The sequence below is a fragment of the Lathyrus oleraceus genome, chromosome 7, assembly GCF_024323335.1.
Source record: "Lathyrus oleraceus cultivar Zhongwan6 chromosome 7, CAAS_Psat_ZW6_1.0, whole genome shotgun sequence".
Taxonomy (NCBI): Eukaryota; Viridiplantae; Streptophyta; class Magnoliopsida; order Fabales; family Fabaceae; genus Lathyrus; species Lathyrus oleraceus.
Window position 1 is genome coordinate 331834814 of NC_066585.1, and position 72089 is coordinate 331906902.

The window sequence follows — 72089 nt, forward strand, 5'->3', positions numbered from 1 at the left end:
GACTGCGGATACTTTAAGAATAATGTCCTTATGTTTAATGTGATCTTATGATTAAGTCACAATTGATACATTAAACGGACTATCTATTCTAGGGACTTTATTAAACAAACATAATAAAGAAAAAGCCTTTTATTATTAATAAATAATTCGATACAAGTACCAAAAGTATTGGCCTCTAGGGCTTACACCAACACTTCATTTCAAGCTCTTTCCGTTGATGATAATGATGTTAAGAAGAATGGGACATCCATGAATTCTTTGAAAGACGCCCATTAAGTTGTGGAGAATGGTCAATCCGCTAGAGGGGCCAAGTTGTCAAACTTGCTGAGAACAATAACATAGCTGGTTTAGGATTCTCGCCTAGTTCAACCCGAAGAGATTTGAAGCGTATTCAAGATTTTTTTTTACAGTGCTGGCTTCATTCACTCCAAAGATCAGTATGCTGCTGCAATCCTGGAAGATGATCAAGAACAGAAAGCACCAAACTATGTGACACACAAATTGATGTTCCAGAATTGGATTGTTGTTGATGTTCCCTCTGTTGTTCACTTGTAAACTTAACATTATTTTGTTATTTAAAAATAATATATCCTTTCACTATGCCCAAGGTGAAAGTGAAATTATGTGGGCTTTGTTTCAAATTTTATCATCATTAATAAAATGTTATTTCGTTTATCCATCTTATGTTTTCTCTTTTTCCTTTTTCTGAAAAAATGGTAACATAAAAAACAAGATAATAATCACTTTTTATATCTGCATCAGAATATGCATTTGTTTGTTCATATTCTAAAATCAAGCATAAAATCATTGTGCATATTGATTGTTAAAACCATTGAAAACTATGACCCTATGCTCTCTCCCAACTTTGAAGTCCCTGTGTTTGAAATGGAAGAAGAGGATGTTGAAGAGACTCCTGATGAGATTTCCCATTTGCTTGAGCATAAAGAAAAGACCATTCAGCCTCCTAAAGAGCCATTGGAAGTAATTTATTTGGGTTCTGAAGAGAACAAGAACGAAGTCAAGATTAGGGAACTGCTTTGTCCAGATGTCAAAAAGAGGATGGTAGAGCTTCTTAGAGAATATGTGGATGTGTTTGCTTGGTCTTATCAAGATATTCCAGGTCTTGATACTGATATTATGGAGCAATAGATTACCATTGAAGCAATAATGTCCGCCAGTTAAGTAGAAGTTGAGAAGAACTCATCCTGATATGGTTGTTAAGATCAAATAGGAGGTTCAAAATCATATTGATGTTGATTTCCTTGTTACTTCTGAGTACCCTCAATGGGTGGCCAACATTGTACTTGTTCTAAGGAAGGATGGAAAAGTTAGGATTTGTGTTGATTATAGATATTTGAACAAAGCTAGCCCGAAAGAAGATTTTCCTCTGCCACACATTGGCATGTTGATAGATAATACAACTAAGTTCAATGTCTTCTCCTTTATGGATGGTTTCTCTGATTATAATCAGATCAAGATGGCACCTGAGGACATGGAAAACACAAAATTTATTACACCCTGGGGAACATTATGCTATAAAGTGATGCCTTTCGGTTTAAAGAATGCTGGTGCAACATACCAGATACCCATGGCTACTCTTTTCCATGACATGATGTACAAAGAGATAGAGGTCTATATCGATGGTGTGATTTCTAAGTCAAAGACTGAAGAAGATCATGTTGAGTATGTGTTGAAGCTGTTTCAGCATTTGAGAAAGTTTAAACTCCACTTGAATCCTAATAAGTGTACTTTTGGTGTCCGTTCAGGAAAGTTGTTGGGTTTAATTGTCATCCAGAGAGGTATTGAAGTAGATCCTGATAAAGTTAGAGCTATTCAAGAAATGCTTACACCAAGGATATAAAAGCAAGTCAGAGGATTCCTCGGGCGTATGAATTACATCTCCAAGTTTATATCTTACATGACTGCCACATGTGGGCCAATCTTCAAGCTTCTCCGAAAAGATCAAGGTTGTGTTTATACAGAAGATTTCCAAAAAGCTTTTGACAACATCGAGGAGTATCTGCTTGAATCTCCTATCTTGTCTCCTCTAGCGGAAGGAAGACCATTGATCATGTACTTAATTGTGTTAGAAGAGTAGGTGGGTTGTGTACTTGGACAACAAGATGAAACTGGTAGAAAGGAGCATACCATCTAGTATATGAGTAAGAAATTTACAGACTATGAGTCTCGGTATTCCATGATTGAGAAGACTTGTTGTACTTTAGCCTAGGCTGCAAAATGTCTACGCCAATATATGATTAACCATACCACTTGGTTGATATCCAAAATGGATCCAATCAAGTATATTTTTGAAAAGTCTGCTTTGATTGGGAGGATTGCTCATTGGCAGATGCTATTGTCTGAATATGATGTTGAGTACCATACTCAGAAGGCGATTAAAGGAAATACTCTTGCAGATCATTTGGCTCACCAACCAATTGATTATTATCAATCTATCAGATTTGATTTCCCTGATGAAGATGTTATGTACTTAAAAGCTAAAGATTGTGATGAACCGTTGACTGAAGAAGGACCAAAGCCTAGATCCTGGTGGGGTTTAGTGTTTAATGGAGTTGTTAATGCTTATGTTAATGGAATTAGGGCAATCATCATTACTCCTCAGGGTTCTCATATCCACTTCACTGCAAGATTGATGTTTGATTGTACGAACAACATGGCAGAATATGAAGCTTGTATCATGGGTTTTAAAGAGTCCATTGATTTGAGAATTAAGATCCTTGACGTATATGGAGATTCAGCCTTGGTGGTTAATTATCTTAAAGGAGAATATGTGACTCGTCATCCTGGATTGATTCCTTACAAAGATTATGAAAGGAGGTTATTGACTTTATTCTACAAAGTCGAGTTTCATTATATGCCTCGTGAAGAGAATCAGATGGAGGATGCTTTGGCTACTTTATCTTCTATGTATAAAGTAAATCGTTGGAATGACGCATCCTAGATCAGAATTATGTGCCTTGATAGGCCTGCTCATGTGTTTGCAGTAGAAGAAGTCACATATGATAAACCTTGGTATCATGATATCAAGTATTTCCTCCAAAGTCAGGAGTACCCACTTGGGGCATCCAGAAAAGATAAGAAGACTTTGAGAAGACTGGATGAAAATTTCTTTTTGAATGAAGATGTGATGTACAAGAGAAAATTTGACATGGTTTTACTCAGATGCGTGGATAGACACGAAGCAGACATATTAATGCAAGAAGTTCACAAAGGATCCTTTAGTACTCATGCCAATGAACATGCAATGGCTAAAAAGATGTTAAAGCCAAGTTACTATTGGCTGACAATGGAATTTGATTGCTGTAAATATGTGAAGAAATGCCATAGATGTCAAATTTATGTTGATAAGATTCATGTGCCTCCGACGCTTCTCAATATTATTTCATCCCCGTGGCTTTTATCAATGTGGCGAATTGACATGATTGGTATGATTGAACCCAAAGCTTCAAATGGGCATCGTTTAATTCTGGTAGCTATTGATTACTTCACCAAATGGGTTGAAGTAACATCTTACGCTAATATGACTAAGCAGGTTGTGGTCAGATTTATCAAGAATCAAATTATTTGCCAATATGGTGTTTCAAGTAAGATCATCACTGATAATGGATCGAACTTGAACAATAAGATGATGAAAGAGCTTTGTGACGACTTCAAGATTGAACATGATAACTCTTCTCCGTCCAGGCCTAAGATGGATGGGGTTGTTGAAGCTGCAAATAAAAATATTAAGAAAATTATTCAGAAGATGGTTGTGACATATAAGGATTGGCATGAGATGCTCAATTTTACTTTTCATGGGTATCTTACATCCGTCCGAACTTCAACAAGGGAAACCCCTTTCTCTCTGGTGTATGGCATGGAAGAAGTGCTCCCCATAGAGGTTGAGATCCCATCAATGTGAGTCTTGATGGAAGCTAAATTATCTGAGGCTGAATGGTGTCAAAGCAGGTATGATGAAATGAATTTGATTTAAGAGAAGAGGATGATAACTCTGTCATGGCCAATTATATCAAAAGATAATGAAGAAAGCATTTGACAAGAAGGTTCGACCTCGCGTATTCTGAGAAGGTGAACTCGTGCTCAAAAAGATCTTGTCTTTCAACACTGATTCTAGGGGAAAGTGGACTCCTAATTATGAAGGCACATATCTTGTTAAGAGAGCATTCTATGGCGGTGCAATGACTCTTATGACTATGGATGGTGAGGAGATCTCTCATCCTGTGAATGTCGATGCAGTCAAGAAATACTTCTCCTAGAAAAATAAAAAGAACAAATTGCTAAGTTGAAAACCCGAAAGGGCGGCTTAGGTAAAAATGAGCTTCTCGGTGGATTGAAAACCTGAAAGGGCGGTCCAGGCAAATATTAGAGACATAAACAAAAAATAATCATCTCGGTAGATTGAACCGAAAAGGAAATCTAGGAAAAAGTTAGGGATTATGGCAGGTAACTGCATGAGGCCAGAGTTGATCATTCAAAGCAACAATACCTATTAAAGATTCTCATTCAGTCACCCTCGACCAAAATTTTAAGCATAGCGGAATTCAAAGTTGTTAGGGAGAATAGTGGTCATTGTATTTCAATGTAGCCTTTTCCATGTATTTACCATTTTTCAACTTGGTAATGATCCATGGAGTCACGCCATTTACGAGCTACCATTCTATCAATAAAATTTGAGCCTTTTGCCCATTTGTTTGTTGTTCTTATCTTGTTTCAGTTTACAAAATTTTATTTTATTTTTGATAATAATTTTTGAAACAAAAGATATATAAACAATCATGCTTTTGAACTTTACAAAAATATATTTTTCCTCGATTTGTGAATAAAAGAGGAATGTTAATAGCAATATCAAGGACGATAAAATCTTGAAGAGCAGAGCTCAATGTCCTCTTAAGACATGATTTTCCTTGTGAATGTATTCAAGATCATTAGTTTCCCCAACATGAGATTGTTGGAACGGTAGAATCTCCAGTGAAGTTGCCAACAGGTCTCCATAAGCAGAGTTTGTCCAGATGTTTCTTATTACCAGCATAACTTTCCTTCCCTCGAAACGGAGTTCACACTTTTAGACGATTAAACTTTGGGCCTCCAAGCAATTTCTTCTTTTCTATTTCTAGAAGGATTTTCGCCTTGTATTAGGATTTAGCTCCTTTGTTGGCTTATGATCATTCATTGCAGGATTCTATTCAGCTGAATCCCTAGCAAGATCTCTGGTAGCATCTCCACTTTGTTGAGATTAGTCGAGTATCCGACTATATTGTGTTATCAGTCCGCCTCTTTATGGCTGTTTTGTCAACATATTCATACACATATTCATATGCATATGCATAACATCATGGTGCTTGTGCATCTTGCATTTCTTAGTACTTTCCCCGCTCCCTAGTGCTTTTCACCATACTGAGTGTGTGCGTCCTCTCTCCAATAGAGTGTTGACCTTAAGTAGAAAGCACTTATCCTTTCTAATTCCCCATGGAGTTTGATTCTCTTAGAAGGTTTTGTTTTAGTTTTCCTTCCTAGTTCATCATCTGAATGGAATTAATCCCCAATTGAGTTTATTTCCTCATTAGGTTGAGTCTTCTTTGACCGTTTCTCTCCGGTTTATCTCTGGGTAGAACTTTGGTCCTTTGAGCTTATTACCTTTGTTAAGATATCACTCGGATGACAGTAGGTAATATTCCTCTTTACCTTTAGTTGGTTACCTTTATTTAGCTATCACTTGGCTAGTAGTTGGTAATCTATCCCTTGAGCTTATTACCTTTGTTAAGTTATCACTTGGTTGATGGTTAGGTAATATTTCCCCCATAGAGGAGTTCGGAAACCCCTTTGTTTGATTTTTTCCCTGGTGAAGTCTTGCTTTGACAAGTCTTCCCCGTTGGGCCTTTGGTTCGTTTGTTTTTCAACTGTGCATTGGCTTCTTTCCAATACAATTGTTATTTCCGAGCCGAGTCGTTCCCCTGTGGAACTTTGCTTGTCCCCATCCGGGTCCTTTTTTCTCCAACAATTCTTTGTCTTCTATGGCGCTATATTCCCCACAAAGATCCTCGTCTACATTCATATCATATCATAATCATTTTGCGATATCTTAGGGCCAAAAACTGGATCTTCTGTATTTAAGTCCCTTCAATCTCGTAGAGACGAAGATCTCAATCTTCATATCTCCTAATTGAAGAAACTTAAATAGGGGTATCTGTCATGCCCTAATTTTTAACCATAAGATCCCACATATCATTTGCATCCTTGCATGCAAACAAGGTCACATCTTGGTCCTCTCCCTCTCATCTTTGGGTTTGTCCTTTATAGGGATCATCAAGCACCTCTTTTTTGGTGTTTTACTTTTGTGTTTATATGTTCATTGCTCATCTAACCACTAATCAAAATAGCAAAAATATGTCTTGTTTTCTTTAAGTTTATTATGCAAGGTAAGGTTTCCCATCAAGAATATCAAGCATGTTTCCTCAGCTAGGATTTGTGTTGATTCCTCAAGTCAAAGTATGGTTAACCTTTAATTATCAAGGGTCTACCTCTCAAGGCATGATCTCCAAGGTCCTCAAGCATCTTGCAATCTCATTTTGATCAAGAGTATCTCAAAGTTTTGTTGTTAACTTCACAAGAAAAATCAAAGGTTCATATCTTTATTTCCATGCCTTCTCCAACAAGTTACCTCAAACTTTGAGCAATTCAATCAAGAGACATTCAAGGACACATTATTTTGAGTTCATATGATCATTAATTTACTTTTAAATTCAAGGAAAGTCTAAGTGCACAAGTTTATTCCAAGAGGTTTGACCAAAAAGTCAACATTTAAAGTCCAAATTCCAAGGATCACAACTCCTTCAATTCTCAACATTTTTGAATGCTTATTTTTTCATATGACTCTTCTCATTATCCTCTACAACTTATCTTTACATGACAAGGGCCAATTATGCTTGGAGGATCACCAATAGTTGGAAGATATTATAGGTCATTTATGGACTTAGTGAAATTTGATGATGTCATTTATGATGCCCTCTACAAGTTTGCTTCAAGGATAAAAAAGCCTCCTGAGCAAGATTCCCAATTGATCTGAACATCGTGACTTGGAACTAAAGAAATCACCATGGTCCAAATTTGAACTTCACTAATTCTCAATTACAAGCCAAATTACCATGCGTTTTGGACCTAAACATGTTTAACCAAGTCTCCAAAAGTTAATTGACCTTTGAAACACATCATTTGGCTGAGTTTTGATGGATTGTAAGTCACACTTTTCTCACTTCATGATCAAATTGGTTTTACACGAATTAAGCTTGATTCCACATGTATTGGATCCAAACACATTCCCTATATATAGAGGAAGTTACTACATTCATTTCTAAGCTTTTGAGAGCCAAGAAACCCCAGCTTCAATCTGAAATTTTCCAGAAAAATTTCAACTAACGAGTTTTGGATTCCATCTTGTTTCAATCTAATTTCTTGATTCCATTAGCATATTCGGCTTTCTCTGAAGCTTTTGCAACAATTCCCAGGCTCTGAGACCTCCTGAAGTGCTCTAATCAGATCGAGCTTCATCAACTTTTGATTACCATTCAGACAAGGTAGTTTTGAGCACTATTTAAACTCAAAAAAGTTACCATAATGTAGTCCTTCACTCTTTGATGCTTTCCCCTAACTTATCTGGTGTTGATTGATCGTGTTCATCATTTAATTTTATTTTTTGTGGCTTGCTTGTTTCTAAAACTTCTCTAAAATTCCAGTGCTCAGTTTAGATAAATGAATTTGGAGCACGAGGTTGAATTCGTGATGAGGAGGCCATCACATTGGTGGTTGTCTCGTGTTCTGAATTTACTAGATGAAACTCCAGTGAGGGACCATCGAAGAAGACGACCGAAGTTTATCTCAGATCGTCTGAGTTTGGAGACACGTTGGACAATTGAAATGTTTTGATTGGTCCAATTTGAATTAGATCCCGTGTTTTATTTTGGCTAAATTCCATAGTGCATCCTAGCCTTGTGATTATTGGATTTGCCACGTCAATTAATGAAGTCAGATCCAGAGCTCCATGTTTTTCCTGATTTTATTTCTTTTTCTATTTTCCTTTTTAATTGCATTTTCTTTTAAAATTCATAGAAAATTCATTTTACATCCAAAAAATCTCAAAATAATTTCTAAAATTCTCTTTTATTTTTATTCATTTTATTTTTATTTTTTTACATTTTATTTTATTGATTTTCTATTTTTCATGGAATTTCTTTTTCTCCTTCTTTTAATTGGTTTAAAAATACTTTTCTGCATTTTTAAATTCTAAAAAATTTATTATATGCCTCTTATTTCATTTCCAACCTTCCGTATTTTTCTTGGCCATTTATTTTGTGTTTTAAAGTAATTTATGGATTTTCCCTTTTATTTCCATTTTAAAATTCATTTTTAAAAAAATATTTTTGATGTATTTTATTTCACTTTTATTGCATTTTATATTTGTTTTACTTTTGTTGACTTTTGTTGACCTTGGATCATGCTTGTTTTGATTATAGGTCTCATCAAACCCAATGGATCTTGAGTGTTGATGGGGTGAAAACCCTAATCCATCAAAATGGATTATTGATTTTGATGATGGCTTGATCAAACATTTGATCCAGTTTGGGTGTGATCTATCTTATCCTCTTCTTCTTTATCTCTTTCTTTTCCTCTTGATCAATTGAATGGTTTGTCTCCATCTTATTCAGGATATATGGATTGGTACTTTATGAACTTTCATCATTTCAAATCCACCTCCTAATTGATCACGGATCATTTAAGGGACTTTGGATTGATGCATAAGTTTGTCCTAAGTACTATGAAGTATGGATTGAAGTAATGCACTACCCTCCTAGCCTTTGTGCTTGATCCATCCTCTTTTCTTTATGTGTGGCATAACTTTAAGAGAATGATTTATATATCATGTCTCTAGCATGTATTAACACAAACATTATTATTGACCAACCTCAAATAGTTGTGACTTCTACATAAGTCTAATTACGATTGCTTAACATAGCGCTAAATTTGTTCAGAAAATAAGTCATTTTCATAAGTGAGATTGTAAGTCTCCTATTCCTCGTGGTATTGTGTGAAAATATTGCCTCATTTTCACTTATGAGAGCTAGTGGCATACTTGTTGATTTTATCCAAGTTGGAGCCTTCTCATAAGTGATGTAGAGGTGCATATTTCCATACTTGTGAGTGAATAGTTGAGTGTTCTCCAAAAGATGACAAAACAATCTTTCATTTTTGATTACTAACATTTACTAACATTTTTTTGCCTTAACTTTACTTTAATGCCATTTACCTTATGCTCTTTATTCTTCTGTCATTTACATTATGCTTTATTTTTAGCATCTCATGTCATATTATTTGCGCTTATGTTATTCGTTCTATGTCCACTTGTACTTTCATTTCCTTGTAAAAGACATTAATAAAGGAACGACCTAAAAATAATAATTCATTCCTTTGATTAATGGACTTATGGTTACTATCCTCAACATTGTTATGGAGTTATGGACTTAGGACTAAGATCTTGACCCTTGCTTTGGGAGTTTATGACTTGAGACCTTAGGGTCCATCTGACACCTTTGATTTTGGACCTCTTTGTAAAGACTTGGTTTGGTTGCTTTTATTTCATCTGATACATGATATATTCTTTGCATATTTGGCTTGCTTGAGGCTTAATTCAAAGGAGGGAATTCTTGCTTGACTCATGTCATAAAGCTTGCTATCTCTTGGTTAGATATTTTCTCCATATATTTTACTTTATTCTCTAAGATAGTCTCTTCTTCTCCTTTAATTCTTTAATTTTCAAAATATTCTCTCTTTTTCCAAAACCTTCTTGTTTTAAACTTGAACCATTTTCTTAACAAACCTTGACTTTTGTCAAGTGATTTTCAAAATCTTTTTCTTAATAAATGCTAACACATTTTAAGCATATTTAAACCAATTTCAAAAAGATTTAAAAAATGCATAACTCATTCAAATCATTTTGTGCCCTTTGTGCACTTTTAATTTTAAAATTCTTTTTCCAAAGTTTAGACATGAGTCATTTCCATAGTTGAGATATAATTATTCCATCTCTATAGTATTGATGATAATTATTTTCCGTCTAAGAGAGCTAGTGGCATACTTGTTGATCTTTATCCAAGTTGGAGCCCTTCTCATGGTGATGCAAAGTTATCATACTTGTGGGTGATTAATTGAGTATTCTCCTTAAAAGGACGTAATGATTTTTCATTAAAAATGAATCAAAACTAACATCTTTGTTATTTTTACCATGAACTATGAGGTTTTGATCCTCCATTGCACTTTGTTGGTACGTAGGCATGAGACTCAGAAAGTATTGGCAAACACAAAAGTTATAAAAATATTTATTTTCTCATCTCTCTAATTATTTGCAAACAACACCATTTTTTAAGCAAACATGTACAGATTTTCAAAGAGGTTCCTATAGAGTACTATAGATGTTTAGGGTGTTAATACATTCCCTTTGCATAACCTACCCCCGGACCCTTATCTCTTTTTTTATTAGTTTTTATTTTAAAACTTCTTTGGGTTTTGTTCGTATTTTTTCTCTTTCCTTTGGAAATAATAAAAGCGCGGTGGCGACTCTTGCTTTTCGAGTTAAGTTAATCGATAACTTAATCTCAAAATTTTTACCACTGCAACATCTTAGTGGAACGTATCCTAAATCGAGTCCGTAGTCATGAAGTTGTTGCTTAAGCCAAATAATTTGTGAATAACAATTGCATGCTGCTATGTATTCTGCTTCTGCAGTGCTAAGAGTAACACATGCTTATTTCTTGCAAGCCCATGATACTAGTGTGTTTCCTAGGGTGTGACAATACCACTTGTGCTTTTTCTATCAGTTTTTATACCTGCATAATCCGCGTCAGAATAACCTATTAAATTGCAAACACTATGTTTTGGATACCATATACCAACATTAGCTATCCCTTTGAGATACTTCATGATCCTTTTAACGGCGGAGAAATGAGATTCTTTTGGATTAGCTCGAAAACAAGCACAAAAACAAACACAAAATATGATGTCAGGACGACTTGTCATCAAATATAATAATGAACAAATCACACCTCGATATTTAGTGATATTAATTGAAAAACCATATTCATCTTGATCTACATACATTCCGGATCCCATTGAAGTAGCCATCACTTTGTAATTGTCCATATCAAATCTTTCCAACAACTCTTTGCACTACGTGGATTGGTTGATGAATATGTCATTCTTTTGTTTCTTAATTTGAAGTCCAATAAAATAGTTCTTCTTACTCATCATAGACATTTAGAACTCTCTTTGCATCATCAATTAAATTCTTCACATAGTTCTTTGTTTGTTGAACTGAATATGACGCCGTCTCCATTCTTTAGGAAGATCACTATGATTTGTCTCTTGTTGGATTGGTTCCTCTTTATGTTCTGATTGATCATCATTATTGACTTTGGAAACATCTTCCATATGAACTTCTAAAATATCATCATCATCATCACAAACAATTATATCCTCCTTAGAGGGGTTAAATTCATCAAAGGAAACATGAATTGATTCTTACATAGTTAAAGTTATTTTATTATAAATTATATAAGCTTTACTAGCAAGAGAGTAACCAAGAAATATACCTTCGTCAGACTTCTCGTCAAATTTACCAAGATTGTCTTTGTCATTGTTGAGGACAAAGCACTTGCATCTAAAGATGTGAAGTGATCAATGTTTGGCTTTCTTCCCTTGAAGAGTTCATATGGAGTCTTTTTCAATATTGGCCTTATAATAACTCGATTACTTACATAACATGTCGTGCTTATTGCATCCGCCCAAAAATACTTTGGTAGATTTGAGTCACTAAGCATTATTCTTGCAAATTCCACTAAAGACCTATTCTTTTTTTCCACCACTCCATTTTGTTGTGGAGTCGTTGGTTCTGAAAAATTGTGGAAGATCCCATGTTCTTCACAAAACTCCTTAAAAATGCATTTTGGAACTCTCGACCTTGGTCACTTCTAATTGATTCAATTTTTAATGATTTTTCATTTTGTACTTGATTTGCATATCTCTTGAACTCCCTGAATGCATCACTTTTTTGTACTAAAAAGAGTGTCCAAGAAAATCTAGAAAAACATCAAAAATAAATAAAGAATATGCATTACCTCCAAAGCTTCTAGTTCTTGATAGACCAAACAAGTCAATATGCAAAAATTGCAGTGGTCTTAAAGTATACACCATACTCTTAGGTTTTGAAAGTTGATTTGGTTTGTTTTCCCTTTTGACAAGCATCACATAATTTATCATTGAAAAAATTTATCTTAGGTAAACCAATGACAAGATCACGCTTGACTAGTTTGTTTAAATGTTCCATATCAATACGTGCAACTCTTTTATGCCATAGCCATGAGTCATTGTTTCTTACCATGACACATTTTACTTTCAAAGATAAATCATCTAAAGAAATCATGAAAATATTAGTAAATCTTTTACCTTTTAGTTTTACCTCATAAGTGGCTTCATCTTCTATCAAGCATTCATCCTTGGTGAACTTGATCTTGAATTCTTTGTCACAAAGTTTGCTTATACTCAAAATATCATGCTTTAGTCCTTCAACATAAAGAACATTTTCAATGGATGTGAAAGGTGGTGCTCCAACTTTTCCTATGCCAAGAATTTTTCCTTTGTTGTTGTCTCTATAAGCGACATATCCCTTGGCTATTAGGACTAGAGATGCAAATTTGTTGATATCTCCCGTCATATTCTTAGAACAACCACTATCGAGATACCATAGATTTGTAGTGGTTTTCAAGCATACCTACAAAAAAAATTAGGTTTTGGTAGGTACCCAAATTACCTTAGGTCTTTCATAATTAGTTCCTTCTTTGACCCACACATAATGCACACTTGCCAAACTAAAGTTCCTTACGTAGCAAGCATCAGGTGTCTGGCCAATTATACCATAATAGAAACAAGTAGGATCAAAATTACATATATATCTAGGAACATAAGATTTCTTATTAACAAATATTTTCTTTTTAGGATAATGATGAATAACTTTTGCTTTGTTCACTTTCTGTTTAGTGGATTTGTCACTAGCCTTAACAAAGATAGTTTTACTAGAACTTGATTTATCATTAGAATATCTTTGCTGAATAAGGACTCCCTCCAATCCATTTTTCCCTTTTTCATATCTTTCAAGAACTCTTTTCAATTGGAAAATTTGTAAAGAAAGTGACTCACACTCTTTGCATGTACTATTCTGTTTTTGTTTTTCAACATAGTTTTATTTTTCAACTTCAAAATATTTTTCCATGGTATCAATTTTTTCTTCAAGGGATAAAATTTTCTTCTTTTGTTTTGACATTGTTCTGTATAGAATTTTGCATTCATTGAGTAGTTCATCTATAACACCTTGTGCACCATTCTCATAAAGAGAAAAATCATTACTAACCTTTTCATCTTCATCATCAGAATGGTGTGATGCCATCCAAGCAAGATTTGCACATTCTTCACTTTCCGGGTCGGATGATGAACTAACTTCATTGTCTTCCCTTGTAATGTAGGCTCTTTTAGATTTTTTTTTCTCTTTTCTACTTTTGAAGTCGCTCTTCTTGGTGAGTTTTGGATAATTCGTCTTTATGTGTCATTGTTTTCCACATTCATAACAAGTCATGCTTTGTGTTGGTGTGGATGCATCCTTTTTCCTGAAAAATTTATTTCTTTTTGCATAATTCATGGATTTTTCATTATCGTCAAATAACTTACCAAGTCTTTTCATAAGGAGCATGGAGTTTTCATCTTCTTCCGGAGCATCTTCTTTTTGTTCTTATTTTGTGTCAATTTTCAAAGCAATTCCTTTAGATTTATTCTCTTAATTCTCATGCTTTTCAAGTCTTCCAAGTTAAAGTTCATGCTCTTGAAGTTTTACAAATAAGGATGCAGACATCATGGTATAAAGACTTTTCTTTTCTGATATTTCTATCACCTTTGGTTTCCATTCCTTGGTTAAAGGCCTAAGCACTTTACGATTAAGACCATCATTATTAAAAGTCTTACCGAGAGCAACCAAGTGATTTGTCAAGTGAATAAATATCTTTTGTAATTCGAGGATTGATTCTTCGGGCTTCATTCTAAACAACACATACTCTTGACTCAAAGTATTCAATCTAGATATCTTCACTTTAGTGGTCCCTTCACGAGTTTTACCAATGTATCCCATATTTTCTTTGTTGTTGTACATTGAGAGACACTAAATAATTCTTCCATGCTAAGTTCACTTTGAAGTATGTTGATTGATTTCTTATTGTAAATGACTATTTTCTTATCATCTTCATCTCATGAAATTTTAAACTTTGGTGTCCCAACCCCGTTGACAACACTTGTAGGAACAAGCAAACCATTTTCCACATCACCCCGTATTTCTTCTCCTTGTGCTTCCAAATGAGCCTTCATGCGAATTTTCCAAAAACCAAAATATTCACTAGAAAATGGTGGAGGTTTATTGTTGCTGCCATCGTCTTTGAAAATTGGATTTGCGAAAGCCATAATGGATCATTAGGAATAGGTTGCCTATAACCTGCTCAGATGCCAATTGTAAGTGTAGAGTGCACTTAAGAGGGGGGGGGGGGGGGGGGGTGGGTGAATTAGGTTCTTTGGCTGATTTTTGGTTTAGAAGAAATATTACTTTAATTTTCTGGTTTGTTGATGTTTAGAAAGCGCTAAATGCAGAAAATGTAAAGAACACCGACGATATATCCCGGTTCCCCTCACAATTCGAGAGTACTCCAATCCCCTTATGCAGTAAGAGATTTTAATATTGTTAAATATTATGTACAAGACATTCCTAGTCTTCCTATACAAGACTCTAACACAATCACCAAGAACAATTCTCTTGTGATTTACCACACACTTATCTCCAACAATCATGGACAATAAGTAGAGGTATCTACAAAAAGATACAATCCACCTTCTTATAGATCCCTCATAGTACCAAACACTCCTTGATGCTTAGGGATATGTAACAAATACAATAGATAGAACTAAATGAAGTTTGTATAATGGTTAAGACTTATTCAAAAGAATAAAGTCTTATTCTCTTTCAAATATGAAAATCCAATAACAAATACTCTTTAAGTGCTCAATGATGCTTGGATAAGTATGATATGAAAATTCTGTTATGAAAGTTATGCAGAGAGATTTTAGAATAATTTTGAAAGAGGTGAATGTAAAATGAAAATTTTAATTGTATTTATATTGATGAAACAACCATTCATAAAACATGGCAATGGTTGCAAGAATTTCTGAAAATGATAATGCATTGATATGGAAAGGATGCCATGAAATGGTTTGATGAAAAGGTGTTGAGAAACAATGCATTTTTTAGAAAAGTTTTAGTTACAATTGATTGCGCATATATGATAATCTATTGTCATACCTGTAACATTTTTAAATTTTCAAAATAAGCCTTGTGATAATCGATTGCATCAGGATGACAATCGATTGTCATGCCTAGAAAATGGAGTTTTAAATCTGGATGTGAGGAAATCAATCGATTGTTGTTGTTGTGAAATTGATTCTCATGCTTAAAAAACTGAAAATTTTCTAAGTTAATTGAACCAAACTTATGCATTACCTATTGATATTTCCAAGTCAATAGATTATGTTTGAAAATGATTTAACAAGGTTCAAATATGAAATAACTTTCCATTGCTTGATTAAAAGACTCTGAGCACTAAGATTGTATATGTTAAGAATTTCATATACCTTATGATGAAAACAATCTTGTAAACAAGGTCAAATCTTCAAAATCTTTTTCTCCTTCTTTGATAATGAAATGACTGAGTTTGTCTTCATCAAAACAAATTGAAAGCTTGTTTTCACAGAAACCCCAATCTTGTGTAGCAAACTTGTCTTTTTCACAGGGTTACCTTTGTTGCATCAAATCTTAGCAAATGGCTACCTTACAGGTTCGTCTTCACAATAGTGTATGTTTCAAAATCTGTTTATGTATTATTGTTTATTTTTCAATAGATTGTTTCATAATGTTTGAACTTTTTGCTTGTTTTGACTTGTAGGTCGGGATGGTGAATGAAATTTTTTAATGAGGATGAAGCTAAATTGAGCGCTCCAAACTTGTGTGAAAGACCCAGAATGACATCCATTTAAAATTAATGCAAGTTTACAGCTCTCACTTCAGGTTCATCCTCTTTTCATTATGGATGTCATTACGACACATGTATGTTTCTGAAACATTTTATGAGTTAATATATTATTGTTATTATTAATAAAAGTTGTATGTTGTATGTAATTTATGCTATGTGTTGATGATTTTGTTTTTGTTTTTAATAAGACTTGTTTGTTGCATCTTGTATGTTGTTTAAGGTTTGTTGTTGATGAATGTTGTTGTTAATGTTTATTTAAAAAACGAGTTTATCATATCTTATGTGATTTGAGTAATTTTCCAACCCCTTACAGAATATATAACTTTTCAAATTACATTAGAAAATTCTAATATGATAGATAAAATTATATTATAAAATAATTTACACGTTCAATTCTAGACAAGAATCCTTCAACTCATTATCTGCATTTCATTGTTTAACCGTTATAACTTGGTTTAGAGGTATAAAGAGAGTAAGAGTTTATTTTAGTTGTTTATAAATTATTATAATTTTAATTAATTATTAGAATAAATAGTGTTTTATTGTAATTAATTAAATAAATAGTAAAATAATAAAATTGGACCATTTGTGAGAATTGGAGAAAAAAGGTGGTGAAAATATAGAAGCTAGTAATGAGTTAGGCAAAATTAATAATTAAACAAAGTGATGGGGGACTATATATTATAAAAATAGGGAGAAAAAGAGGTTTTAGAGAAACCATCTGACATACGTAGAAAAGTTGCAAAAAGGAGAGAAAGAGCAAAAGTTAGGAATTTGAAGAAGGAACTCATAGAAGATGTCCAATTCAACATCAATTTCTGGAAATCTAAGGCCAGAGGGAGGAATAACCTTCAATAATGGCTTATGCACGAGGGGTAGGGTAGAGGAGTCCTTAACCTCATTAAGGTTCTTAGGTTTTTCTTCTTATGAATGGTTTATGATGAATTTCTAAAAATTGTTGGTGGATATTTTATTTATGTGTTGCTATGATGAATCCATGACGAATTAAGTGAATTGCATGTTAGTCACAGACAAATGATGTATTGTTGAGTTGGATATTAAGAGATGATAAAAATTCATATATTTTCATGTAAAATGATGTATGGTATGTTTTGGGACTGTTAGAGGTCAAAACTTGGGATCTAGGGTCGAATGAACGACTAAAAAACAAGAGCGATCACACAAAATCGCGAAAAAATTGGGGGTTTCTAGGCTCTTCTACGGACTGTAACACGTGATACGGGCAGCCGTAGTAGCCCTCTGGTTTTTGTACCAGAGGTGTGCCCAGTGAGACTTTTTTAGTGTAACTTGAGTTTCGTGACTCGGATTTAGGCGTGGTTCGAACCGTTGTGAAGCTAACACGCAGGGTTAGCATACAATGATGCTTGGTGAATTATTTGAATTATAATATGTACCTATTATGGCAATGTTTGTGCTGACTTGTGCAATGGATTAGAGAATCGTTATGGTTATACAATGATATGTTGTTGTTTTGATAGAGTAACATGAATAAATGCTTATGAATTTACATTTGTTGAATTGCTACTATTTATGGTTGTTTAGTGATGTTGTGAAATGGATTGATTATTGAGATGAATGATGCTGTCATGTGAAATAAGAGTGTGATGATGTCATTATGCTTTGAGGTGATATTTATGACTATCGTTGTTGCATGTATGAGTAATAATCCAGCTGAGGAAAATGACTCCATACTTGTGTTACACTAAATTATATTATGTTGTGCATTTTTTGATTGTAATTGTGATGTAATCCAGAGAGGGGATTACTACTATTGTCAATGGATTATGTTAGGATCAGAGAGGGATCTTACCACATTGATTTAATGATATGCTCATGCATCATATGAGTTGTGCCAAAAGGCATGTCGCTAGTTCAGAGAGGGGACTAGTGACTTGTAGCAAGCTCAGAAAGGGGGCTTGGACCTCAGACAAGGGGATCATGGGTTCATAGAGATTGAGACTCGGTTTCTAGAGAGAACTAAATATTGAGTTGGTACCACATGCATATGCATAGAGTTGCATTGCATAATGAGTTAAATGCATAATTGTTGAGTTGTAATTGGTTGATGAGTTTGGGTGTGAGAATGTATTATGAAATAGTGTGAATGAGATTGGGTTGAACATGTTGTGTTTGATATCCTACCTTGTAGTATATGCTTGTTATTATTGTTTGTGATTTATCACCCCTTTGTTGTTGTTGTGGTATGTTCTCCTCTTTGAAGTACAATTAATCAGGTAACTGAGTAGCTGGTTAGAGTCGGAGGAAGTCATGAGGTTGTTTATTCATTTCTATTTCTGTGTTTTAGCTTACGTGCTCTGATATGTAACACTGGGGAACGTTTGCGAATTCTTTCCTTGTCTTTTCATTAGAGAGTTAATGTACATTCTCATGTTTGATATTTTTGTGTTTTGACGAAATTTCATTTATGAGAATTTCCGCTGCAATGATACCTTAAGTGAAGGTGAGCATGTGATGACACCCTAAGTGAATATGTTGATTGTTGTTTTATTTGATAAAGTGTTAAAGAAGAAGGAAAGTGCAGGCCCCGGTCCATATTCGATGCTTATACTCCCCCTAAAAATTTCATGAGAAAAAAAAATTAGAAACAAAGTGTGGGATCATGAGCCCGTATCCAATTAGAGAGTATTCCCAAATAGACAAGTCCAAGTACTATCATTTCCATAAATGCCACAACCATAACATGAACGATTGCATCCAGTTGAAGGATATAACTGAAGGGTTGTTTAATAAAGGACATTTAGTTAAGTACACTAGGGAGAACAAGAGAGGTCGGGAAGACTCCCCAAATAAAAAAACTTTCATCTCGGAAAAAACAATCTCTCAAGAAAATAATTGAAGTTGTTGCTAGAGCTAAGAGCAAAGATACCGTTAGTGGAGAAGAGGAAGGACACAAAGGTAAATGGCGATACACCACTTCCATCATTGGTGGTTCCCCAAGGGTGAGGAATCCCTCCAAAAAGGAAATCAATAGGAAGATCGTCAAGTTAATGGTCGTCACTAAGAAGGACAAAAGTAATGTTTGCCAAAGTTCCAGACAGGCCAATCCACAAATTCCGTGACAAGGATAAAATATGAGGGATCCCAGACGAGATCTTCCCTTTAATGATAACAATTATAATAACTAACTTTATTGTTTCTCGAGTACTTATTGATGGCGGAAGCTTCTAAAACATCATATACCCAGACCTTTTTGAAAAATTGGGTTGAAAAAGGAGAAGTTTTGGCCTTGTGAAAGGTCTTACCTATAGGATTTAAATGGAACATTAACTCTCCCTTGCGGGTACATTTAGGTAATGGTCACCTTGGGAGAAGGCGATATACTAGGACAATCAATTCTCAATTCTTGGCAGTCCCTTACAGAAGCGTCTACAACTGCATCCTATGCAGACCATTCATAACAACCTTGGACACAATAACATCTCCAGTCCAACTCTAGCTAAAGTACCATATTGTCCAAAATGAGACGGTTACCATTAGGACCAAAAGAAGGTGAAGGTAAGGATATGAATATCCTATCTAGGAAAAAAAAAGATCTATAATGCTTTGCAGTAGGACCAAAAGAAGGTGAAGGTAAGGCTATGGATATCAACGTAGCGTCCATGGTCAGGAAGTTAAGAGACATGGCTATTTGGCCTCATGTAGGTAAGATAGATTATCTTGGCCAAACAAGTACAAGTGACTGATCTAAGCAAAGTCGAAGCCAACCTTCGCACCCCCATTGGATAATAAGTAATGGCTATTCCTTCTGGTTATCTTTATTCAATTATTTTGAAAAAGCAATGATACTTCATAATAACAATTTTCTATTTAACTATCTACTTTCCTTATGATTATGAAAGGTAATGATGAGTCTGGGGTACGACCAAAAGATATCAAATCCCCATCACAAATACTCAAGGGTGTTATTACAAATTTCACAAGCGTACGACTAAAGAAATCAATATCCCACAATGCCAATGAACACTCACAAAGAAAGAAAGCCACAAAATCAAAAAAATATCAACTCATACCCTCTTGGTAGCTAGCCACTCCAAAGACAATGGTAATTTTTCCATAACCTCAAACTAAGTTTTCACCTGGGGCTTGTAAGGGGTATATAACTTTGGTCGTGCATGATCCTTAGAGACGTTCATTAAATTCAAAGAAAATCTACATCCTAGAGAAAAAAATCGGGACCAAAAGTAAGACAATAAAAATAGAAAAAAATATGAGTAAGTTGAAATTGCAATTGATATCATCATTTATTTTGATGTTCAATTAAATTTTATTGGTCTATAATTTGATTTATTGCTATTTATAATTTGCGTGTAATTCAGTAATTTTGCTTATTTAGTTAAATATGTACCTTGAAGCTGCTCAAGCAGACAATGTCATACATCAGCAACCGTTGAGTCTGAAATGAGTATCGGGAGGTCATGCAAGCATAACATCCCATAACATTTTGATAGGAAGCCTTGTTGCAAAAACGCTTATCAGTTTTAACCGTCAATTACTCTCCATAGGGGCACTTGTTGATATGTTAAAATCATTGTCATGCATTAATCATGTCACTTCGCTCTAGCATCATGCCATGCATATCATCACATTCATATGACATATTCCCACAACATAGAGCCTTATAAAACAAACATAAAAAATAAAGTCCAATTTTATTTGGCACCACACAAAGGCCTAACCTCATTTGACGCCTAGTCCAATCTACATTGGTATTCCAAAACCTAACTTCGCTTGACCCTTTCAACAAAAGGAAACAAATCCTTGCTCTAGACATACTTACCCTGAAAGTCCAATACCATTTGGCACACATACATGTATTGTTCAATCATTATATTTCATGCATCAACCAAAATGCAAAACACAAAACATTTTAGTCATAGTGTGAACCATGTTTCGCACGCGTCTAAAGACCAATAATTATTGCCATCAGCCGCCCACCCTAAGATTTTTCTCGATGAATCTCGACAGTAGATTCCTTGGTTAATATCGGTAGTAGATTTCCATATAAACCTCGACAAAAGGTATTTCCCCAAAGAGTCTCGACAGTAGATTCCCTAGTTGATATCGGAAGTAAATTTCCCAGTTAAACCTCAACATAAGGTATTTTCCTCATTGAATCTCGGTAGTGGATTCCTTGGTAAATATCGACGGAAGATTTCCTAGTTAAGCCTAAGCATAAGTTATTTTCCTCATTGAATCTCGGCAATAGATTCTCTGGTTAATCTCGGCAGTAGATTTCATAGTTAAATCTCGGCAGTAGGTATTTACTCAGCATAATCTTGATTTTTGATTCCCTGTTTAATCTCGACAGTAGATTTCCCAATAAACCTAGGCAATAGTTATTTTCTCAGCAAAATCTCGACAGTTGATTCCAGGGTAGATCTCGATAGTAAATATCCCACTAAACCTCGACAGAAGGTATTTTCCGCAATGAATCTTGATAGTAGACTTCCTAGTAAACCTCAGCAAAAGGTATTTTTCACAAACCTCTGCAGTAAGACCTCTTTAGTAAATATCGAAAAAAGATTTACTAGTATAAGATTTCTCAGTTAAACCTCAACAGAAGGAATTTTGCTCGATGAAACTCAACACTAGATTCCCTAGTTAATTCGGCATTAGATTTCCCAATAAGCTCTGGCATAAGGTATTTCCCCATAGAGTCTCAGTAGTAGAATCCATGGTTAATCTCGGTAGTAGTTTTCCCAGTTAAACCTCAACATAAGGTATTTTCCTCAATGAATCTCGATAGTAGATTCCTTGGTAAATATTAGCGGAAGATTTCTTATTTAAACCTCGATAGAAGGTATCTTCCTCATTGAATCTCGGAAATAGATTCCCTGGTTAATCACAACATTAGATTTCCTAGTTAAACCTCGCTAATAGGTATTTTCTCAGCAGAATCTTGATAGGTGATTCCCTGGTTAATCTCGGTAGTGGATTTCCTAGTAAACCTCAATATTAGGTATTTTCTCAGCAAAATCTTGACATTTGATTCCCTGGTTGATCTTGGCAGTAGATTTCCTAGTACACCTTGACAGAAGGTATTTTCCGTAATGAATCTTGATAGTAGATTTCCCAGTAAACCTCAGCAGAAGGTATTTTTATACAAACCTGGGCAGTATGACCTCTTTAGTAAATCTCAAGAGAAGGTTTCCTAGTAGAATATTTCCCAATTTAAACTCGACATAATTTATTTTCCTTAGTGTATATTAGAATTAGATTCCTTGATATATTTCGGCAGTAGATTTCCCAGTAAACCTCGACAAAAGGTATTTTTCAGCAAACATCGACACTTGGGCCTCTTTAGTAAATTCCGGTAGAAGATTTCTTAGTAACAAATATTCCTTGGTAAATATCGGCATAAGAGTTTCTAGTTAAACCTCGACAGAAGGTATTTTTATCATTGAATCTCGGCAGTAGATTCCCTGGTTAATCTCGGCAGTAGACTTTCCATTTAAACATCGGCAAAAGGTATTTTCCTCATTGAAATTTCATAGTAAATTACTTCGTAAATCTCGAAAGAAGGTTTCATGGTAACATATATTCCTTGGAAAATCTTGGAAAAATATTTCCCAGTTAAACCTTGACAGAAGGTATTTTCCTCATTGAATCTCGGCAGTAGATTCCCTGGTTAATCTCGGTAGTAGATTTCCCAATTAAACCTTGATAGAAGGTATTTTCCTCAGTGAATCAGTAGATTCCTTGGTAAATCTGGCAGAAGATTTCCCAGTTAAACCTCGGTAGATGATATTTTCCTCATTGAATCTCGATCGTAGATTTCCTGGTAAATATCGAAAGAAGATTTCCCAGTAAACCTCAACAATAGGTATTTTCCTAATCAACCCTCTGTAGTAAGACTCCTTCAATAAATATCGATAGAATATTTCCTGTAACTGATATTCTTTGGTAGATCTCGATAGTAGATTTCCCAATAAACCTCGACAAAAGGTATTTTTCAGAAAACCTCAGTAGTAGGACCTCTTCAGTAAATACCGGTATAAGATTTATGGGTAGTAGATTTCCTAGTAAACCTCGGCAGAGGCTACTCCTCAACAAAATCCCGAAATAAGATTCCCTAGTGAGTTTCTTTTGAATCATCCATAGGGAGACTCAGAAGTCTTCCCCATTGGAACTTATTTAGAAGAATTTTCCCTATTAATTCTCAAAGAATATGTCATTTGTAGATCAGTTTACCATCGTAAGTGATGAAGTATTGATAATTTCAATCCCCAAGGAGTCTCCTTGAATTTTTCATTCTCCAATGAGTTTCCCATCTATCTTGATCTAAGCATTAACTTACGACTTGGCGAAGATCTTGTCCTGTTTTAGTTAAGCATCAAATTACGAGTTACTGATGATCAGTGTTGTTTTAATCTAAGCATCGACTCTTGAGTTGACGAAGACCTGTTTTCATAAGGATCTAAGCATCAACTCTCGATGATCTTGCGTCCTATCCTAGTTTAAATGTTTTCCTAACCCCCTCCAAGTTCATTTTTGTATTTTAGAGTACAAAATTTGGGTCCTTTTGTATTTAATTATTTTCCTCCACGGATGTATGAAGAACATTGTCATTCATACTCTCGGGTTCAAGGTAATTAACTAAGGGCGGTTCTCATACCCTAAATTTTGTCCATATTTTAATTGACTTTTATTTTAAGCTTATTTTATGCTAAATTAGAAAGTATCTAATAATAGTTCAAGTTGCATTTGACTCCTTTATGTTACATGTCATTTCACTGAATTATCTTTGCATACCATTGCAAAGTCAAATAAAATCAAGTCATTGTTTTCATTTTGAATAAAAATAAAAGTCTAGTGTCATGCATTTTTATACCATCCATTTTCACCTCAAGAGTCAATAAAGTCAATTTTATGAGACAAAAGTGACATGTGAGCCATTTCTCATCCACTTAATCATTCATTGCCTTATCAGTCTATTCATTTGATACATAAACCATTAATCCATTTTACAAAGTCGAATAAATTCAACTTGAAGGAATATTTGGATTGTACTAAAGTCATCCATTTTATTCCACAAAATTAGGGCCAAGATCACACAAACCTTCCAATTACAACTTACAAATAACCATCTCACACCATCACACATTCCTTACTTTATTTCCACATGATTCTTAAAATATCTTTAAATTATCACACACTTTTTTCTAATTCACAGGCTTACACTCTACCCTAATTAAACATATATAAACCTATAATCCCTAACAAGTAAGGGAGTTAATTCAGCCGGAGAACAATCTTACCTCTGAGCAAAGAAAATCCACAGCTCTGTAAAACCTCAAACCTTTTACTCAAAGCTCTTTGCTAGAGAAATTAGAGATTCACCTTAAAGCTCTAATTGATTGAGCTTAGCCTAATTCAATCTCCATTAGCAACCTCATACGTACAACATAAAGGATAAAAAATTAGAAGAAGAGGAGAATGAAACAGTAGAAGAAGAAACAAGGAGAGAGAATAGAATAAGAAAGAGACGATACCTGGAAATCCTCGGTTAACCAAGGAGATTAATTCTTGTTTTGGTACTTCCCTGGCTTGTTTATGAGTTTTTTCTTCCTGGACCATTGATTTATGCCCCCTTTACTCATTCCTCCATGTTAATTTGTGTCAACTTGGCTTGATTTTGCTAATTGTATGATTTAGGGTGATTTAGGTTTATTCAGTTAGGGTCTCGATCTAGCTTGTTGTGTGGAGTTTTTGTTGTTTTGATGTTTGATTCAGGATGAAGAGATAAAAATATGCTAGGTTTGTTTTGGATGTTTATGGTTTTGTTGAGTTTTTGGTGAATCTGAAAATTGATGAAAAACATTTATCACGTTCTTCATCATGTTCTTTATAACTACCGAGTTTGATCCATTTCCATTGAGACTTAGTTGTTATTTTTATGTTAGTGAAATTAGAGAGAGAGTGTGTGTGTGTGAGAGAGAGAGAGAAGAGAGAGAGAGAAACGAAAGGAAAAATGAGAGAGAGGGGTTGAGTTTTGGATTTTATAAGAGTAAAGTTTTGATTGGGTTTGGGCCGATTGGATCCAACCCGGTTTACTATGTAACACCTTAAAACCCAACTCTTAATATAAAGGAGAAAATTGTACTTTTCAGGAATGCTACTTCACTCAAATCATGCATTTCATAAAATATTTTCAAAGTCGCAACGTAAAATAAAATAATCCTCATAATCATTAATTAATAGATTAAATCACCAAATAAGGAAATATAAACTTCAACAAAAAAACTCCAAAACAAATAACACACTCGTTCCTAGTGTTATTGTTCATAGCATATAATCACCAATTAAAAGAGATAAATAAAAATAAATGAAGACAACCTCCAAGGCCATGTTCCACCCTAAAAGCAACTACGCCTGTTGATTACCTGATTGTCTATACTGTAGAGGAGCACAAACGCCACAAGAACAAAAAAGGGTGAGAAAACATCTTACAAATGTTAACAGTGAAATTCAGCAACATGATAGTAATCACGAGTTCATAAATATATCATTCACACCCAAAAGCACAATTAGATAAATAATAATGCAAATGCAAATGTTAATGCCACCAACTCCTCATCAAAATGCATGTGGTACCAAGTCTCTAGGATTAGAGGTATTTTACATATTTACCCATGTCTCGGGTTCCTCTTGAACCGTGTCTCTCTTTGGATGTGAGACCAACATAGTCCCTCTCTGAACCAGGCCATCACTGGATCGAAGTCCTACCTAACTCCGAAATAAATGCATGCATGATCATGTACAATGTAAGCATGCAACATCATTAACATCAACAACATCGTAACATCATAAAATCCCAAACATCAAAAAATCCTAAAAAAAGATCATCATTGTAATCCCAATAACATGCCAATTAAGATCACCATTGTAATCCATCTGAATTACTATTTTTCAAAATCTCCAATTAAGGTATTCATTATAATCCATCTAGATTACTATTCATCGGAATCGCCCATTAAGGTCGTCACTGTAACCCTTCTGGATTACTATATTAAAAAATATGGTTTAAAATAATTTTAATTATTTTTCATCAGAAAGGGAAAAGTTATATTATTACCCATAAGCATCAACTCATTAAATTTTTTCAAGGAAACTCAAAATACCTAAAACCTTGTAATTCTCAAAAATAACTCTAGAGTACCCCAAAAGTACTCTAAGGTACCCAATTTCTCTGAGGGTGAAGTTTCACGGGTGACAACTCTACTAAGGATAAAGCCAGATAGTTTTTCTCAATTTTAACTCTTTTGACTTAACAACCTTCAACAATAGAAATATTACTCAAAAGGTAACCTTATGATTTCAAAAATGTTCTAAACTCAACTCAAGTGTATCCTTTATTCTGAACTCCAACTCTAAATAACTCAAGATAACTCTGAAAACTCTGTAACAACTCTAATCAAATAAAAATAGGACTCTTAAACTCATAAAAAAGGTAACGAAAGGTCACCACACTCAAAATTTCTCAAAACTCTTGACCTAACTCTAAAATTGTTTCACTTCAAAACAACATCAAATTTTATAGACATATGATAAAATTATGAAACTCTCCATTTTTAAATTTCTTTAAACCCTCTTTTAAACGCAATTAATAACACCTTAATAGGAGTTGTCAAACTCTAGTTCTATTCGTTTCAAATCAGCCCAATCGCGACAATTCATGCATAAACTCTAAAGCAGAATGCCCGACTTCAAGATAGAATTAAATATAATATAATCATGAAAAATTAAGAAACTCTCAATTTGAATGACCATTGAACCTTCTTTCTAACACAACTGACGACGCCCCAAAAGGATTTACAAAACTCAAGTTACACGTGAAACATGATGACCAACGCATGACTAAAATTGACTACGCCTCTGGTGTAAAAACCAGCGAAGTGGTACTAATGTAACGCACCTAGACACAATTTCTATATTTCAAAATAAATATTACCATATTACCTCTCCAACACAATAGGCGGTGCCCCAAATGGACTTACGAAACTCAAGTTATGCCTGGAATAAGGCAGTCACTCTCCTTATATGTCTACCTTCGATTTTTCTGAGTTTTTTTTTCTTTTTTTTTTCTTTTTCATAAAATTTTGGAAACATTTGATAAAATGATCGATTCAGGAAAAAATTAGGGAAAACAGAACAAGGTTATCAACATCACAAAATTGGGAAACTTAACGACCCAAGCAGAGTGATTCGAATTCTCGGCTAAAATCTCAACTCTACAGGGTTAATCAAACATCACAATACAAAAGTTCATATAGTTAAATCATCATCAATAACAAGGTTTATAAATCTACAAACAATAGCAATGAAGAGACAATAAGGGATTTCTTGTAGCAACTCCCCAACTGTCATACCCTAATTTTTAACCATAAGATCCCACATATTATTGGCATCCTTACACACAAACAAGGTCACTTCTTGCTCCCTCTCCCTCTCATCCTTGGGATTTTATTTTACAGGGGTCATTAAGCACCTCTTTGTTGATGTTTTTACCTCAGTGTTTATATATTCATTGCTTATCTAACCACTAAACAAAATAGCATACACATGTCTTGTTTTTCTTTAAGTTTATTGTGCAAGGTAGGGTTTTTTTCACCAAGAAGTATCAAGCATGATTCCTCAGCTAGGTTTTCTTTGATTCCTCAATAAAATATGGCCAACCATTGATTCTCAAGCAGGATATATTTCAAGGCATGATATCAAGGGCTTTCAAGCACCTTTCAATCTCATTTTGAGCAAGTACATCAAAGTCATGTTGCTTATCTCTCAAGAAAAGTCAAAGGTTCATGTGTTTATTTTCATGCCTTCTTCAACAAGTAACTTTAAGCTTTGAGTAAATTAATCAAGATACATTCCAGTACACCTTATTTTGAGTCCATATGATCATCCATGTGCTTTGAAATGCAAGGAAAGTCCAAGTACATAAGTCTGTTCCAAGTGGTTTGACCAAAAAGTCAACATTTAAAGTCAAGGTTCCAAGGATCATAACTCTTTCAATTCTCAACATTTTTGAATGATTCTTTTTGCATATTACTCTTCTCAAAATCCTATATAACTTCTCTTTACATGATAAGAGCCTATTATGCTTGGAGGATAATCAAAAGTTTGGAGACATTATAGGTCATTTGTTGACTTAGTGAAATTTTACCTATTTTCAAGTGACTTTTTCTCAACCTTCAAGATTCATAAATTCTTCAACTTTCAACATTTGAGTATGATTCTTTTTGCATAATGTCATTTGTGATGCCCTACAATTTTTCTTCAATTACCAAAGTCAAATTATTCTTGGAAGGCCATGGAATTTATTGAGACATTACAGGTCATTTTCATCCATTGGACACTTGAATTTTTCTAAGTTACATAACCAGTTTTTCATACCAACTTCAACATGCCATAACTTTGGGATCAAGCATCCAAATCTAACCTTTCTTGGAATATTGTAATCTTTGATATGATGTCAACACATTGCAAAAAGAATGAGACCAAAAAGCCTCATGAGTAGGATGCCCCATTGGGTTGAACATGGTGACTTGGAACTGAAGAAATTACCATTGCCCAAATTTTGAACTTCACTAATCTAAATTCCAAGCCAAATTAGCACGTGATTTGGACCTAAACATGTTTAACCAAGTTACTAGAGGTTAATTGAACTTTGAAACGCATCATTTCGCTGAGTTTTATGAGTTACAAGTCACAATTTTCTCACATTCTGATCAAATTCGTTTTGCATAAGTTCAACATCATTCCACACGTATTTGGATCCAAACACATTCCCTATAAATAAAGGAAGCTACTGCATTTATTTCCAAGCTTTGGAGAGCCATGAAATCCCTGCTGCAACTTGAAATTTTCTAGAAAAGCTCAACTATCGTGTTTTAAATTTCAACTTATTTCAACCCAATTTCTTGATTCCATTAGCATCTTTGGCATCCTCTAAATCTTTTGCAACAATTCTCAAGCTCTGAGACCTTCTGGAGTGCTTTAACCAGATCGAGCTTCATCAACTTCTGATCACCATTTGGACAAGGTAGTTCTGAGCATCATTTGAACTCAAACAAGTTACCACAATGTAGTCCTTCACTCTCAAATGCTTTCCCCTAACTTATCTGATGTTGATTGATCGTGTTCATCATTTGATTTTATTTTTTGTGGCATACTTGTTTATTTTATCGAAGTTTGAGCCCTTCTCATAATGATGTATGAGTTCATATTTTCATGCTTGTGGGTGAATAGTTGAGTGTTCTCCAAAAAAGGACCAAAACCATCTTTCATTTTTTATCACTAACATAATTTACTAAGCTCCTATTATATTAGCTTTATTTTAATGTAATTTATTTTATGCCTTTATTTCTTGTCATTTACTTTATGCTTTTATTTTAGCATCCCATATCATATTATTTGTGATTATGTCATTTGTTCTTTGTCCATTTGGACTTTTCTTTCATTTCCTTGTAAAGAAAATACTAGTAAAGAAAAAACCCTAAAAAAATTATTCTCTTTATCCATGGACTTGAGGTTACCATCCTTAGCATTGTTATGGAGTCATGGACTTAGAGTTAGGACCTTAACCTTTGCTCTAGGAGATTATGATTTGAGACCTTGGGATTCATCTGATGCCTTTGACTTTGGACTCCTCTATGAAGACTTGGTTTGGTTATTTTGGTTTCATCTGATACATGGATTATTATTTGCTTATTTGGCGTGCTTGAGGCTTAATCCAAAGGAGGGAATTCTTTCTTGACTTGTGTCATAAAGCTTTCTATCTCTTGATTATATCTTTCCTCCCTAGCTTTTACTTTATGCTCTAGGATAGTCTCTTCTTCTTTTCTCTTTCTTAAATTTTCAAAACCTTATCTCTTTTTTCAAAACATTCTTGTTTTCTAACTTGAACCATTTTCTTAATAAACCTTGACTTTTCGTCAAGTGGTTTTCAAAATCTTTTTCCTAATAAATGCTAATCCTTTTAAGCATATTCAGACCAAATTTCAAAAGAATAAAAATGCATAACTCATTTAAATTATTGTGTCCTTAGTGAACTTTTCCTTTTAAAACTTTTTTCAAAGTTTAGACATGAGTACATTTCCATAGTTGAGATATAATTCTGCTATCCCCATAGTGTTGATGACAATTGTTTTCCATTTGTGAGAGCTGATGGCATACTTGTTGATCCTTATCCAAGTTGGAGTCCTTCTCATGATGATGCAAATATGTCATACTTGTGGGTGACTAGTTGAGTATTCTCATTAAAATAACAAAATGTCTTTCCAGCAAAAATGAATCAAAACAAACAACTTTGTTATTTTTACCATAAACTACGAGGTTTTGATCCTCTATTGCACTTTGTTGGTACGTAGGAATGAGACTTTAAAAAGTCTTGGCAAACACAAAACTAAGAAAAAAAACATTTCTTTTTCCATCTCTCAAATCTTTTGCAAACAACACCCTTTTCAAACTAAAATGTACATCTTTTCAAAGAGGTTCCCATGGAGTACCATGGATGTTTAGGGTGATAACACCTTTCCTTTGTATAGCTAACCCTCGGACCCTTATCTCTTTTTATTAGTTTTGTTTTAAAATTTCTTCAGGTTTTGTTCGTACTTTTCTCCTTTTCCTTTGGAAACAATAAAATTGCGGTGGCTACTCTTGCTTTATGAGTTAAGTTAATCAATAACTTAATCTCAATTTTTTTACCGATACACCAACTCTTCTCAATTTCACGTAAACGTTATTTCCAAATCTCAATGTTTTATTGATATAACCTAATGGGTTTTACCAATTCATAGTTTTTACCCGCAATATCTCATTATTCCAACTCAACATTCCAACTTCTCTAAAACTCAACTTTTCTCCCCCATTCTCAATTTTTTTATAAATTATTATTCAAATTAAATAAATATTTAACTTAAATAAATATTTAATTTAAATGATTATTTAATTCAAGGTTGATATATTTCTACTCCATCAATCTATTACAAAATAATATATGTTTAATTATTTATAATAATCTCAATAATAATGTTTTATTTTTTTGTTCTCCAATCCTATAACCCCTGTAATTATTATATTACTAAAATATCCATATACACAAAAAAAAATACTGAAATTCAAATATAATGAATAAAATATCCAATAATTAAATAAAATACTCAATTTAAAAGTTGGGGTGTTACACACCACACACACCCCTTCCCCTTTTTTGTTCAGCTTTTTAGCCGATCTAATATTTGGGTTTTCTTTGGTTTTACTACCTTCCCATCTCATTTTAGTCTCAAACCCTCTGTTGGTGTGAGACCTTAGGGATTGAGCCCTTCTTTTGGGCTTGGGGCACTGCACCCCCACTTTCCAGTAAACACCTCCTTTCCTTTTGATTGTTTTTTCTTTTCCTTTTAGAAGTTGAGCCTTAAGCTCATTGCTCTCTTTCACATATTTGTATTGATAGTGCACCCCTCCCTTTTATTTTATTTTATTTTTATTGATGGTTATTAATTCAAAAACATAAAAGGCAAAATAAAATTAATCTTTTTTTCAAAATCAAAATCAAAAACACTTGATCAACATCAAGTTAATTTTCAAAACCATTTCACAATTAAATCAATTTCAAACAAATACTACTTTAAGATTTGATCAACATCAATTCCTTTTCCAAAATTAGTCAAAAGCCCTTCAAAATATTGTTATAATAAAATTGGACGAAAAAGGACAATTGGATGCACATCCTTTTGAACCCCCGAATAATAGGACCTGAGGCGCACGCCTTGGTCTAACCGATTATTCGTCTTCTGCTGAAAAACCCATAATAAAGTTAGGATTAAAAAGAACAATTGGGTTCACACCCTTTTGATTCCCGAATAATCAGACCCGGGGCGCATGCCTTGGTCCAATAGATTATTCGTCATCCGTAAATAAATTTTATAAACAATTGGATTAAAAAGGACAATTGGATGCACACGCTTTTGAATCCCCGAATAATCGGACCCGGGGTGCACGCCTTGGTCTAACTGAGCATTCATATTCCACCTAAAATAAACTCAACCAATCAAATTAATTTTTATCCAAGTGCAAATTAAAAATAAAACCTTTTTCACAAACGAATGATATGTTATCCATTCTACCGCGATACAACAAACACTCAAGCCTCCCACGCGTGAGCATACAAGTAACGTTTAACCGCTAGAATGTGCCCTAAACATAATTCAATAAAATCAACCAACAAACACTCATTTTCTACCTAGAACTACGTAGCTTTGAATTCCTCATCGCACCAGAGGATACGTAGGAGCGATATTCAATGTCTTGCCAAGCACTATTATAAAAAAATCCAAAAAAAAAATCTTTTTCTTACTAAGAGCTACGTTGCTTTGAATTCCTCATCATACCTGAGGATACGTAGGAGCAAGACTCACAATCTTGTGAAACACCCTAATAAAAAACTTATTTTTAGTCCTTTTCTTTTTCCTTTTAAACATGTTTAATGATTAGGAGAAAACAAATAACATTACTCTAACACTCTTATTCACAAAACTAACTAAATAGTTCTTATTGAGTACAACAGATGTGAGGGGTGCTAATACATTCCCATTGCATAACTGACTCCCGAACTTGAATTTGGTTGCGAAAACCATTTTATTTTATTTTTTGGGGTTTTATCGATGCTTTCCCTTTCATTTTGGAATAAATAAACTTCGGTGACGACTCTGTTGTATTTCGAGCGTTCGTACACTTGGGGTGTTATCGATGAAGAAATATATCCAAGGCTTTTTTATTATGAAATTTGTGGATAGTGGCTGCTCCGTGTAGTGAATTTGCTTAGAATTTATAGGTAGAATTAGGTTTAATTCGTGAGTGTGTGAATGATTGATTCAAGTGTGTGGATTGAGATGTTTTGGTGAGTGAAGTGTGAGGAATTGAGAGAAATCGTGTGAGTTTGTTGAGCATTTATGTGAGCTGATCATTAGTGATTTATATGGAGGGTGTGAGGGTATATTGGGTAATAAGTTAGCACATATGGTGGTATTTTTGGTGAATCAGTATGATTATGGTGAGAAATGAACTGCAATTGAGTGTGTAAAGGATAAGGATGAATGTAGTGAAGTGATGAATATTTTGTGGGATTGCTCATGTGCAATTCGTGTGTGATTTTTGGAGATATTTGTATGTAATGTATGTTCATGATTCATGTACATGATGGATGAAGATGTAATGACAGCTTGTATGTAATTTAAATATTATGAAACTAGAAATTTAACTTTCATTCCTTGCAATTCTTCTTTTTTTGTTCCTTTTAATTTGGTTATGATGAAAATAGATTGTATGAAAATTAGTGAGATAGTGTGATGGGATATGACAATTTCAATTTGAATGGATGACAAAGTATATGAAATGCATATGAATGGATTTTGGTTATTCTTTGAGTGTTAATTCCTCTTATTCATGTTAATGAACATAGGTATGGATGAGAATAGAAGCTTAAAGATTCACCATTGTAATTCTTTTGGTTCATTTAAATTTATAAAGATATGGCATAATACTATAATGATTGACAATGATATATGATGATGAATGAATTATTTTCTTTCTTGTGCACCAAGTTTTAACTTGGTTGACTTTTGTTATTGACTCTTTATCACAATGTGAAAATGCATATGATGAAATGAATGCATGATCGTGGAATGAAAATTGAATGAAAAAACACAAATGAGATGATGGATTTATAATGAACTTAGGAAAAATGGAATTTTACATGATCCCAAATGTTGACTTTTGTTTTAACTTCAAAAGATCCAAAAAAATGCAAATTCCTAAATGGATGAATGAGATGAACAAGCACTTGGGAAACAAACTTAGGGTACAACAACATGGATCTATTTCAGGCCATTGAAGACAATCATGTCTTTTTCTATGAGATTAAGGCCTTGTTGAAACAACTAAACAATCTAGATTCACCTGACTCTATTGTCGGTTTTATTCTTGAATTCGAGCCATTTCTTGAGTAGACCGCTCAAAACATCAAGATGAAGGAAATGCATGTTAATAGGCTTAAAATGCTGCCCGGTTCTATGTCTCAGCAATGGGGCTTAGTCAATCAATCTCGAGGCCGAATCAATGAGTTGGAAGCAAAGGCTAAAGAAGACAAGGATCACGTTGCGAATAACAATGCAAACATTTTAAGTCACGAATTACAACAAAAAATTGAAGAGGTAGAGCAAAAAAAGTTGAGATTGAAACCTCAATATTGGCCTATGTTTAAGAAAAACTGGTCCATGAAGCCAAGATTGGTATTGAACATGCTGTTACTTGTGCGTTCGATGTGGAAATTCAAAAATTGAAATCTGAAGACTCCATTAATGACACCAAGATTAGATTTGCTAAAGAGCACTTTGATAAAACTAAGGTTGGTTTTCCGTTTTGAATTTTCGACCTTCTTATTTTCTTTTATTCAACTGTATTATGACAATCTGCCATTTTGGCGTCTTTTAAATTCAACACCATTTTGACATCTTTAAGCCTAAGTATTATTCTTCTATTATTCGAATCTCTTGCAACATAGGCTTGTACTTCTTCAACTACTTGTCATTTATTCTTAGAATTTGACCTTCAGGGGTTAACTCTTCAATCTCATAAGCATTATTTGAAAACACCTGGTTAATTTGAAATGGGCCTGCGAATTTGGTGACCACTTACCCAAAGTCCTATCTATTTGATCCATAAGTAAGATAACTTTCCACATGTAATCACCAACTGCAAAAGTTTTTTATTTAACTTTCTTATTGTAGGTCTTAGTTATTCTCTCTTTTTATCTTATGTGAACCTTCAAGGGAACCAACCTTTCCTAATCTAAATCAACTAATTCTTCCAACATCATATTCCAATAATTGTTAGAAGGAATTTAAAATTGTCTTTGAATTCTAGTTGATTGTTAGTCGAAATGGAGTAGAGTTAGTTGCCTCTTTAGGAGAATTTTTACAAGCCCATAATACTTGGTCTAAAATATTGTGCTAATTTCTTGGCTTTTGACCTACATGTATTTTAAAAAACCTATTATATTTTTTTATCTGCTTTGACTTGTCCATTTTCCTGAGCATAATAGGGAGTTGATGTTAATAGTTTGATCTCTGAGTCTGAAGTAAACTCAACCATATTTTAAACTAGTGAAAATTATACCCTGGTCAGTGGTTAAGGTTTCAGGAATTCCAAACATGTAAATAATATGATTTTGGATGAAGTTGATTATTGCTTCCTAATAAACATCGATCAAAGGAACAAACTCGGCACACTTGGTAAAATAATCAATACCTACCAAAATATACCTAAGACTTTTGGATGATGTAGGTCCAATTTCACATATTAAATCTAATGTCTGACCTCTAAATGGCCAAGGCTTGACAATTGAATGCAACTCACTTGTAGGAACATGTTAAATACATGCGTGTTTCTGAAATTTATGGCAACCTTTTGCAAATTCAACATAGTCTTTCAGCATAGTTGTCAAATACAACCATTGTCGAAATAAAATCTATTTCATCTTGTGGCCTGCTTAATGAGCGCCACACGATCCACTATGAGAATAAAAAAATTCCAAAAAAGCTTTGCTCTCACTAAGGCATTTAACAAAACTTCTTCAGGCGCCTTTTAAACAACTCATTCCCAATAATAACATAACAGAATGCTATGTATTTGATTTTTTGATATGTTGTTCCTGTAGGATTTTTCAAAAACTCAACTATTGATTTTCGCCAATCATTATTCCACAGATTGTCAATGGAAAAAATTTCAAAAATTTCTCCAGAGTTTTTAAATCCTTCCAACCCTTATACCCTCACCAGTTTTGACTTTGACAAATCTAAGGCAAATGATTGGTCTAAATTAGTTTTTCCTTTACTTCGATCGACTCTGCTAATTTTCCTTGGAAACCCTCTAACCAGGAGCAATTTGTGCTAAGTCATTGGACATTTAGTTTTCGACTTGAGGAACATGTCTAATGTCGACTTCATCGAATCTTCTCAACAATGAGTTTGCCTTTACAAAATACATCAGTAAATTTTTCTTGATGCATTTGTAATCTTTCGTCATTTATTTCACAATAAACTCCTACTCGCCTCTAATATCGAGTGCTTTTTCCCAAAGTCTAAAAGAATCTTAAGGCCTGCAATGAAGGCTTCATATTCAGCCTCATTATTAGAGTAACAACCTCTGATTTTAAATTTAAACTTAGTTTGAATTTCTTTAAGAGAAATAATCAGAATTGCAATAGCAGTTTCATGTTTATGTCTGGAACAATCAAAGTATAACCTCCAAGGTTATAAGCCAATAAAACCTTTTTTATTTTGACTATTGCATGATCAGTAATGAAGTCACTAACAATTTGGCCTTTTATAGCCCTTAAAGGTGCATAATTCAGAGAATATTCATTTAACTCCAAAGCCTATTTCCCCATTCTACTATGTAAAATAGGTTTCGACAACATGTGCTTAATAACATTGTAATGAGAGTAGACAAACACATCAATAGGTTTTATATAAAAAATTAATTTAGTACAAGAGAAATAAAAACAAAGACATAACTTTTCTATTGGGCTATACCTATTTTCTACATCACTCAGAACTCGACTAAGATGATAAATGGCTCTTTTCGACACCATCATCATGCTCTTTGTTTAACATACTTCTTATTATCAGTTTAGATGAAGAAATATACACTTCATAGGTCTATTTGTAATAGGAGGTAAGAGAATAAGAGGCTTCATCAAATAACTCTTGATTTTGTCAAAGGATTTTTTATGTTATGGATTCCATTTGAATCCCTCTTCCTTTTTCAGATGCAATAATGGTAAGAATATCTTTGTCTTGCCACTTAGATTCCAGATGAATCTTATCAAGAAGTTGACTTTGCCCAACAAAGATTGAAATTGCTTTTTGTTTGTTGGAGGCTTCGTACCGAGTATAACCTTCGTCTTGTTTTGGTTTCTTTTTATGCCCTTTTTACGAACCACAAAGCCTAGAAATCATTTGCATGGACACCAAAATCACATTTTAATGGATTCATTTTTAGTCCATACTTCCTCATCCTTTAAAGGATGTCGAAGGTGGTCCAAATGACCATTTTCCGATGAGGATTTAAAAATTATATCGCCAATATAAACCTGCATGAAGGTCTCAATGTAATCATGAAACATATGATTCGTTGCCCTTTGATAAGTTGCACCAACATTCTTTAGGACAAAATTCATTACCACCCATTCATAGGTCCATAAGGCCATAAGACATTGAAACAACATTTTTGGCACATCTTCTTCTGCAATGTAAGTTTGGTTATACCCATAATAACCATATAAAAGACTTAAATACTCAAGACTTATTTCTGAATCGAGTAGCATTTATGCTACAGGCATTGGGTATTCATCTTTTGGAGTAACAACATTTAAATATCTAAAACCAATATAAACTCTTAGGGTCCCATTATTTTTAATAACAAGAATTATGTTTGCTAACTATTCAACATACCTTGCAGCTCGTACGAATTTGTTCCTTAGAAGCCTTTCAATTTCCTCTTTGATCTTCGACATCACTTTTAGTGCATATCTTCGTGGCATTTTCTTCATTGGCCTATTGTCTGGTTGAATTGGCAGCTTTAACTCCACCAAATCTTGACTGAGTCCTGGAATTTCATCATAGTCCCAAGTGGATCATTCCTTAAACTATTTAAGAAATTTTATCATTTGGGTCTTTAGGCTTGGATCAATCTTCGCACTTATGTAAGTTAGTTTTCGGATTTGTTCCATCTCCTAAATCAATCTCTTCCAATGGATCTTGTGCTTGCATCCTTTTTCTTCAAGCTAATGGATTTTTCCAAATCCCAAAGGCTCTTCATCATAAATACAATCAAGCCTCTAGTTGTCTGCAATTGGGCTTTCACCAATTTCTTTTTTTCATTAATTTCAATTTAATTGGCCTTTAAGGCTCTTTGTTGGAATCAGCCTTTAAGGCTGCCTCTATTCTATTTTAGGCCACATAGGCCAAAATCTAAGCCAGTTCCTTCGACCCAGTCATCATTGTTGTCTGTCGACCACCTAGTAATTATGGTCGAACCTTCATCCCTCATAACTCCATGCTCCCACAGAAAACTATGGGTTAGATGCAATTTCATGGAATAAAAGACATCCCCCTGCAAAGAAAATCATGTTTTTGCAGGCATGCAAAAGGAAATATTAGCTAACCTCTTGTTAAATGTCCTTTTGTCTACTCTATTGACTTTGGTTAAGAAGTAACTCTGGTCAGCCTCTACATTTTCGACAATACCTATAGGCCACCATATGGAAATGCTTTTATGAATAGTCGATCAATACTATAAAAAGCACATTTAACGTCGAACGTGAAATGCATTTCACCTCGGCTACAGAGGGGAGATAACAAAAGGAGCCATAAAAAGTGCACACTTTACCTCTTGGTTTTAAAATAACTGACAGGGTTGTGAAAAGGTCATGGGTACGATCCCCAGGGAGACCTTTTTGGAAATCTGAAATGGAGAAAACAAATGTTCCATTGGTTTTGTAATTTCACCGACGAATATACCAAATTTTCACCTTGGTTATCTATTAAAACTGAGGGGTAAAACAATTTTGAGTTTATTAAATTTAATATGGATTTCTTATTTCATTAAACCCTATAATGAATATATAACTTCTCAAAATTCGTTAGGAAAATAATTCTATAAACAATTGTGTTATATTTTAAAAACAACTTAATTGGTTAGTGACTTTGAAGCATCCTGCAACTCATCATTCATCTCAGGTTGTTTTATGGTTAAAATATCTCCAATATTTCAAGTTCTTTATTCAAAACTTCCTTTTCTACTAATTCATTCTTGAAAGCATAAAATGTGATGCTCTGAAAAATGAACAAATATGAAAGAAAGTTGAATGAAAACTAGAAGTATTCGAGAGATTTTAACAATAAAAGAACATGAGATGAATGATGAGTTGCAGAATGCTAGAAAATCATTAATCAGTTTAAAATAAGTTTAAAATACAACATAATTTTCCATATGATTATTTCCAAAATAAATTTACTAGGTTATATGTTTAAAGAGGGGTTAGTGAAACAAACAATCGTCATTAGATATAATAAACTCAACTCGACAAAATAAGATCAGAGCTGCACAAAGAATCACAAAAAACATAAAATCAATATCAGTATCAATCTAAAACTCAAACTCAATAACAATAACTAAATTACAATATATATATATATATATATATATATATATATATATATATATATATATATATATATATATATATATATATATATATATATATACACACACACACACACATTCATAACTTTGGGTAGTAGAACAACTAAACAACAACAATAACAATAATATCAACAACTCAAAAACAACAACTTACATTAAACAACAACTCAAAAAAACAATCTCTTAACAAAACTACATCAACATCATCAATAAACCTATAACATAAATCAGTTTATACAACAACAATAACAAGATGAAACCTCTATGGTTTCAACAACAACAATATCAACAATAACGTCATTAAACATATAACATAAATTTTCTTAAACAACAACAACAATATTAAACCTCTAGGGTTTAGGGTCTCAATAACGAGTCTCAACAATAACAACAACAACAAAAATATCAATAAGCCTATGATATAAATCTGTTTAAACAACAATAATAACAACAAGATAAAACCTCTAGGTTTCAGATCTCAACAACAACAACAACAACAACCATAACAAGAACATAATGAGTAGTGATGTTTAACGTACCATATGTTTGAAGAATAAGTAAACGAAAATGATTTGGATCTATGAAGAAGAAACGAGATCACTAAACATATAACGTTTTCATATTAAAGATGGTATGTTTTTGTGGCTCTCATTGTGTACGGATCTTCGTTACGGTTCTATTTGTGTTATTTAGATAAATGAAACTGTATGCTACAAGCTAAAGCTCTATATATCTGAGAAACATATTCACCTCGATTGGAAAGAAAATCGAGGTAAAAAGTAACGTACTTTCAAATTAAAAATAAAATATTCAAGAAGGCGCCACTTTTAATGAGATAAAAACATAAACTGAGGTTGATGGGATTCGAAGCATGTACACTTAATAAGTTTACCCCTCGGTTTTCAAAATAATTTATGGAATATATTATATATATTTTAAAAAAAACAGGGTGCATCCAAGAATTATACCTCTGCTTTTCAATACGTGAGGTGAAATCGTCGTCATGAAATATATTTTTTGTAATAGTAGATGGTACCTTCCCACTTTATGTATCCATTCTCGCCCTAGCAAAAAATTATAATGTGCCTTGTATGTTATGAGCACAAATAAATTTTGTCTTATTATTGTTCCTACAACAATGTTAACTTGGAAAACCCTAAAGGCCTTACTTTTCTTGCCCTTATGATTAGATAGAACCATATTATGGGGTCTTAGGTCTGTATTAAACTTTCCAATTTTCTTTAATAGGATATGCGACATTAAATTCACTATCGCACCTCCATCTACCAACATTTTATTGACACCTACTTCGTCAACTTTTGCCTTTACAAAGAGGGGCTTAAAATGATTTTTCATATCTTTGTCAGTCCTTTCAAAAGAGACATTTTCTTCCTCCACGCAACCGTTATTCATAACAAAGTATCATAGAGGCTTATGACTGGCCATTTCCTCAGAAAGATACTAATATTCCTCTTATTCCACCTCAATTACAATGCCATACTCTATAGGTAACACAATCACTACATTGTATATTATGTCTAATTTGCCTTCTGATCCGAAGTTGAAGTTATCGGTGAGCATATCATCATCTTCGTTTGGCTTAGGATTCTCTCCACTTGGCTTTATCGCTTTTAGCGAAGGAGGGAAGAGTCTTTCTTTTATTGGTCTCTTATCCATTTGATTGTCTACCATCTTTGTCAGTTTACCTTTCTTACTCGACTCTTCGACTTTGAGATCCATTTTCTTTTTCCTTTGATACCTTCTTCACTGTGTTAGGGTTATTGAATTTTTCCCTAAATAATTTTTTGAACCATATGAACATTTGTTGAAGAATTGGTAATTTCCATTGTATGATAAACCTACACCCACCTCAATCACCTTTCATTTATATTGGTCAACATTGGGTTTTCCCACAGGTCGAATCCACTTTTCAACAGGAATAACAATTGGAGAAATGTAAGTTTTCCTCTAATTTTTCCAATTGCTTGAAGGTCCTTGATGTTTTTGGTAAGGATTTCCTCTCTTGTCAAAGGCAAACTGAGGCCTTCTCTCACCTCTGAGACTTTTCCTCGAGGGTTGATGCATGATACCTTCTTGGTCTTTTACAGCTTCCTTGTTGAATACAACACTGCACCTAGGGTAAAGAATCACTTCAGACCCTTTTATTTTTGGAGCGGTTCAAAAAATCGATTAGTTCTTCCTCCGCATTTAGGTACACCACCTTAACCTTTTCAGCATAATCTAATGTTCACATCTTCGACCTTAAAGCTAGGGTTTCAAGTGATTTCAACCATCATGGCATCAAGGAGTTCAAAGAAATTTGCTTTTTTGATTTGCAAAGAGTCAATGTCAATCTTCATAGGTGATTTGGTTTTGTCTTTAAACTTCAATCTCTTGTCCTTCAGAGCGTTCTACACCAGATCCCTGAAATTTTTTGCCAAAACCTTTTTTCTTTCTTTGTTATAATGGTGGCATATTTTGACCCTCTAGCACTATGATTTGACCATCAAAAACTAACAAGTCAAAGATCTCATCATATTTGGTTACATCAAATGTGTACATCTTTGTAACAAACTTCTCATTCTTACTAGGTTCAGCGGGATTTTTTCCGTTTTAAGGTCTTAAAACCTTACAAATATACGGAGGCCCTGACTTTAGTTCTTCCAAATTAACCTCATTTTCTTGGACACATTCAAAGACTATTCCAGTTCCTAGAGTGTCGATTTGATCTGGTCTTCTCAGCTTTCAATTGTTCGTCTTGTCGAACTCGGTCTACTAATTGGGTCATATATCTCCAATATTGGGTATCTAATTTCTTCCTAATGGAATAATCTAAGCCACCAGCGACCATTTCCACCAACTCATGTTCAGGAACCTAAGTAAAACATCTTAAATTCATTAGCCTAAACCTATTTAGTTAGTCATCTATGGGCTCAGAGAATTTTCTCTTCATGCTGGCTAATTTTTTTCAAGTTAATTTTTGAATGACCCATATGGAATTGTTCATGGAACACCCTTTCTAGTTGATACAAATTACATATGGATATTTACGGGAGAGTCGTGAACCATGTGAAATAATTTTTTGTCAGAGAAGGGATATATTTCATCTTCAAATTCTCATTATATGCCAAATCACCAGCCTCAGTTTGGTATTGTGAAATATGTTTGATAGTAGACTCACCAGTGTCACCTGCAAACTTAGTAAATTTGGGGATCTTCCAACCCCTAGGATGTTTGGTTTTCAATACATACTCAGATAATGTTGAGATGGAATTTGGCATATGAAGGTCGACATTAAGACCATTTTGGACTATGATTTTGTTGACCAAATTGGCTAAGTTATTTTGCCCCCCAAAATTATTTTGTTGGACATTCCTAACTACTTGATTTGCATCTTAGTTCCTATGGACCAATACTACTTATGGTCCATTTCGACCTAAGTTTCCTTCGAATACCCTGGGTATGGGTTGTTCGATAGGTTGAAGCATAACCTGTTGTTGCACTTGAGGCATTTGCAACTCTTGGGCTTTGAGTTGCCCAAACTGCTTGGATTTGAGGAACAAGTTGAATATGAACTCGAGGAGCACCAAAGAAATCAACAATTCAACCCATTTGGTGTCCTAATTATTGGTAACTATGGTTCGTGTAAGCATATTTACCATATCATGGTTACTTTCATCCATTTGTTGCATCACATACATAAGGGAAGTAGTAGTTAGGGATGACATAACTTAAGGGATATATCTTAACCCTCTTTCAGGTTGTGCCATTCGACTATGATTACTTATAGTAGATCTGGATTCCAAATATAGACTAAGAGGATATGAAATGGTCATTCCATTATCCGCATACGTCGATGCATTAATTTGTAGGCCTGTCATCATTTCAGTTGGCATGCCATAAGGATTTCCCTACTACCAGGGGGTAGCGTAAAACTTAGAAGGAAAGAAGGCTTAGAGTCTCCTATAATAGTTTGTGTAACCCTGGGGAATACTCCTTACATGTGGTGGTGGAACCAACACTTTTGGTAATGTCATCGAAACTGACATTTGGCTTATGACAGAAGCAGTTACTCCAACAAAGGTTGAAGTTCCTGCACCAACAATTGTCATTCCTATTGGATATTCTCTAGTATCTAGAGTATCGTTCTGGGGAAGGGAATAACTTATTGGACGTGTCATCTCAAAAAGTGTTTTACCACTCCCTGACGCATACACACTCATACATTGAAGACATTAAATGTATGAAGAACAAAACAAATAATAAGAACACAAGACACTTTTCTCCAAACGTTTACTTTTTCTTTGTTTTCTAGTAGTTTTAGCAATCCTGCAGGGGGCGCTTTCCCCCTTGACCGGACAGCAGAACCCCCGGCTAGCTCTGTGTAGTGTGATCAGTCGCCGAAATTTAATTTGGTTTATTTAATTAACAAAATTTAAATTAATAATAATAGGAATGTGTTTATTATTATTGTCTTGTGATGATTGATTATGGCCTTAGTTTTCCTTTATTTTGTTTTGGGATTTTAAAATATGACCTGCGTGTTGTGCCTCTTTTTTAATCTCTTAATGTAACTTCTTTTCTCATCTCACTCCCTCGTATGTAAAATGAGTTTCTTTTATATAATGTAATGTTATGAAGAAAGAGAAGAATACAATATCAAAGGAGGACAACCTTGAAGATCTTGCTTGGAGAAGCTTAGATCGTTATTAGGTTAGCTTAGGTTCTCTCATTGGCTTGGGAGAACAATTGTGCTAGGGGCCATAACTGTTTCATTTTGTATGTATGTTGATGCATGTGAATGTATGTTGATGCATATGAGAGACGATTTATATGATAAGTAAGCCGGTGAGATCAGAATAATTGCAAATTTCCTCAAATTAAATATTAAGTTTATGCTTTCCAAGTTTTAGCACTCATCAAGACTAGTATCCAATAACGTAGGTTTCGCCTACGCGAGGTGCATGTTCTATATTAGTAAGGTGCGATGGGATAATTGTAATATCCAATTGCTAAAACAATGGGTCAAACTTAACTAAACAAATTATAATAAGATTATATACGTTTAGAAGCAAGAGTTGGAAACGATCCATGTGATGGATTGGAATAAGGAGTTATTCACCCAACTAAAATATTTGAGAGTTGTATTAGATACAATTGGAAGGAGTTCCTACCTAAATAACCTATCTTTATGTAATTCGCCTACGCGGACTTAAAACAAAGTGAAATGTGGATCTCGACCCACTAGAAAATCTTCCAACGGGATTTTCCGAATCAAATGATGAGGGTCATTGTTTTGAATAAAATAGTGGGAGCATATTTAATTAAAGGCCTAATTAAATATGTTATTTTAGTGATACTTATATTTTCATTTTTTTTCATGTAGATTACCATGACAACAAACACCTCTAACAACATTTTGCGATCAATCCTTGATAAGGAAAAATTGGATGGGACAAATTTTCTGGATTGGCACCGAAATCTGAGGATTGTCCTCAAACATGATAGAAAGCTGTATGTCTTGGAGAAACCCGTTCCTGAAGAGGAAGCTCCTAGTTCTGCACCTAAGGCAGAAAGAGATGCTTATAAGAAGCATGTCGGTGATGCCAATGAAACTTCTTGTCTCATGTTAGCTACCATGAGCTCAGAGTTGCAAAAGCAACATGCGAACATGGCAGCGTTCAATATGATCGAACACCTGAAGATGCTCTATCAAGAGCTGGTAAGGCATGAAAGGTTTGAAGTTTCAAAATACCTTTTTCAAGGAAATTTAGCTGAGGGATCCCCTGTAGGTCCCCATGCGCTCAAGATGATTGGGTATGTGGAGAACCTTGAGAGGTTGGGTTTTCCCCTTAGAAAGGAACTTGTGACTGATTTGATCTTTCAATCGTTGCCAGACTGCTTTAGTCAATTTGTCCTTAATTTCAACATGAATGATATGGAAAAATCTCTTCCTGAAATGCTAGGCATGTTAAGAAGTGCTGAGCAGAATTTGAAGTCAAAAGAAAAGTCCATTCTGATGATCGGAAATGGAAAGAGACAGAACAAAAGATCCACCAAGCAGGGTGGTAAAGGGAAAGGCAAGGAAGTTGCCAAACCCAAACCCATTACTCCTGCTTTGAAGCCTAATGGAGGAATAGCAAAGGAAGGCACCTGCTTCCATTGCGGTAAGATCGGACACTGGAAGAGAAACTGCCCAAAGTACTTGAAAGATAAGAAGAATGGAGTAGAGACTTCAACTTCAGGTATTTTTGTTATTGAAATTAATTTATCTATTTCTGCATCATGGGTATTAGATACTGGATGCGGTTCTCACATTTGTACCAATATGCAGGGGCTAAAAAGGAGTAAAGATTTGGCAAAAGGTGAAGTTGACCTACGAGTTGGCAATGGAGCAAAGGTTGCTGCTTTAGCCATAGGAACTTATGTATTGACTTTAACTAGTGGTTTAATAATTCAGTTAGAGAACTGTTATTATGTACTTGCAATTAGCAGGAATATTATTTCTATTTCTTGTTTAGACAAGTTTGGTTTTTCATTTATAATAAAGAACAATTGTTGCTCCATTTATTTGAATGATATATTATATGCTACTACACAAATGAACAATGGACTTTATGTCCTTGATCTTGAAATGCTTATTTATAACATTAATACTAAAAGGATGAAACCTAATAAGTTAAATCCAACTTACTTTTGGCATTGTCGATTAGGCCGCATAAATGAGAAATGCATTTCCAAACTCCATAAAGATGGACTCTTTGACTCTTTTGATTATGAATCATATGAGACATGAAAATCTTGTTTAATCGGAAAGGTGACAAAGTCTCCATTCACAGGAAAAGGTGAAAGAGCTAATGATCTTTTGGCCCTCATACATACTGATGTATGTGGATCATTGAACATACCATCCAAAGGAAGTTTTCAGTACTTCATCACATTTACTGATGATTTTAGTAGATATGGTTATGTGTATTTAATGAAACACAAATCAGAGTCCTTTGAAAAGTTCAAGGAATTCAAGACTGAAGTACAAAACCAAATAGGTAAGAATATTAAAACTCTTCGATCATATCGAGGTGGTGAATATTTAAGCCTAGAGTTTGATGACCATCTGAAAGAGTGTGGGATTTTATCCAAATTTACTCCTTCTGGAACACCCCAATGGAACAGTGTATCTGAGAGAAGAAATCAAACCTTGTTAGACATAGTCCGGTCCATGATGAGTCACGCCGATCTTCCAAACTCCTTTTGGGGACATGCACTATTAACAAAAGCTTACACACTTAACCGTATTCCATCCAAAAAGGTTGAGAAGACACCATATGAGATATGGAGTGGTAAGAAACCACATATGTCTTACATGAAGATTTGGGGTTACGAAGTTTATGTTAAACGAAAATTTCAACTAAGCTTGAGCCCAAATATGAAAAATGCTTATTTATGGGGTATCCTAAAGAAACAAGAGGTTATTACTTCTACAATCCTTCTGAGGGCAAAGTGTTTGTCGCTCGAACTGGAGCTTTCCTAGAAAAGGATTTTATTTCCAAAGGAATCAGTGGGAGGAAAGTAGAGATTGAATAAATTCAAGAATCACAAAGCATTAATACACCTATGGAGGAATTAGAGCAGGAAACACAAGTAGTTGTGGAAGAGCAACCTGCTCAAGTAGAACAAGACCAGCGTAGGTCAAGCAGGATACTTCACCTACCTGAGAGATATGGATATCTCATAACTGATCAAGGTAATGTATTACTCATGGATCAAGATGAGCATGTGACCTACTAAGAGGCCATAACTGGTCCCGAGTCTGAGAAGTGGCTAAAAGCCATGAAATCTGAAATGGATTCCATGTACACAAACCAGGTTTGGACCTTGGTAGTGCCTCCTGTAGGAGTTAACCCTATAGGATACAAGTGGGTCTTCAAAAAAAGACTGACATGGATGGTAAGGTACATATCTGTAAGGCAAGACTGGTTTCAAAAGGATATAAACAAATTCATGGGGTTGACTATGATGACACCTTTTCACCAGTCGTAATGCCTAAATCTGTTCGTATTTTACTTGCTATCGCTGCATATCATGATTATGAAATAAGGTAGATGGATGTCAAAACTGCTTTCCTTAATGGGAATCTTCTTGAGGATGTGTACATGACACAGCCTGAAAGATTTGACATACCAGAAGAAGCCAAAAGATATGTAAGTTACAAAGATTAATCTATGGATTGAAGCAAGCTTCCAGAAGATGAAATCTTCGTTTTGATGAAATAGTAAAACAATATGGATTCATCAAGAATGAAGATGTGCCTTGTGTCTACAAGAAGGTTAGTGGGAGCATGATCATCTTCATGGTATTATATGTAGATGACATATTACTCATTGGAAACGATGTCCCTACCCTGCAACAAGTAAAGTCTTGGTTGGGGAAATGATTTTCTATGAAGGACCTAGGTGAAGTAGCCTATATATTAGGAATCAGGATCTATAGAGATAGATTATAAAAACTACTTGGCCTAAGTCAGAGTACATACATAGACAAAATGCTGAGACACTTTAATATGCATGATTCCAAGAAAGGATTCATACCTATGCATCATGGCATGTGTCTATAAAAAACACAATCCCCTTCAACTAAGGAAGAAAGGGATCGCATGAATAAGATTCCGTATGCATATGCAATAGGATCTATCATGTATGCCATGTTATGTACTCGACCAGATGTCTCGTATGCTTTAAGTGCAGCAAGTAAGTACCAATCTGATCCCGGTGATGCTCATTGGGTAGCTGTCAAGAATATCCTTAAGTATTTGAGAATGACTAAGGACTCATTCTTGATATATGGAGGCCAGGAAGAGCTTGTTGTAATTGGGTACACCGATTCTAGCTTCTAGACAGATAACGATGACTTTAGATCGCAATCTGGTTATGTGTTTTGCTTAAACGGTGGTGTTGTGAGCTGGAAAAGTTCAAAGCAAGATACAGTTGCTGATTCTACAACCGAGGCCGAGCATATTGCTGCCTCAAATTCAGCAAAGGAAGTTGTTTGGATCAAAAAGTTCAGTAGTGAACTTGGCATAGTTCCTACCATTGTGGATCCCATTGGTCTCTATTGTGATAACAATGGTGCTATCACACAAGCTAAGGGGCCTAGATCTCACCAACGATCCAAACACATACTTAGGCGTTCTCACATCATTCGAGAGATAATAGATAGAGGAGATGTGAAAATATGCAAAGTACCTACACTTGACAATATTAATGACCCACTGACAAAGCCTCTTGCGCAACAGAAGCATGATGGTCATACTAGATCTATGGGCATTAGGGGTATGCCTGATTGGCTCTAGTGCTAGTGGGAGATTATTGGTGTAAGCCCTAGAGGCCAATACTTTTGGTACTTGTATCAAATTATTTATTAATAATAAAAGGATTTTTCTTTATTATGTTTGTTTAATAAAGTCCCTAGAATAGCTAGTCCGTTTAATGTATCAAGTGTAACTTAATCATAAGATTCCATTAAACATAAGGACACTATTCTTAAAGTATCCGTAGTAGAGCTTTGTTGTGAAGTGGGATAACATTAAAACATTAAGACTATTATGTATATAGACTGATGATCACATCTCATGGATCATGGATAAGGAGTTATCAAGTCTTAAACATAGCTATGAATATTAGGAGTAATATTTATACTGGATTGACCCGCTATGAGAATACTATATTGAATGTTATGCAAAGTGTCATAAGTTATTCTCATGGTGATAGTGGTGTATACCACCCTTCGACCTGAAACCACTATGGACCCTAGATGTAGATTCGAGTGTTTTATTGTTGATCAAACATTGTCCGTAACAGGATGACCATAAAGACAGTTGATGGATACTCAACGAAGCATGCTGAGGGACATGAGTGTCCTAGATGGAACTCTCCCATCCTCCGTAACAGGATGAATGTCTAAGGGCCCAATATTGAATTGGACAAGGATGACACGGTCTATGCCTTGTGTTCAATATAGACATAAGGGCAAAAGGGTAATTATACACATAAGTATTATCACAAAAGGATTTGTCAGATCACATGACATTTTCATGTCTTGGGTAGCAATGATGTGTTGCTAGATACCGCTCATTGTTTATTATGTTAAATACGTGATTTAATATAATTGTCAATGGCGCAAAAACCTACAGGGTCACACACAAAAGGACGGATTGATGAGAGATAGAGTAAATAAGGAACACTGTAAGGTACGATGCACTTAAGTGAATTGTAGAACATCGTAAGGTATGGTGCACTTAAGTAGAATACGAAATATGGTAAGGTACCACGCGCTTAAGTGATTTTGGTATATCATAAGATATGGGCCACATACACTTAAGTGAGCTTTTTAGCTTACATCCCACACAAGTGGTTCTATAAATAGAACCTTTGTGCGAAAGCATTTGACTTGATGAAATTTTGTTTCTCTCTCTCACTCACTCAAAGCCTTCATTCGTAGAAGGTAGCACTGAGACTGAAGGAATCCGTTTGTGTGGACTGAGTAGAGGCGTTGTCACAATTCAACTTTCGTGATCGCTTCTTAGATCTACATCAAAGGTTTCAATCACCACAAGAGGTAAAGATTCTATCACTGATCATGCTCATTCGTAAGGATCACTAAAGGAGAAAAACTTTTAATTCCGTTGTGTTTTGGATCTCTATTCTCCTTCAGTATTGTCTCTAGATCACCTAGTCTTTGACCTCAAAAACATACTAAGTTCCAAAACACCATACAAGCAAGTCAAACTCACCACCTTTATATCATATGTTTATGTTGAAATGTTAACCCACTGCGAACTTTTTCGAGTTCTGAACATGTTTTGAAGAGAGAGTGATCATAATCTTGTGGATTTATTCCTGAGATTCTTTCAAACCATGATTAGTGGGTTTTAGTGCAATGTTAAAAATCATAGGTTAATAATCTAATAAGATTCAAAGCATTAGGTTTTGAAAAAGCCATATCGATTCTAAGCATTAAATCAATTATCCAAGTTTGTCCAATCATAAGTGTTGGACATGAAACTCCAAACACGAGGGGGGGGGGTGAATTTTGTTCGATTGAAAAACCATTTTCAAAAGAAAATCTTTTATAGAAACAAAGTTGCAAACCCTTTTGTAAAATAGACATAATAAAAGGAAGCGAAAATAAACATAGATTTTGCAACATAAATAAATGAATGGAAAATAAAGATTTAAGGGATAACATAAAGCACCAGATTTATAGAGGTCTGATCTTAATGAAGCGACTTAGTCCTCTTCCCAAGAATTATTTTTAAGAACTTCCACTATCTTGACATCTTTTAATAGGATGTCCACATGAACCTCCTTTTACAAGGATTGAAGTTTTTCAATGGCTAACTTCAAACTAACAACAGAGTTCTAAGTACGGAGGCCTCCACAACCAATGATAGCTTTTAGCACAGGCTAAACTCATAAACCAAGATAGAACTTTTAAAAGATATTTAAGCTCATGAAACTACTAAGAGTTTTAGGAGATTCAGAAAAAGGATAAGGATGTCCTCCGTGCAACACGCCAAGATAAACTTAACCATTCTAAGGAATTGAATAGGTTAATAGATGAAAGTTACTTCATTATTGATGACGCTTTTGAGATTTCCTTGAAGCGTGTGGAGTATTTTTATTCTACCGTGTCGATCTATTGGGAGAAAGTTCATCTTGATTAGGATATTGAAGACGGGAAGGTAGTCTCCTTGAAGGATTAGCTCACCTTTTTTTACCAGAGTTCTTATATCCAAAATACGTAAATATTTTTTGTCCGGTATTATATGTACTTCAATTTTTAACTTACTCGTATTTTGCTTGTTTCTGTAATGTTACTTTTGGTCCCAGGTTCGTTTCCCTAGGACGCATATTTTCCTCTGAGGTTGTGCTCTAAGTTTATTGGATGTCTCTAGGGACCATGCCTAACTAAGGTTCGATACCCCTTCGATATCCCCAGATGAAAACTGGTTCGAGGTTGACGTATGGTAGATTTACCATTGCCTATGGAGGAGCTAGCTACATGTTTATTTGTGTTTTTAGTAAACAATCACGAGTTTATTTCACTTAATATATTAACTCAAAAAATCTCAAGGACAACTTGTGCAAAAGAAGAATGCAAAGAAAAACATGCGTAACTTGGATTTAAATGCTTGAATAATGATAAATTGGACGCAATCGATATGCTTTAGATGAAAGTAATAAAAAATAAAGAGGATAAATGCCATTAAATTAAATGATTCAAATACAAAAGATTTACATAAAGTTTAGAGAATGGACATAAACTCACATTTCTTACAAACTATTTCTCTCAGTAACTTGGATACTTTAACTCTATAGAGAATTAGTGAAAAATTGTGACCTTGATCCCATAGATTGAGACAAACTTATATACTGATGTGAGAGTAGCAACCGATAATGGATAGATCTTACAAATCTGACATATATCCCACTACTTAGGCAACTTTGCTCTAACTTGCTTCCACGCGTCTTCAAAAATAAAATTGTCATAATCCCAACAATGTGGGGATAACTATGTTGATAACTGCATTTGGAAAACTTAATTGCCTCTGTCAAGAGCCCTTGACCAATCTTAAAATCACATAGTTTTTCAGACTTGAAAATATCCTAAGTCCTTAACATCTGATAGTCGTGTCGACTTTGACACTAGTCGAAGAGCTGATTTATGAAACCTCTTTTAAGATTCTGAACATGTTTAGAAAAGAGAGTGATCCTAATCTTATGGGTATGTTATTAAGACTCCTATAAACTAGTATTCTCCTTGACTAATCTAACAGGTTAATCGAATCATTTAATCGACATGGATAATATGCTGAAGCTTAGGTTGAAGCTCTTGACACTTAGCATTTTCAACGTTGCTATTGCCATTCTTTGTTGACTTTTCACCATCTAGATTTTTCAGGCTAACAAATTCCCCCAAAAATCTCACTTTCTATCAAATTTATCGGATGGATAAAATGTGGCATTTTGTAACTGTTCGACATTGTTCCTTATAGCCTGCACACGTCACACTAGTTAGATGTTTTTTAGTCATCATGGCTACTTTTCACCAAATTTTCATGTCACATATGTGCATGCAGGTTTCCATCATTAACTCCAATTTCCTAGGAGAATCATGTACCATGAAATCATATGACATTTAAAATAATTCTTTTAATTTCTTTTTTCTCAGAAAATAAATGCCATGTGTCTATCTTAGGATCGACACTTGTCAAAAATTTCTTTAGAGGGAAACTAGAAAGTTTTCCTCTCCCTGGATATTTATACATTCCTCCAACATTCTCTTTTCTTAGTCTATAGGTATGATGAATACATACTGAGATAATTGTTTGTGAAAACTCTAAGCCTTTTAAGCTAACCTGTATTGAAATGATTATATCCTTTGCTAACCACTTTGATTCTTAGCCGTTCTTTTAGTGACACAGACTGTTATATAGCCATTTGAATTGAAAGACTAAATATGTTCACCTTCTTTGGAGTTTGGCAGAAGAATTTATTTTCCTTGTCTGATGCAATTGTATAAGCTTGGGGTTAACCTTGTAAGTTAGCAACGTGAAATTTTATTCCTGAGGGGACAGATGTTGGACTTGGTGTTAGGACAACTGGTCCAACGTGTTATACCAGTATGAAAATGATGTATAATATCTTAAATTATACAAGATGATGAAGCATAAAAGTAATAAAGAGCACAAGAGATTGGTAACCCAATTCGATGAAACCACACCTACGTTTGGGGGACACTCTACCCAAGAATGGAAATCCACTACTTTGAATTAGTACACTTACGTATGAGGGACACTCTTCCTAATCCTAGTGACTTTCTATTTAAGGACTCCCCTAAATATGACAATATACTCACTTTCTTCTCAATCACACAGAAAAATCTTTTGTCCTACCTAAAATTATTTTCTCACCAACTTCTTCCTTTGGTGCCTTTTAGATATTTCTTTCATCATGTTTAACTGGTAACACTGAGGGTTTTCTTCTTGGAGTTTCATTGCTTCAAAGACGTTGAATATAAATTTTTCATCATTAAACCTCAATATTAACTCTCCCAGTGCTACACCAATGAGAGATTTACCTATTGCTAGGAATGGTCTTCTTAACATCAATGGTGTCTCAGAATCTTCATGAATGTCAATAATGACGAAATCAACTGGGAATAATAATCCATGAACCCTAATAAGGAAATCTTCGAAAACCCCATATGGGTATGTGATAGAACTATTGAACCAATGGAAGAAGAAATAGTAAACCTACTTGGATCAGTGGGTTTGGGTGGAAGCTTCCTCTCAATAATAGTGTTGCACTGTTCCGCCAAATCGATGATTTCATCATGCTTCACCTTAAGCTTTCTTCGATAAGAGCTCTTTCATAAATTTAGCATAAACATGCATTTGTTCAAGAGCTTCACAAAATGAAATGTTGACCTTTATTTTTTTCAACATATCCATGAAATTTTAAACTGACTCACTTCCTTGTCTTTCTTAGGTGTCTTCTTTAGAATCGCGTAAAATGGTTTGATGAAATCAGGTAGCTCAGGATTTTGTTCATTCAAGATTTTCAATTAGCATTTTTACCCCATCTTCAATATTTGCTCTCAATGCACCTCCGGTTGAGGCATCAAGAAACATTCTCGTTTGTCTTTTCAACCCGCTGGTAAAGTGTGTCATATGTTCCATAGCACTCATTATGATTCAAACACTTAAGGAGTAACAACTTGAACGTTTTGCATGCATCAGATAATGACTCAGACTCATCCTGATCAAAGTTGGAAATTACAGTTTTTCTTTCCACAAACCGAGCATTTGAATAATACCTCTCTAAAAATTTATCTTCCAATTTTTTCTAAGTCTAAATAGTACTATTTAGAATACATTCTAACCAATCCTTAGCACGACCTATAAGAAAAACTAAACAAAGATGATTTTACATGATCGTCATTAACATCATTATGTGGCTTGAGACAACTTCATCATTAGACCTTAGTTCTTCAGACATTGTGGATGACCTGAAACATAACCAATGTGAGACTTTAAATTTTCCCAAACAAAATTTCATTGACCCAAAAATCAACAAACAATTGCATCGTTCCCAAACATCAAGAAGATTGCCGTCTTCATTTAGTGTTGGAATTTTTTTATTTTATGAATTTGAAATTGTTCATGGACATAAGTGCATGCTCCGCACTCCAACTCTAAGAATCATAATTGTTTTCGTTCAATGGTGGATTGTCGACTTTTTCTCCGGAGTTTTTGTCGGGATGTAGATAGAGAGGATCAGAATGATTGTTGATTGAATCCATTGGCGTTGTGTCCTGTGTGGGGTTGGAATTGTGTGCTAACAGAACTGAAGTTAGAGTCAAAATCCACCATTGATGTTGTGATTGAAGCTCAATGATGGTGAGGAGAAAAAAATTAATCAAAAGGAAGAAGAAATTTTCTCTAATGCTGATACTTTAATAGATGAAAATGAGCTTAGTTTTTTGTTATTATTGGCTCATCTATTTATATATTGATAGAATTCTATATTTAAAGAGCTGTAAAAAATATTAACAGCTAAGTTAGTTATCATAATAACAAAATGCTAACTAACTTAATTAGGATAACTAATTACAATACATAAGGTTAATGTGTAGGGTGAAATCCTAACAGAGCATCTTAATTTAATCTCAAAGGATCTCAACTCAAATCGAAAAGCGTTTGTATGCATCATGGATTGTATGAGTAGCATTTAATCATCACTAAACTTCTCTAAACTAACATCTTAAGATAAATCATTATAGATTTATAAAATAACTCTATATTTTTTAATTTTAATAATAATTTATTATTAAATCATAATTATATAAAATGTGAAACATTAAATTATAAAAATGTTTTTTGTGCCAAAAAGAGATTATTTTGGTTTGAATTTATTTGATAAGACAAATATAATATTATAAAATTTTGATTAGAAAATGATTAAAGATGATAGTAAACTACAAGAGTACATATCCTTGTGATCATAAGTTTAAATCTTAAATTTCACAACAAATAATTTTTAAATAAATCTTATGTTATTTTGTAAATTTAAAAATATTTTATTATAAAATATGTTTTAAACTTTAAGATAGGTCGAGTTGACTCTTTCTTCTATTGTGGATAATTTAATATCCTAATAAGTTGTTTACTCAATTTAATAAAGTTGATTATTAATGATGTCAATCTTATGGAATGAACAATATATGGAAATTCTTCTCCCCCTAAAGGGTGGAGTAGCATTTTAAAAAATTTTGAAAATATTTTTAAATTTAAAAATTAATTTTCGGACGAATCCATTACAAATCAAATGCACGTGTTCCTTTTATTTTGAAATGATCCCAAAGTACATTTTTGTATTATCAATATATACAATTTATATATTCCTAACTGAAACACACTGATTTTATATTGAAATAGTCAAACAATGCACTTCTTTATTAATTATATATGCACCTTTAGGAACTTCTGACTGAGATAAACTCATTTTATCTTAATTGATATGGAAATGAATTTCAGTACTTTTCCCAGAAACTAAATTTGATTTTTGTTTTTATGAAATACACTAAATTTTGATTTTTGTTTTTATGAAATACACTTATACTTTTTGCTTTAAAACTATACTACTTTTTTTAAAATTAAGGCATACATTTAATGAACATGATAAAAATGTCTTATATGTATAAATCGATCAATAATATTTGAATGCCACGTAACAACAAAGTAACAAAAGATAATAATATGTTTAATGCCTAATACAAATAATATATTACTGCATATGACGGACCCGGTTCATTTACTACCTGATGTATTGTACTACCCTTTGCCTCGGCCAAAATGGCATCTACAATGTCCCTCACATCAGAACCTTTAGGAAAGACTCCCATGTCAATACCCATCAACGCAAGATCCATGATACGTCGATATCTAGGAAACGCATCAACAACATAATCAACTCTTGTCTGCTCCTCCTCTAGTATCTCTTGATGAATTGACATATGTGGATCTTCTGAAGCATTTGGTGTCATATAAGAATGTGACAGTCTGAAATACCACTAGACGTAGTCGTATGTACAACTCCATTCACTATGAGCTAAGATACCTCGTGCGTTATTTAGTACATGATGATTAAGGTAATCATCATACATTACATCCATATTTCTCTTGAAACAAGATGCATATATCCAAATTGGCGCATGACCCACTCGGAAGATGTTGATACATAAGACGTGACCCACAAGTCAACAATTAAGAGCATAAGGCTATATCGTCCAAGGGACGCGTCTAACGGTGATCTACGTACGCTTGAAAGTGTATATCATTTGCTACCATGCGGTCAAGATAGACTCTTAAAGGCTTTGCCGCTTGATTCCCTCTAAGCGGGGCAAATGCACAAGCATAAGGCATATCCTCAATGTATGTATCAAGATATGTCTGGTCGATATGTGTGGGAAGTGATGGAGGATCCATGTCTGAAAACGAAACATATGAATTATTAGAAATGGTATAACACGAGTGTTATGAAAATGGTTTAAAAACAGTATAAGATGGAAGTATATTATTGTCAAAAGCGTGTAATTAGCTCTCTTGAGCTAATTTGTAGTACATGTGGACTAAACAAGCCCCCCCCCCCCCCCCTTATATACTCATGAATCTGCTTCAAGTCAACGAAGTACCTGAGGTAAATAACATCCACATAAAAGACATTATTGTCTACAAAAATGGACGTGTCAACAAAGTACATCAAGTATGCTCTATATTATAACACCTCAATTTTGATTTTAATATTTTATTTGAGTTTTGATCATTCACTGTGTATGCTATGTATTTTGTCAGTTACTCGGCGAAAATCCAAGTAACTTGTATTACTTTGTCTTAACTAATGTTCTGTTTAGTCTATTTCTTTCACCAATAGTTAATTTTATTGTTTCATCATTTTTAGTGTCATTTATATTTTTTGTCGCATTTTTACGCTTTGGGTATGTGTCTTTTCCTTGTTTCAGGTTCAAGCAGGTACTCAAGCACGATCGAATGTAGAAAATAAGGAGAAGAAAACGGAATCAGAAAGAGGTTTTCATTATCCAATAGGTCTGCTACGGCCACCCGTAGCACCTACTACGGGCCGTAGCAGGAAGCCCTAAATACACATAAGAAAACAATCCAAATAGGGATCTACTACGGTCACCCGTAGCACCGGCTACGGGCCATAGTAGGGGGTCTAGCATAGAAGCAAATATCACCAAAACAGTGGCCTGCTACGGCCACCCGTAGCACCTACTACGGGCCGTAGCAAGGGACCTGGGAAATGACCATTAAAACAGTGGCATGCTGCAGCCACCCGTAGCACCGGCTACAGGCCGTAGCAGGTATGCGTGAAAAAAGTCCAATTTTGACTTTTCTGTTGTGATTCCTAAGTGAGGAGCATTTTGGTCAATTGTGAGGCAGATGTGATGGACTTTTGTGGATCTGTTTTATGAGAGAGAATACTTTTTTATTAAAATGGGAGTTTTCGGACAAGAATGGGAGAACTTTTGAGGAGCAAGAATTCACACGATTTAGAATTAGAGAAATCAAGGTTTTGGGAGGAACGAGATTTTTCATGAGCGGAAGCAATTGAATATCAAAGTTCATCTGAATACTTATAATGTATTCATTTTATATTTTGGTTTGCTTGAATATTATGAGTAGCTAAACCCCCAAATGCTAGGGGGTGTCCCTGATTTGAAATGTAATGACTTTGAGTTTATATTTGCAATGATAATATTGTGTTTCATAATTACTTTAATCTTGTGATGTGCTTAATGCTTTCTCTTTTTGAACAATTGAGATTATTATATGATTATTAATTAGGTTGGATCGTCGTTGATAATGCTTTCGTGAGATTATTCTACAGTAGATATTACCTAGGACTAGGGATACCCTATAGGAACCAAATTGTTCTCGATATAATAAGGCTTAATTTCACCGGTAATTTTCTATAGACATAGAGATTAGGACTGAATGATTACAAGTTTTCTCACCAAGGCCTTGGGAGAAAACACCCTTGAGAACCGGTAGTGATTAATTGATATTCATTGATGCAATAGTGACTCAGAGTTGTTACGGGGACAAATTACACACCTTCCCTAGCATATTACTCTATCTTGAAAACCCTTTTCTGCATTATTTATTTTATTTGCAATTATTTTTATACATTCGAATCTAAAACCCCCAACACAAGTTTTTGTTTAATTAAACAACAGTTAAAACTCCATATTTACGAGCAGTCCTTGAGATCAATATTCAGGGAACTTTCCTCATTATTACTATAAAGGAAAAATAATACACTTGATATTTTTCCGATCAAGTTTTGGCGTCGTTGCCAGGGATTGCCAAAATATAGAGTTTAAATTTAGTTCAATTGAAATTTTGTTGCTCTGCAACTAAAATTTATTTCTGTCATTTAATTTATTTTGAACTTTATCAACTAATTTGTCTCTGATGTTTTATGTGAGGTAAGACCTCATTTGAATTTCCTTTTAGCGCAGAAATTGAAAGAACTTTGCGTGCAAGACTTAGACAAGCTAGATTGGCAAAACTGGAATCAGAAAAAGAACAACCAACTGTTCATTCAGAGCCAGATTCAGAGCCGAAAAAAGAGCCAGAAAGAGAGGTTGAAAGGATGGGTGAACATCCACCACCACCGAAAAGATTGTTAGGTGACTATGGGATGACAAATGCACCGGGCGGTAGGCTAACTATTGTGAACCAACCGGTAAATGTGCCAAAATTTCAGTTGCATCCCAGCACTATTAATCAACTAGAAAGGAGACATTTTTCGGAAAAAATCAACGAAGATGCAAATAAGCATTTACAAAGGTTTCTGACTATGACCATCACTCTGAAGATAGAGGAATACGCTGAAGAGGCAAAGAAGCTACAAATGTTCCCGTTCATCCTATCTGAAGATGTAGAAGAATGGTTCTACTCATTACCTGCTATGAGTATTACCACCTGGGAACAAATGGAAACCGTTTTTCTGAATGAGTATTTTCCAGCTTCAGCTTTCCTTAGGAAAAGATACGACATCATGAACTTCAAACAAAAAGAAGTTGAATCACTTGGTGATTCATACAAAAGATTCAAGAGGTTACTTGTGGCATGTCTGACACATAACTTGGATCAAACAGAGCAAATGCAGATGTTTGTCAATGTTCTTCGACTGAAAACAAAACAATTGATTGATACAGCAGTCGGTGGCTTATTAAACTTTTCAACAGCCACCGGTATTAAAAAGATCATTGAGGCAATCGCTGCAAATTAGAATTTGGAGTTATATGATAGGTGTTCAAGCAAATTTGAAAGAGTTATTGATTTGAAGCTTGAAACAAATAAACAAAGGATAGAAGACAAAGTTGCTACAGAAGTAGAGAAGAAATTAAAGGCTGTGAATATTGGTACACAGCAGGTAACTCAAATTCAGCTGGTCCAGAATGTTACTTGTGAAAATTGTGCAAGACCTCATTCGACTCCATACTGTGTTGCAACTGCAAAGCAAATAGAGGAGATAAATTTTTTGAGGCAGAACAACATTACTCCAACACTTATAATCTAGGGTGGAAGAATCATCCTAACTTCTCCTGGAAAGATCAGAAAGGGAATGTTCAACAACAGGTTCAAAGTCAATACCAAAATCAATATCAACAATCACAACAACAACAGGCTCCGAAGAAAGAAGATTAGGAAATAGCCATTGAGAAGATGGTAGCTCATAATATTCAATTCCAAGAAGAGACAAGAAATAATCATAGAAACACCTCAGCTTCTATAAAAAATCTTGAAGTACAAATGGGGTAAATAGTACAACAATTGGCCGGTTCCCAAGCACCAGGTACACTACCTAGTGGAACTGTGATAAATCCAAGTGAACATAATAATGTGAATGTTGTTGTAACCAGAAGTGGTAAGTCTACTGAGAATCCCGGGAATAAATAGGTGGAGGAAGATGAGTTTCTAGAGGTGGACTTAGAAATAAAAGATCATGAGAAAAAACAAGAAGATGTTGTTGTATTACCAGTTGTGGAGAAAGATAAGCAGAAAGACCCTAAAACAACCATCAGGCTCCCAAACCCTCAACAGACAAAGAAGAAGAAGAAGAATGAGAAAATTTTCGAGAAATTCTTGGAGATATTCAAGAAACTTGAGATTAACATTCCGTTCGCTGAAGCCTTGGATAAAATGCTCGTATACGCCTAATTCATGAAAGACATCGTCTCAAAGAAACACCCCACCAACACTGAGCCTGTACTGTTGACTGAAACATGTAGTGCTATTTTGCAAGGGATGAAGATACCAGTAAAAAAGAAGGACAAAGGTTCAGTTACTATTCCATGTACTATAGGAAATAGAACTTTCAAAAAGGACTTATTGATTTTGGGGCTAGTGTCAGTTTGATGTCCTTATCTATTTACAAAAAACTGGGAAGTGGCACGGTTCAAGATACTAAAATGACACTACAGTTTGCCGATCACTCAGTTAAGCGACCTTATGGAGTGGTGGAAGATGTTTTGGTGAAGATAGACAAATTTGTGTTCCTGGTACACTTTGTGATTCTTGAAATGCATGAAGATGAAGAGATTCCTCTCATTTTAGGCAGACCATTTCTATAGAGGGTGAGATGTATGATAGATATAGAAGAAGGGATAATGACTCTAAAAGTCTATGATGAAAAATTGAAGATTGATGTCTGAAACACTATGAAATACAAAGATGATGTTGGTACTAGTCATACTATAGAGGTCATAGATCAAGTGACTGCTCAGAGCAGTCCAATGAAGACACCACAGTTACCGTTGGAACGGATTTTGAGCCTGTCAATTTTCGAAAATGATGAAGAGAAAGATGAGACAGAATCTTAAGTGCTAGATATGATGGAAGAACAACCTTAGTGGATTAGATCTAAACCACATCAGTGGGAGGATTTAAAGCCACTACAGTTAGGAGAAGATAAGTAAGAAATCAAGAAGGGTACGAAGTTGAAACAACTACCGGAGCATCTCAAATATGTTTTTCTGGACACTGAAAAGAAATGCCCAGCTACCATAAATTCTAGTCTCAAAAGCTTCCAAGAAGAAAAACTCATCCAAGTACTAAAAAAACACAAGAGTGTTATTGGGTGGGAAATCAAAGATTTGAAGGGTGTTAGTCCTATAGTTTGCATTCACAATATACTAATGGAAGATGATCACAAGCCAGTTGTCCAACCACAAAGGAGACTTAATTCATCCATGAAAGAAGTGGTTCATAAAGATGTTGTGAAGCTGTTAGATGCGGGTCTTATTTACTCTATATCTGATAGCTCATGGGTGAGTCACGTACATGTGGTACCTAAGAAATGGGGAACAACCATCATCATGAATGAAAAAAATGAGCTGAGTCCCACAAGAATTGTCATTGGATGGAGAGTGTGCATAAATTACAGATGGTTAAATATTGCAACGAGAAAATACCACTTTCCTCTCCCATTCATTGATCAAATGTTGGAAAGGTTGGCTGGTCAAGACTACTATTGTTTCCTAGATGGGTATTCGGGATATAATCAGATCGCAGTAGCTCCTGAAGATCAAGAAAAGACAACATTTACCTGCCCCTATGGTATATTTTCCTACAGAAGAATTCCAATTGGGTTGTGCAATGCACCCACTATATTTCAAATATGTATGACATCCATTTTCGTTGACATGCTTGAAAAGCATATGGAAGTGTTCATGGATGATTTTTCTATCTTTGATTCTTCTTTTGATAATTGTTTAACTAACCTATCTCTTGTTTTAGAAATATGCCAACAGACCAACCTGATTCACAATTGGAAAAAATGCCATTTTATGGTGCGTGAAGGCATAGTCTTAGGGCATAAAATCTCCTAGAGAGGAATAGAAGTTGACAAGGCAAAAGTGGAGGCAATATCAAATCTCCCACCCAGTGAATCGGAAGGGTATTAGAAGTTTTTTGGGACATGCAGGTTCTTACTACAGGTTCTTACCGCAGGTTCATAAGAGATTTCTCTAAAATAGCAAAAACATTGACTAGTTTGCTTATGAAAGACAAGTCGTTCGTGTTTGATAAAGAATGTGTTGATGCATTTGAAACATTGAAAAGTAAGTTGGTGTCAGCTCTTGTAGTGATTTCCCCCAACTAGTGACATAGCGATAGGGGCAGTATTAGGACAACAGAGAGATAAGTTGTTACATGTGTTTTATTATGCGAGTCATGTTATAAATCATGGTCAGACAAATTACGCGACTATCAAAAAGGAGTTGCTAGCAGTAGTCTATGCTTTTGAAAAGTTCATGTCATACCTATTAGGATCTAAAGTAATTGTTTATACTGACCATACTGCTTTGAAGTATTTGCTTGCTAAACAGGAATCAAAGCCAGGACTGTTGAGATGGATCCTACTCCATCAGGAGTTTGATCTAGAAATTCAGGATAAAAAGGGATGTGAAAACACTGTTGCTGATCACTTATCCTGGATGTCCCTGATTGAAGAAAATTATGAGAAACTTCCTATTAAAGATGAGTTTGCTGATGAATGCCTCTTGGCTGTTACTGGTATCCCAGGGTTCACAGACTATACAAACTATTTGGTAGGTGGTGTAGTCCCCGAGGATTTTAATTATAACAAAAAGAAAAAGTTTTTGCATGATTGCAGGTTATATTTGTGGGATGACCCATTCCTATACAAGAAATGGATTGACAGGTGTAACGGTAAACTCATGATCATCAAGCTATGGATAAGCGAGACATCAAATAACAAGAGTCGCCACCGCACTTTTATTGTTTCCAAGGGAAAAGGGAAAAGTATGAACAAAACCCAAAAGTAAGAAGTTTTCAAATCAAAACTAATAAAATGTTAGAGATTACAGGTAAGGGGGTTGGTTACACAGAGGGAAGGTGTTAGCACCCAAAGTGTCTTAGGTACTCCTAGGGAGCCCTTTTTTGTGTGTATATGTATTTTTGTACAAAATGATGTTTACAAATAAATAGAATGGGGTAATGAGAAAAGATTTCATTAATTATAGTTTTGTATTTGACAAGACCTTCGGACTTGTGCCTACGTACCAACATGAAAATGAGGGAGCAAAACCTCGTAGTTCGTGGTATCAATTTCAAAGTGGATGCATTGCTTTTAATCAAAATTAAGTTTGAAAGGCACAAGGGCCTAGAAAATAGTTTGAATGAGTTAATTCTTTTTGGCTTTTGAAAATTATAAGTCAAGTATAGTTATGTTTATTTACAAATTTGATTTAAGAAAATAAGTTTAAAAATGCAATGGCATAAGGCCAAAGTTTCTAATTTGCAAAGGGTCTAAGTTTAGAAAATAACAAGTTCAAACAAAGAAGTTTTTTAAAAGGAGGGAGAGATTTTGAAATTAAAGAGATGGGGAGAAGATGAAGAGACTAATCCTAAGCACAAATTTAAAAGTTAAGAGTTGAAAAGATCTGACCGATGGGTAGCAATCCAATAGACAGGAATGTCATATAGAAACCCCAAATTCCCTTGGATATTAGAATCAAGCAACAAACAGTGCATACAATATTATCTTGAAGAGCAAGGCATCAAATAAAGATAGCCTCATCCAAGCTTTAGCCACCCCATGATCTCCTTCAAATTTTCTCATGTAACAGATGGATTTCACAAGTTACGGGTTCAAAATAACAACTTCACAATGATCATGTAGCAGATGAACTCAAAGGAATCTTCAATGATGTATCAGATGAAGTTTCAAATTGCAAGCACTTGGTTACATGAAAGTTGGCATTGGCCAAGTCCTTTTGCATAGGGCTGTTGTCTAAATCCTAAGTCCAATTGTCCAAGATCAAACCAACAGTCCATACAATAGTTTTTTAGGGTTTATTGTTTCTCATTATGTACATTAATGGCCAAAGACCACACAAACAAACAAAATTCACACAAACAAGATATATCACACAATATGGTCCAAGTGGACAAAGTGAAAAGGCATTAATATAAACAATTAGAATGGTATGAATAATGGCAAATGAATAGAGCTTAAAAATTAAAGTGTATTAAAAGTAAATGGCTTGAAATTCAATGTTAGTTGTTAATGAATTAGAAGTTAGTATTGTTTTTGCTTTTGCTTTTTTTTTAAGTCATTCTTTGGAGAACACTCAACCCACTTATCACAAGCATGGATCCCTGAACCAATACATCTTCCAAAGGAAGGAAAAAAAGGCCAAGTTTCCACACAATACCATGAAAGAGGGGAGACTTACAATCTCACTAACTAGAATGTTATGCCTTTTGTATCAAAAATTTAGCGCTATGTTAAGCAATAGTAATTGGACTTATGTAGAAGTCAGAACTATTTGAGGTCGGGCAATAGAATTTGGTGTTAATGCATGTTAGAGACATAGTATAATGGACTATGCTCATGAAACATACCACACACAAAAAGAATATGCAAAGGAGCTGGCCTAATCTCATCCATACTTATGTTAATTTTTCAATCAACTAGCCTTAAGATTTAGAGACATCATAGACCAAATGAAATGGATGCATGAAGAAGGGGAATTAGATGAAGAGGGAGGGGAATGGATCAAAACTCAAATTGGTCAAAGAAGGACTTTACCAAATTAAGATCATTCATTCATTTTGGGAGATGGAATGTACATTCCATCAATCCCCTAAATCCAATGATCTTAACCTAGCAAAGTCAAATCAACCTTGACCAAGGCCCAACAACACAAGTCAAACTTATACAAACCATCAAAATAGCTCAACACAATTATTTGGCATTTATCCAGTTTAAAAATACTAAAAATAATGCATTTAAATTAAATATGGTTTGTCAAATTCCTAAAACCTCATCAAAACATCAAAGAATGGCCATGAGTATTATCATAGGTCAAACAAGGTCAAAGGACCTTGGAGAAAAAATTTCAGAATTTTTAGAAACTTTAGTATTTTTAAACAATTAAAAATATTCATAAAATCAATTAAATCATGAAAAATATTAATAATTATCCAAAAAATAATTTTAATTCAAAATATGAAAGAGGAATTTATTTACAAAATTTTGGTGAAACTCTCATATTTTTTGGATCAATATTAAAATTAATATGAATTAATGAAAATCAAATGAAATAAAATGAAAATCAAAAAATCAAAAAAAACGTGGACCACTTGATCTCCCTCATTAATTGAGGTGGCAGATCAAGTGGATGGAAATGTGCGTTCCATGGTGGAACTTAGTCAGCGCGCCGCACGCGTGGTAATTACAACCAACGCCCAAGATTAAAACCTTTTAAATGAGATCAATGGCTCAGAACCTGTCCAGCACACCACTGGCGCTGGACCTCCGGTCACCTTCTCAGGCAAGGTCCACCGGACTGGTTCACTCATCACCATCAAGAAAATGAAAAAAGAGGACATGATCTGAAAGAAAAAATAGCGTAGAGCATGAATCTGACCTCAATTTTAACTCACTCCACACATATAGAAAGATATGAGGAGTTGAATTTTAAGGTGTATCAACTGAGTTGCTTCGATTTGACCTCAAAGCAACTCAATCTTCTTGCCTACATTGGTAGGACTTCAGACAACCAAAGATCCAAGAGAATTGATGAGAATTGAGTGAGAATCAAAGAGAAGAAGTTTTCTGAAAATTACCTTTAATGTTGTGCAGAAATGGGTCTTGCTTGCTTCAAACTTGATCTGATCACACTTGAGAAGCTTGCAGAAGAGGTTTGGCAATGGTACAAAGCTTTAGATCCTGGAGTTTTTGAATCTCCAAACAGTGAGATTCAAACTCAATTTTTAAGGTGAAAACTCTCAGGTTTTTCTTTGAATGGTGAGGATTTCAATTGGGGGGGCAAAGCTGGCGCACAAGGTCTGTTTGAAATAAGCTCCAAGAGCCTGTATTTATAGCATTTGAGAATGATATTTGCACACTTGAAAAAATTGCTAAATTTGGACATGGTGATGCACAAGCTTGCATGGGCGTGTATAGACCCATGAAGCAATCCAATTTGATCCATGTACAACTGTTCTGAAGTTCAAATGAGCCTTGGATGTCAAGGCAATGTGAAATGGGATGTTGAGCATTTGATTTCTTCCAATGATACAACCCTGTTAAGACCATGCGTAGCCCTAGAAAATCTCATCCAAAATGTATGAAATTGGGTTCTTTGGAAAGCTTAGATCAAGGGGAGAAACTTTGATGTTGGACACTTTTTCATTTGGAAGTTGGATCATGGTGAATTTTGAGGTGAAAGTTTGGAAATTTCAACATGTTGAAAATTTTTCTAAGTGTTAAGCCATATATCTCAATATTTCACCTTGCTTAACTTTTTATGTGAGCTTCAAATGAGAAAATTGTATTAATAAAAGTTGTATCTCTTCCAAAGAATTCAAAATGGTCACCAATTTCATGTCATTTAAATTTAGAATGATAGGGTTATGCATTTTTGAAGTTGAAGAAAATCACTTATTTAATGGTATATGGCAAAAATGACCCATAATGTATCCTCATATCACATGCTCATAAATGTTTAATTAGCTCCCACTCCAAACATAAAAGTTAAAGTAGACATATTGAAGTTGATTTTGCAACTTGGAAATTTGTCATCTCATAAAAATTGAGCAAGTTATGGCCTTGGGAAGTTGACTTTCAAATTAGGGTTTAGACAAAATGACCTATAATGTTTCAACATATAAAATAATTTTCCAAGCAAAAATAGCTCTAGGTAACATGAAAGTTGTTTTTAATGTCATTTAAAGTAAATTTTGTCTTGGAATCATTTTCATATGGTGAAAAGTGTAGGAGATAGGGTCTAGGGAGACCCAGTTTTGATCAGATGAATTCATCTGGCCAACCACCATCAACCAACTTGCTAACCTTCAATTCTCTTGACTTTCTAGGCCCATGGTAGATCATATATGCATAAGATGATGGAAATTTGAAGTGTACCTTGAGAAATTGATCAATTGGTCAGATAGCTTGTTGAAGAAGTTACTTAAGATACCCAGTCAAACTAGGGTTATCAAGGCAAATCTCTTCCAAACTTTTGAAGAATATTTGATCAATATGACATGTAGAGATAATTGGGACTCATATATGATGCTTTGATACATTGTGTATCAATCTTTGATTATGCTCTTAGCCATGAGGGTCTTAAACCCTAGGTGTGAACTTGCTAGATCAATGGTGATCATGCCCTACCTACAAAAGAGCTAGGCAAATGCAAAAACATATTTTTGGTATTTTGGTTAGTAAAATGACAATATACAAGTATGATACAATCACATGGTGCTTGGTGATCTTTCCCAAAACAATCCCAATGAAAGAGGGGTAGGGAGGATGCCAAGGTGTGATCCCAATGCTAATGCATATGATGAGATAGCATAAAGGGTCTTAGGGTCAAAATTGGGGTCTTACAGCTGCCCGTATTTAAGGACATTCTAACTGAGGAGGTGAAGGTTAAAATCTTCATATCGACTCAGTAGAATGGGCTTAAATAACAACATAGAAACAAATTTTGGTCCCTAAGAGACCTCATGATGCATATGGTGTGAATGTAGAAGCAAATTCTCTGTGGGAAAATGTTGCCACAAAGGAGAAGAAATTAGAGAGACCGAATATCCGCAGGAGCATAATGCATTCCATAAGGAAAACTCGCCGGGGAGACATAGACTCTGGGGAGAATAAAAGGGTTATGCGTAGGCCAGGCTACAACTTGAAAACTGATGGGGGGAACTAGAGGAATTCCATGAAAATGGAAAGACTCAGTCGGGGAAACAAAACGTCTTCAAGGGAAGAGAGTAGATCAGGATAAAACTGAAATACTTGAATCATGCAGGAAAAACAATTTCACTAAGGAAATGCGCACTCAACTCAACTGGGGGAAGAAATAAACTTCAACACAGGAGGAGCAGAAATCTATTATCCACTACCTGTCACTGGGTAAGAAGATAATAGAGATCTGATAGAGAGGACATCCGTCATCGGTTAGGATGAACATATCAAGGATGACTCGCTGAGAACCACCAGGAGGGAGTATTCATTACCGGTTACTGGGTAAGAATAGCCTTGTTGGGGGAGAACTGCAGAAAATAGGATTTATAACTACCAGTTACTGGGCAGAAGACCAAGGACGAGAATATCTGTCACCGGTTAAGATGAACATATCAAGTATAGACTCAAAAGGAAAGAAAATCCGTCATCGGTTAGGATGAACATATCAAGGATAGACTTGCATGTGATGTAAGGAGGATATCCATCACTGATTAAGATGAACATATCAAGGATAAACCAGTTGAACAAAAAGTAGGTATTACACCTATCGAATACTGGATAGAATACCAACAAAGAGAAAATATGTCATCGGTTAGGATGAACATATCAAGGATAGACTCTGTTGAGGGAAAGTAGGATTTACAACTACCGGTTACTGGGTAGAAAACCACAAAGAGAAGGAAACCCGTCATCGGTTAGGATAAACATATCAAGGATTAACTCTCTAGGGAACAAAATAGGGATTACAACTACCTTTTTACTGGGTAGAATACCAAGGATGGGAGTATCCGTCATTGGTTAGGATGAACATATCAAGGATAAACTCAAACAGGGGAAGAAAGATATCTGTCACCGGTTAGGATGAACATATCAAGGATATACTTCCAGGAAAAATGAATCCACTAGGGACACTACTAGGGTACTTTTATAGGGTATTGGGCAAGAAGTAACGAACTGCAAACTAAGAAGAATATCACCAGTTACTGGGTAATAAATTCTTAGGGGACCCAAAACATCTATCTAGGCAAGAGCTAGAAAGAAACGACCAATCAAGACTAAACCCAATGAGGATATAACTCAAGGGGAGTGATTCCATCCAGATAATTAACTAGGGAGGAAACTAAAACAATACTCATCCATGAGGAAATAACTCAGTGGGGAAAAGGAGAAAGGTTAAAGTCTTTTTGCTTAAGGGGACGACACTCTACAATTGAAGGATGACAGACGCCAGATTTGTATGGGGATAAAGTACCTCCATAACAGAGAATAAGGATCTCAAACAATGAATCAGTAAATATGATGATGCAATTATGAAATTATGAGTGTATATATGTATATGTATATATGATGATTATGCTAACAAAACGATCGCAAAGGATACAACGGCGTCGCAAAATTTGAATCATCGATACAATCCTCGGTCAATCCACAAAATGAGGAGATAAATGCTGGAGAAAAGAGAGATCAACATCCCACAGGCTCAACCCTAGCCGGGGAAGGAGGAGATCTGTTGGGGAAATGAAACGTTATCGAATTTGCGGGGAATTTTAAGTCAACACCATATTGAATGGGGAGACAACCATACAGAGGATAAACGCAAATAATTTCTCAAAAACCAGGAGGAAACTCTGACTGGGAGTGAGTCGGATGGAAACTGGTGGGGAAAACAAAGTTCTACCGCCATCACGCACACTACTGAGGAAACCCTCCTCACTCTGCTGGAGATCAAAACTAGCTGGGTAATCACCAATTTTGTAGGGAACTTATGCATAAACCTCGCTGGGTGAAGCTAGCGGAAATATACCCGAATGTATCGCACGCTCAAACATACAACAGAGTCGCCATCGAACTTTATTTATCCCCAAAGGGAAGGGAAAACATCGATAAAACTCGTGGGAAAGAGATATACTGGGTAAGGAAGTCGGTTATGCAAGGGGAAGGTATTAGTACCCCAAACATCCATGGTACTCCATGGGAACCATTTTGATTGTTCTCGCTCGAATAGGTGTTATATCTAATGATTACTCGCAAAAGGATGAAGGGAAAGGAAAGAAATAGATAAAGTGCTCGGTGAGGATTGGGGCCCTCATGCCTACGTCTCCTCATAGTGCAATGAGGAATTCAGAGCTTCGTAGTTCAAGGAACTAATGGTGGGAGATGTAAAGAAATGTGATAGAAAGTATGGTCTGAACCAAAAGATAATTTTGTTTGAGCTCCAATAAGGGGTGAAAATGTGAACCCAAGAGTAAAACTTGTATGAACCAACAAGTGAGGGGTCTAAGACATGGTGTCACTGTATTGGAATAACCGAAAAGAAAGAGTTGCCTAAATACGGCTGCAAAGTATGTAAGGAGATGTTTTTCTAAGCTACAAGATCTGACAAGACAACCAAATTGGCTCTTGGTTCACAAAAAGGGGGTACACGATGGAGCACAAAGGTATAGTGTGTTTGGCTCAAAGATAATTGGTATATCACATGGAGTGAAAGAAGGTAGATTATGAATGTATCATGGAGATGAATGGAAGAATGCCCTAGGGAAGAAGTGATAAATAAGTATTCTCGCGGAGGATTCGCACCCTCGTGCCTACGTATTCTCATCGTGCAATGAGAAAATCAGAGCAATCGTAGTTCAGCCTACTACGGCTGAAAACAAAGAGAGATTCGATAGGATTTCCCGGAGGCAAGGTAGATTGCTTAACAAGCAAGGACGTGGTAGATTGTTTAAGCACGAAAGATAGAGGGGAATCCTTAATCCCTTTCCTTTTTCCTTTCCTTTTCCTCCATTGATGAGATATTTGAATCTTGAGATTGTTTGTGCAAAACCTCTCTATATTGTTGTGATGTGATGTTGTTTTCATGCTATATTAATTGTTTAATTTTGTGCAAGTTTGTGTGCAGAATTTTCATTTAGATGTTCGTGAGTATAGATGATGATTTGATAAGATATGATGATGATTTCATGTTTGATTGATGATGTATTTGTCAAACTTGTGATGTTTGATGTGACTAAATGTTGTATTATTAATGTTTGATGAATTGATGTATGTATGAGGTTATGTGGAATTGAAATAGGACACCTAAAGGTGTTAACATGGCAAAAAAGTTGTTTTTCACATTCTGTACAGCGGTGACGGGCGTCACCTGCATGACAGGATAACTGTCACCGCAATTGGGAAGAAGACACCAAACATCAGTGATAACCTGCGTCAGACGAGTGACAGTCTGATCGGCAGTGCTCCATGACGATCACAGTTCCTCAAACCGTCAATGAAGACGGGCGATGGAGAGGGGACGAGTAACAAGTTAGGATGGTGGTCGTCATGCCCGAAAAGCTGACTGTTAGCCCTTGTGTTGACCGATTATGGTCGTTTGACTCTATTTTTGAAGTAGTTTCAGATTCCGATGATTGTTTGATGAGTGTTTATGATAAAAATATACTTTTAAATATTATGATTGAGTTTATGATGAATGCCTCATGAGGAGGAAATTGTTGATGTTGAGATGTGTGGTTTGGAGGAACCATTGATGTAGCCTTACCATGGTGATAAGTATTGTTGTTGTGTTTTAGGTTCGAGAGGAACCAGTGACGAGTATTAAAGTTGGAGGTGGAGACGATTATTACATATATTTGTGTAGCAGTCATGCATCATGTATATCGGAGATAGATAGGACTTCGGTCCCAGTGACGAGTAGGATTTTGGTCTAGTGATGAGTATAACACCT